A 68868-nucleotide genomic window follows, 5' to 3' on the forward strand; every position below is an offset into this window, starting at 1 on the left:
CCGTACAATTTGTTTCAGCTGGAAAGAGGTGATTTTCTGTCTGAAGAGTGGAAAGAAAGAATCGCCAACACAAGGTGGTGTACAGTGACAGACTGAAAGACAAAATCTTCATTTATGCTTTTCTGCAAATAAGGCCGTTTAGAATCTGAATCTAATCAAAATATAATCAGAAAATCGCCTCCTTAACTGTTTTTGTCATTCATTACATCCTGAGGTAACCATTTTTACTGTGAATTGAACTGTGAAGTATTTCCTCTTGTCTGTTTTCCAGTATTATTTTTGTGAATAACTTTGCCTTTGGTCCAGAGGTAGATCACCAGCTGAAGGAGCGCTTTGCTAACATGAAGGAAGGTTAGTACTTTTCAGCTAATAACTACACTACTTACTCATTACTTGTTTGTACTTGAAAACATCTGCGTTATTTTATCTTTCAGTTAAAAAACACTCAGACATACACAAGGCTCTTAAATTGGAAAATGTATAGATCATCACTTAAATTCTGATCAGAATTATCAGAAAAATTGAGCATAAATTATGTTGCACTGACGGTCTGTTAGGCACATTGATGAATTTGTGTTCTATAGAGTCAACAGTGTTTCAGCTTCAAAGTCACAAACATACAATTTCTGCATTATATTCAGACCCACCACTTTTTGTATGTCATGTTTGGATCAGAGCATTCTTTTAAAAATCATTTGAGGAGATGTGTCCACTTTTTCTTTAATCTCTACAGTCTGCTCTCTGTTAATTTGGTATTTTCAAATTTCCCAGCAAAACTGAATTGAGACCCTTTATTGAAAACTAGAGAAAATTAATCAAAGATAGAAAAGCAGTTTGAAAGCAGGTGCATGTAGTATTTTGTTTATATAAAGCATCATGTTTTTGTAGTGTTGGTAGTGATTAATTCTTCAGCTGTTCTCATTGTTAATTAAGCTAAAATTGGCTCATGAGATCCATCCATAGATAGTTAAAGTGATTGTGTAAATTACCATGCGTGCGTCAAGTAATGAGCTGAAAAAGCTGTGGTGTGTACAACACATGTAAAGGATTTTTGTGCATTTGTTTTTCTATTTCCCCAGGAGGGAAAATTGTATCCTCCAAACCCTTTGCACCTTTAAACTTCAGAATCAACAGTCGAAACTTGAGTGGTAAGCACCCAATTTATTTAAAAAATAAATAATATTTAAGGCTCAATTAGACTTCCGTGTGATATTCTTCCCTTCTGTCCTGCAGATATTGGCACAATTATGCGTGTGGTGGAGCTTTCTCCACTCAGAGGCTCTGTTTCCTGGACTGGAAAGCCAGTTTCCTACTACCTGCATACCATAGACCGCACCATAGTAAGCACCCATGCTTCTCTTTGTCTCTGTAATGAGAGGAAGTGGTCCCAGGCGCCCACACGTGAAATCCTAACAGAGGATCTCGTCAGCTCAATAAAAAAATAATTGACTACTAAAGCAACACAAATAAATTATCCATTAGAGACGAACCGTAACCTAAACTCAAGAGATAAGCTGCCATAATAACAGCTGGTATCATCTTAATGAGTAGTGTATCTTGAGAGTAAGCAATCTGAGGTTTCACAGGCAGACATGTGCTTATTAGATTACCGTGACATATGTGTCATTCCAGTAACTGGTGAAAGTAATCCCTGGTTACCTGTTGAAATCCCAGTGAGAAAACTGGCAGGCTGCCTGGAAAATGCTTGTGACAGTCTCATTATGCAGATGTGTTTCTTGTCACCACCTGATGCCGTTTTCCCTCTCCGTCTCACTCTTTATGAAGTTTTATTTGGCGATGACACAAAACACATTTTATGTACCGATTGTACTAAATTTAATTATTTAGTGCGTTTGCTTTTTTCAGTCAGAACTGTGAAACGAGCATGCACCTGATTCTTTAAGTGTTGTTACAAACGTGTAAATAAGAACTCTTAATCTAATACCCACATTTTCCTTTTTCTCATCTTCCAGCTTGAAAACTACTTTGCTAGTCTCAAAAATCCTAAACTCAGGGTGAGTCTTCTTCTTCAGTGTGTTGACAGTCCCTGTATTTACTACATTTTTTGGATCAGACTAGTAAATTGATTCATCTTCTGTTAGGAGGAGCAAGAGGCAGCTAGAAGACGTCAGCAGAAGGACAGTAAAAGCAATAGTACCACGCCTACAAAACCCAAGGAACCAAACAAGGTACAAGAATGAGAATTAAACCCGGACAATCTGGTCAGCGTTGTGAGACGGGTCTCTGTGTTCTCTATGTGACTGTTATCTCTTTGTGTAATAAAGCAGGACTCCTGTGGTGAAGAGGAGCGTCCTAGCTTGGTGACTGTGGTCAAGCCCTCCGCTAAACCGAGAAGAACGCGACTCCTGGCCAAAGGTCGCAAGCTGAACAATAAGAAACGTGGTCGACCCAAGAAAGCTACTCCAGCTGCTGAGAAGAAAAATAAGAAGAATCAGAGTGCGTTGGATTTGCTGCATGCCAAGACCCTTTCTGCAGCACCCCCTCAGGGTAAGAGCGCTAACGCGTGCACACACGCGCGCGCGCACGCACACACACACACACACACACACACACACACACACACACACACACACACACACACAGTCTGTATTATTTCCTAAACAGGACTTTTATTGATGTTACTAATGAAAATATTACTATGCGTGCAGATGCATACCGACCACCTCAGAATCCCTTCTACCAGCTACCTCCCAAGGTCCAGCACTATACCCCTAGTCAACTTCTGCTGAGCCCAACTCCCCCTGGTTTGGAAAAACTGCTAGGTAAGTTAATGAAGACACCGATTGATTTTTTATTTTTTATTTTTTTTAAACTGTGATGCTGAAAAACCACATGCACCATACCAGATATACACATGGTTATATGAAATTCAGGTTACTGATTTAAGCAACAGCTTTCATATATCAGTATGGACAGACGTTCTGGGAAGTGTGGTGTGATTGATCTATAAGGAAATTTAACAAAGCATAAAGCTTTTTAACGCCACTTCTGTTTGTGGTTGTGAACTAAAGACTTAATAAAAGAGAACTTGATCTGACTTTTGTGTGTTGCCTGCTGGTTAGGATGATTCTCGTTGTGCTGAAGTTTTGGATGAGATCTTTTTCAGTGAATACATTCACATCGTGAGCCATCCACTCATAGCTATGACTCCGCCTCCGCACACACCTACATACAGAGGTGTATTGGAAGTACAGAATATTTATTTTTGAGAACCAGATTTTGTACTGAAATGTTAATCTTGTCAAAATAGTTCACGATACTGAACGTCCAACTGGGAAAGGTTTCATAAGAACTTTATAAGAACTTAGCTTTAAGGTTGCCACTGAGGATGAGTGGAGGGCTCCTAAAGAAGCTCTGCTTTTGCACAGTTCGCCTTTTTTATTTAATACCTTGAAAAATTGAGTTTTTAGGATTTGCATGAATGGTCTTTGATATTATTATACTTGTGTTGTAAATGTGCAAATGAAAATAAGCTTTTCTCTAAGTCTGGTACCTGCCATGTTTCACTCTGATGCCATCATTGTTTTTGTCTGTGGTCTCTGACAAAAGAACAGTAATCAGAAATAAGTGGCAGCCATTTCACCACAGAACACTAAAAATAAAAAATAAAAGCGTTGGTGGGCTTTCTCCACATCCTCAACTTCAGTTGCACGTCAGCATTTATTGCATCTTTGTTGTTCTTTTACGTGACCAGCTAACACCAGAGACTGATATGAGCCGAGAAATAAACAAACGAACAAACATGTTGAGCCTCATCCACATTTTAAACTGTGACAAGAAGAAAATTAGCTGGTGTGCATGTTTCATTATTTCCAGCAGTCATTTTTGCATGTGCACTTTTTTTTGTGCACAGGGTCAGAATATTTCTAGGCACACGTTATAGAATGAGGCCAAAACGTGAAGAGGCAAACAAAACAACAGTTCTGCAGTTCTCCAATCAACAGCAAACATATTTGTTAAACTGTCCGTCTCTTTCTGTCTCCAACTTTGATCTTCTTTTACAGACAATATCAAAATTCAGTACCTCCAGTTTATGGCCTACATGAAGACTCCTCAGTACCGCTCCAACCTGCAACAACTTTTAGACCAAGAGAAGGTAATTATTGTCTCAACAGACTGCATAGTGAGGTCATCTTCACCTCGCTAAATTCTGTATATACATTTATATTATTATATCTGCTTTCCACTCACTCTAGCAAAAACACAGGGACCTATCAGGGCAGGCGGAGCAGCTCCATTTGGTCTGTCAGTCTCACAAGGAGAAGATCAAAGGTCTCTTTCAGACTAAACTGGATGAGGTAAGAAGTGATGCTATGTTGCTCCCACCTGATGCAGTAACACTTGTTAGTAGAAATCTACAGAAAATGCTTCATTCAACCATTTATAGCATGTATATTCAAAAACTGCAGATTGTCAAACGGATGGGAATTGTAGACGAGCTTAAAACTCATGCTGTCTCTGTCCCACCTGAGGATAAACATGGTCAAAAGAAACAGGGGGGGGCGCTAGCGAGCGCGATGGAGTGAACACGCTTACTTCAGAGCCTCTGCACATTCCAGCTTAATTTGCATCAAAAATAGGCACTTAAGTTACCAATCTGCTCTCAAAGACAATCTTAAACTTTTAAACAGAGTTCCTACAGATTTGTGAGATGACGTTCCTTCATCTCACAAATCTGTCAGGAAAAGAGTACACAGACAGATAAACTTCACCCCACTCACTACATATAGAGACCCACATGGGAGGTACATTATGGTCAACGGCTCTATTGATGGAGTACTGGTTTCCCTCATCAATATCTACACCCCTAATGAGGATGAGCCAAATTTCATACATACAATTTCTAATCTAGTACTTCAAAAGTATTCTGGTGTTTTATTGCTTGGAGGGTATTTTAATTTCGTCTTGTCACCTTATATGGATAAACAACCAAGTTTTAAAAGCCATGCGTTGCAAATGAGCAAAGCTCTAAAACATTTAACAACTGAACTGGGACTAATTGATGTCTGGAGAAATAGGTTTCCTAGCGTCAGAGATTATACTTTTTACTTGCATAGACATTTTACCTCTAAAACAGAAGAGCATAGAATTGACAATATTGAAATCTTACCAATTACACTATCTGACCATGCACCGTTATCATTCTCATGGGACTTAGGATTGACACCAAAACTAAAACTTTGACGATTAAATGCCTCACTCCTAAATGATAGCCAGTTTTGTGAGTTCATACATACTGAACTAAATACTTACTTGGAGTTGAATACAACTCCAGAGATATCGCCTTTAACTCTCTGGGATTGCGCCAAGGCATACATTAGAGGTTGCATAATATCATTTGCAAGTGCCAGGAAAAAAAGAAAAGAGGCTAGGCAGTGTGAATTGGAGGCCATAATAAAACACCTAGAGCAACAACACAAAAAAGCACAGACGGCCAATTTGCTTTCCGATCTTCAAATGTTACGTAGTGAGCTTAATAGTTTAATAAACGAGAAAATTGAGGGCAATTTAAGATTCATTAAACAAAAGTACTATGAACAGGGTAGTAGGGCTAGTAGATTGCTGGCAATAAGACTCAGGAAACAGCAAACTTGTAATATGGTCCAAAAGTTGAAGTCAGATCAAACCCTAATTACTAAACCAAATCAAATTGCAAGTTGCTTTGCCAATTTTTTCGAGTCATTATATAAAAATTCAGATGCATGTAAAGATGACAATACACTATCTGATTTCTTAGAAAAGGTCAATTTAAAAACACTGCCAGAATCTGTAGCAAAGGAGTTAGATGAACCAATTCGAGAACAAGAAATTTTACAGGTGATTTCAAACCTTAAAACTAAAAAAAGTCCTGGCCCTGATGGTTTTATTAACGAATTTTATAAAAAACTTAAGGACAAAGTCGCACCCTTATTACTGAAAGCTTACCCCTGCGCTCTGGAGATGGGACTACAATTGTAGTAATTGTCGTAATCCATAAAGAGGGCAAGGACCCCACAAATTGTCAATCATACAGGCCAATCTCATTACTTAATACTGATTTGCACATTGTCACCACGATTTTAGCCAAAAGAGTTAGTAAAATTATTACACATGTTATAAATCCAGATCAAACGAGGTTCATTGCAGGAAGGCACTATGGGGACAATGTTCGTAGATTGTTGAACTTAATGTCCTTGTACAAGACTAAACAAGAAGAAACAATGATTCTGTCTCTAGATGCTCAAAAAGCATTCGACAGGGTTTCCTGGCAGTACTTGGGCCATACACTTGAAAGATTCAAATTTGGGCCAAACTTAATTAAGTGGATACAGATTCTTTATTCCAACCCAATGGCGGCTGTACGGGTAAATGGAACAATATCAGCCAGATTTCCACTGGAACGTGGGTGAAGACAAGGATGCCCACTGTCACCCCTGCTGTTTGATATAAGTATTGAGCCTTTGGTGCAGTTAATTAGAGATGAACATTAAATTCAGGGCCTTTCAATTAATGGAGAACAGCATAAATTGTCCATCTATGCAGACGATGTACTTTTATACATTTCAAATCCTGCAGTCAGTGTACCTCATTTAAAAGAAATTATTAGTACATACGGTTACCTCTCTGGTTACAAAGTTAATATTGACAAAACATTGGCAATGGATATAGGAGGAAGCATTTCACGAACATTCAAGGAGCGATGTGGCTTTAAATGGCCAAACGAAGGTATCAAGTATTTAGGAATTCAAATTCCTCACTCATTATCAGACTTGTTTAAAGTAAATTATGAAGTTATAGTTGCAAAAATAAAAAAAGATTTAGAGAGATGGACAGTCCTGCCTCTGTCTTTCTTGGGTCGGATTGAGAGCATACGTATGAATGTATTGCCAAGACTTCTATCCCTTTTTCAAATGCTGCCTATTAACATTCCCAACTCTACATTTGATAATTTAGATAAACCAAACTATATGGCAAGGCAAACGCCCAAGGATCAAGTTCCAAACATTAAAACTGTCAAAACTGCCGGGGGGATTGGCTGTTCCAAATCTGAAAAATTATTTCTGGGCAGCTCAGATGAGACCCCTGACTTTTATAGATTTCTGCAGCTAAGAAGTTTTTTGACAAAACATAAAGAATGGAGGCAAGTTTTGGAGCCCTCACCCATTGAGGAAATATTTCTAAAAATATTTCAAAGTAATTCCTCCCCAAAATTAATCAGCAATTTTTATAACGCATTTATGAGTTTCAATACAAGTGCAACTTTGGATATTAAGGCAAGGTGGGAAGCTGAGACTGGCACTCAAATCTCAGAGGACACCTGGGAAGGTGGTCATGAGATATTTTAGAACCCCAGAGATAATTGCCAAAACGAAGCCTACAAATCCTGACACCTGCAGGTGAAATTGTGGTACTTCTTTAGGAACCCACTCACATATATTCTGGTCATGCCCAAAAATCTGCTCATTTTGGAATGACATATTTAAAGTTCTCAACACAGTTTTCCAACAACCATTAACAAAAGACCAACAGCTAGCCATTTTAGGAGTATTACCAAATGGTTTTGCGGGAAACAATAAAAAGTATCTCTTAAGAATCTTGCTTACAGCAGCACTAAAGTGTATTACTATTAAATGGCTGAATCTTGACCCACCTTCATATAATATGTGGATTGATAAAGTAAGAGAAATTTACCAAATGGAGGAAATAACATATGCTCTGCGGATTCAGAGAATTGTTTGCTGAGCGTTGGCGACCCATACATGCTTTACTGTTTCAATTATTTAGCATAGGTCTGTTTCGTTTTGTTCATTTATGGCTAAGATTGTCACATGTTATTTAATATTACATAAAGTTTTTGGGGCTTTTTGTTGTTTGTTTGTTTGTTTGCTTGCTTGCTTGCTTGGGTTTTGTTTTGCTTCCCAGTTTTATTTTGTGCTTCCTAATTGCAGTTCTTATTTTAATCTGTATTTCTGCATTGCGGTTCCTGTAACTGTCCTATTTGTGAACATTGACAAGTACAAGTTGCAATGTTGTAAATTATAATAAAAATTCAGTTTAAAAAAAGAAAAAAGGAACAGGGGGTGGATGCACACCTGCATCAGGTGTGACTGTATATGAGCACTTAGAATGTAAAATGCACTTTGACATTACTGCAGCAGGGAAAGCTCTTCAGCCAGTAGAGGTCTGCAAAGACTCACTTAGACACAATTCTTTTAAGCATCACGCTAGTAAAGCAACTGATAAAAATGTGTTGTTTTTTTTGTGTGTGCTGAACAGCTGGGAGTAAAAGCCCTGACTGTGGAGGACCTCCTTCAGGCCCAGAAGGAGATATCAGCCCATAACCTTCAGCTGAAGGAGCAAACCAAGCAGCTTGAGAGAGATATGGCTTTGCTGAGAGACCACAGCTTGCTGCTGGTGAGGCTTCAGATCCTCCAGCCCTTAATTACAGCATTGTCTCCAGCGGTTCTCACCTGTCATCGTACCTGCTGTTTAACTTTTGCGCAATGCTGGACGAACAGGCTGGCGGCGTTATGGGAGAGAGAGAGTGAGTAACAGTAACTTGTTATTTTTCAGCTGAAGTCTCGATGTGAGGAGTTGAAGCTGGACTGGGGCTCTTTGTGTCTGGAGAGTTTGTTGAAAGAGAAGCAGGCCCTGCGCAAACAGATCTCCGAGAAGCAGAGACATTGCTTGGAGTTGCAGGTACACAGCTGACATCTTCAAATTGTTGGATCTATATCCAGGTGTTTTGGTCTCTCTTTTCTGATGCGTGCCCCTCTACCTCTATCATCTCGCCACCCTTTAATCCACCTCACTGCTCTGTGGTTTTCAGGAAGAGTGTATGAGCTATTGTGACAAACATTTTCCAATATTTTAACATCGGTATAGCCTGTTTACCTGTGTAATAGTTCCCCCTGGTGTCTGTTTGTAGATAAGCATTGTGGAGCTGGAGAAAAGTCAAAGGCAGCAGGAGCTACTTCAGCTGAAATCCTACAGCCCTGGCGAAAGTTCCCCGTATAGAAAAAACCTGGAATCTCGCGCTTCCACAGACGTGGACTCTTCTAAGCTCGGCCTGTCTACAGCCCCAGTTCTCAACGGTGTTAGCCCAGAGTTTACTATCAACGGCACCAGCTCACCTTGTTTTGACCGGGTTAACTCCAAGGGTGAGCTCCTTTCTCGGTACCTGCCCATATCTCCGGACCATGAATTAGTGGCTGCCACCCCTGATGCCCGACAGAGGCAGCAAAGCTTCTCTCATGCTCTTCCTGACTACACGCGCTTCTCCCCTGCCAAGATTGCCTTGCGTAGGCACCTTAACCAGGATCCTACTGCCTCTGCTCACTTAAGAGGTCCAGGGCTGACCACACATAGGTTTGTTCCTACTACAAACATGTATGAACATTTTTATTTCTGCTGTTTGCAGATTGAATCCTAAAGCATCATTTATCTTTTTAGGGATCTGGGTGGTGTTAACTCTCCACTTGGAGCCAAACAGAACTGCCCCTCTCCCAACGGATGTGATGCTCAGAATAATCTCAAAAGCTCAGAGAGGGTGAATTTTCATCTTTCCCTGTGTCATTTTCACTGTGATTTATTTGCAAGCACACCTTGAGTCTTTCACTGCTGTAATTTTCCCATTTGTGCTGTGACACAGGGCATTAAAGAGAGGAGTCCATCTGTTCAGGGAGACAACAGCATTACAAGCCTTCCTATTAGTATCCCACTGAGCACTGTTCACCCAAGTAAATTACCAGTTAGCATCCCACTGGCCAGTGTGGTGCTACCCAGTCGTGCTGAGAGACTGGTGAGTGTGCTGACTTTTCCTATAGTACATCACTGATCCACCTCTCGTGAAGCCACGCTACACGATAAAAATATTATGTTTAAAGATTAAGATGTGTAGGTTAGGTTTTTATCTAGTCAATTATTTAATGTAATTGTCTAAAGTTCAAAATAAATCTATAATACCTTCAGATTTCACAATGATAAATTCTCTGCATTCATGATTTCAGAGAAGTACTCCGAGTCCTGTGTCACAGACCGGTCAGACCAATGGTAAGGATGGACTCTTCGCCTATTTTTGGGTGGATGCCGTAGGCATCCACACTATTGAGATCCTGTTTCTCTTTATTCTTTATCCTTTATTATTCTAGTTGCTCCGTTTCTTTGCCGCTTAACTACTCCCTCAGTTTTCAGCCGATTTTTACCATTCAAACTCTAAACTGTTCTGCTATTTCCGCTTTCGACTGCTATATCTTTTGGTACTTATTACTATTATACTTTTTAAAATATTACACTTTTTTCCTTTAATTTGTCCCATTGAAATGAATGGGAAACTTCTACAATTCTGCTAAAACTTGCTTGTCTTTGAAACTTAACTACTTCCTCATACTTTCACCTAGAAACTCCATTCAAACTTTAAAACGTTCTCAGATGATTGGGCTATTCCTGTGTGATTCAGCTTTTTCATATCTGTTACCGTTTTCATGTAATGACTCTTTAAGTTTTCAGTTACAACTTTGTGATTTTTCAGAAAATACATGTGTTGCTATGGTTGCTATGCAATTAACTCCCACTGCACACTCGTCCGTTCTGAATTTTCTCTTCATGTCTGAACAACTCCTTGCTACTCGCTCAATTTCCACTCAACTTCCACAAATTATACATCAAAACGTAGGTATTTTTGCTGGCTTTAAGACAGTGTCACTATAATTATTGTGAGAGTTACGTTTTTTTCACAATTTGCCTCGAAGTGACACATGGTCTAAAAACTCCCCATTCAAAGTCTATGGGGAGGTTGTGAAACTCAGAGCTGAAATACTGAAACTGAAGGCATTTTCAAATCGTCATATCTCCTTAACGAAGCAAAGTTAAGACATGAGGCTTGTCCCTGTATATCTTCAGACACTCCTGACACTCACAATTCAAGAATTATTTTCTCACCTATTACCGTTCTGAGATGAGTTAGACTTGTTTGAGGGGTGGAAATCTGTCCTCCTCTCATTTTTCAAATTCCGAAAATGAAGCCGTTTCTTCTCTCGTCATATCTCCGCGACGGAGATACAAAGAGCTATGTAAATCGCAGTCAAAGTACACCAAAGTCCGCTGATTCACCCAGTGCAAGAATTATGCTTCTATCCCACCTAGTTTTTGAGTTACACGACGTTTTGTAACTCCAAAAAACGGCGTTTTTCGCGTCTCACCGCGATCTAATTCTGACTCCTCATCACCCTTTTTTTCAAAGCGCCCGCCCCCTTAGAGGTGGCGCGATTGGTAATGACACCGCTCTTCAGACCAGAGGTCGTGGGTTCGATTCCACCTTGGCCCACATGTTTTTTTTTTAACTACAAATTTATACACTATCACAGACCGGTAATTCATATTGATAATTTATTACAATTCTGCAAAGTTTAATGATTTTAGCAGCTTTTCTAATATGGACCTCAGATTCTGGTTAACAGTCTATGGCAGAAATACATACAAGTACACAGCCTGATGAAGCAGACAGAAGCAGTACCTCTGATTGGTTCCGCAGTTTCACCTCTTATCAGCACAAATCTCACCCTCTTCTGCTGTTTTCACCTCTTTTCTGCTAATTTGAGCTTCTGTTCCACAGTGCACTCAGCCTCTTCTGCTGTTTTCATTAGAATTTTAAGCTTTTCCACCTTTTTTCAGTTACGTGAGAACCAGTTTGGCTCAATGAGTAGCTGAAAAATATCAGCCTCTTCTGCTGTTTTAGCAGGATTTCAGAGTTCAGCTTTTTCACTTGTTTTAAGCACAAATTTCAGTTTCTTTACCTCATTTCACAACAAAGTTCTTCCTCTTCACCTCTTTTCTGCTAATTTGAGCTGCTGCTCCACAGTGCACATTTTCCCTCTCATCATATCTTTGCTTGTGACCAGAACTCATTTGGCTCAGAGGGTAGGGCATCTGTCGTGAGACCCGGTGGCAGAGGTTCGAATCCTACCTGTGACAGCTGCTACACATGTTCACTGCTTGCATGCGCTCTGCTTTCTTGACACTCTCCAGTGTGTCATTACACATACAGCCATCTTCAGCAAGCACTTCTGCTTCTACACTTCTTTTCAACTCGGCTTTTTGCTTCTTTACCTCTTTTCAGCAGAAATTATTCCTCTTCACCTCTTTTCTGCTAATTAGAGCTCCTGCTCCACAGTGCACTTAGCCTCTTCTGCTGTTTTCATTAGAATTTTAAGCTTTTCCACCTTTTTTCAGTTACGTGAGAACCAGTTTGGCTCAGTGAGTAGCTGAAAAATATCAGCCTCTACTACTGTTTTAGCAGGATTTCAGAGTTCAGCTTTTTCACTTGTTTTAAGCACAAATTTCAGTTTCTTTACCTCATTTCACAACAAAGTTCTTCCTCTTCACCTCTTTTCTGCTAATTTGAGCTTCTGCTCCACAGTGCACATTTTCTCTCTCATCATATATTTGCTTGAGACCAGAACTCATTTGGCTCAGAGGGTAGGGCAGCTGCCGTGAGACCCGGGGGCAGAGTTTCGAATCCTACCTGTGACAGTTGCTACACATGTTCCCTGCTTGCATGCGCTCTGCTTTCTTGACACTCTCCAGTGTGTCATTACACATACAGCCATCTTCAGCAAGCACTTCTACACCTCTTTTCAACTCATCTTTTTGCTTCTTTACCTCTTTTCAGCAGAACTTCTTCTGATTCACCTCTTTTCTGCTAAATGTTTAGCCTTTTCACCTCTTATTAGCACAATACTAAGCAGCTTCTGCTAATTTCACCAGAATTGTCAGTCTCTCCACCTCTTCTTTGTAAGAATCAGTTTGGTCCAGTAAGGTGAGACGCCGCCTATAGATCAGAAAGGCCAGGTTCGAATCTCGCTCAGGGCAATGTTTTTTGTTTTTTCAACTTTTTCTGCTTTTTTCAGCAGAAATCTTCAGCGTAAGGCATCCACACAGCATTTTCGCAGGAAATGCAATTTTTTCTAGTTCACTTGTGACTTTCAGAGTTTCTACTATAGTCAGGGTTTTGCCTGGATTAAGTAAGTAAGCCTCTGACTATGCAGTGTAAACATGGTCACAACATACAGTAAAGGGGATGATTCTGTTTTTGCTGATTTCATGGAATAATATGCATTTTCCAATTATTTTTGTCCATTTCACAAATAAAGCATAATTACCAAAATAAACCCCTTGCAAAGAAAAAAAGCTGGTTTTATTTTATTACAGCTTTAAAAATGGGTGAGTATATTCCTTGGGGTGTTGCTAAAAATTCCTCTGGGAAAAAACTTACTGCTGCTTACTTAAGGTTAAATATGTGAATTGAGGCTGTTTTATATTAGTCTGATCTTCCTGTGAAGCTTCATGAACTGTTTGGTCTTTGTTAGGATATTCATCCATCTCCAGCATGATGAATGGAGGTCTGCACCCCGAGGACCACAATGGCACTTCTTCACCACCTCCACACAGCAACACTTTAACAATGGGCCGAGGCGGTCCGACCCAGAGCCCCCCTCTCAGCACTGGGGGGGTGCTCCAGTATGCCGACGGACCCCCGAGGATTGTTCCAGAAGATGGACCGGAGGGCCAAGGAGGTGAATCGGACGCAGAAGCCCAGGAGAGTGAACTGCGAAGGAGGATCTTTTTCTCCTCCTCTTCTTCTTCATCCTCGTCTTCCTCTTCGTCAGGCAGCGGGGGCAGCGCAGCCGGAGGATCTCGCCTCCACCACCACACCGGCAACCCGGCCAAGCAGGGATACCACAGTAACCATGGAAACCACCACCACCAATCGCCCAGCACGCAGCACGCTCACACACCCACACATACGTCGTCATCGCACTCCTCTCACAGCCTCTGCTCTCAAGAGGGACGCAAGCGGGGGAGACGGAAACGTGGCAACCCAGGGCCTGTTATGGCCAGTGGATCCCCAAAGAGAAGATCATTCCCTGGGCTCAGCTCCAGCAACCACTCCTCAGGATCGCCACTCAATATCAACTCCATGGTGAGCACTGGAGACGAAAGAGCATATATGAGATTCTTTGAAGTTACATTATGAGTATTGTACTATATTAAGTATATACTCAATATTATAAGCAGTTTTAAAGGCTCCTGCTAATTCATCAGTCTTAAAAGTTCAATAGAGGCACACTTTGCGGCATGACCTTGAAACTGTACAACAAATGTAATAATAGCGTAATAACAGTGCCACATCCTCTTTAGCCATCGTACAGACAACCTGCTGCTCCAGCGTAACCATCCGTCTGTTTTGTTTTTCACAGATGTCGCCAGCGTCACTGTAAACTGTGATTATTTTTGCCAACAGGTGAACAACATCAACCAACCTCTGGAGATCTCTGCCATCTCCTCTCCAGAGCAATCAAGCCGCAGCCCCGTTGGGCCTGACCTAGACCAACCTCCCATCTTGAAGAGAGAGCGCCCCCTGGAGATGAACGGCACGGGTCGATATTCCACAGCACCCAGCTCAGACGATGAGGACTCGGGTTATCCTGTTGACAGCTCCAGTTCTCGGTAATATGAAGCTTATGATGGCGTCTTCATCGATCGGAAGTCATTTAAATGTCCTTGCTGAATAACCGTGTGATTCAGCATTTCCTGTTTGTGCTTTTATTTAATCACAAGTTGTACCGTTATAAATATGACTCAGTCAGCTCTGTTGCAAATTTCATATATTTATAATATTGTTACTGCTTATTTTGATTTCGATTTTTGTTTGTTTTTGCAGAATTGAAAGAAAAATAGCCACTATATCGTTGGAGAGCAGAGATGGATCTGGTAGACTCGGAGATGGTGAACGAGGTAGAAAATGAATACATTAAGAAATAATCATCATCATTCTCTGCCTTTCTGCTAGATGATGAGAGCTGTGTGTTTGTTTGTTTTTTTCCTTTCTCCTCCACTAGGGAGAAAATCAGGAAGCAGCAGTGGTAACAGCACCGGCAGTGAAGCCTCCTCATCGTCATCTTTGTCCTCTACCAGCAAATGGAAATCCACCTTTTCACCCATTTCTGATCCCAAACAACCCAACTCTGACCTGAGACAGGGGGGCTCTCCGTTTGGCATCGGGGGTTCGGGTCGGGGCACAGACTCAGATTCTGACCACAAACAGCAGCAGGTGAGGAAAGGGAGCGATGGAGAGTCCAGCTACAGCAATCCAAACCCTTTCCTCAGTCAGGAGGCAAGCACCAGGGGTGGAAGCAGCAGTGCTGGTGGTGCTCAAGGAGGAAGCAATTCAGACCAGCGCCAGACCCTCCAGAAGCAGAAGGCCTCCCGTGACTGGGAGCTGAAGAACAGCGGCAATCTGGCCAGTCAGAACCTCTTCATTTCTGCTGCCGCCAGCAGTGGAGGAGGCATTCTTAGTGGGAAAGTGGGAGGCAGTCCTGTAGCTGTTTCCTCGAGCACTGGGTCGTCTGTGGGGCAGTACCTGGGGGCTCAGTTCCCACTTGGAGGAACCTCAGTCTTGCAATCTTTGTTTGGGGCCCAGACTGGTGGATCCACGGTGACTGGGACCCCTCGGCTTGTCAACGGACACTCTGCCCTAGGAAGCTTCTCCAGTGCTGGGTTGGCAGGGGGAGCAGCTGGAGGTGAGCACGACTGATTAATAGCCAATGTTATCTAGGGATTAGCGAATAGTTGGAGGGAGGGCTTGGTTGTGTATTTGGGGTCATCTTGATATCAAATCGTGCAAGAGAAAGAGCCAGGTAAGTGTTCTCGACTGACTCTCTGTGCTGCCCTGCTTTGACGTGGACTGGCCGCTTAGGTGATGCAGTTGGAGACACCCTCGGAAAATGTGCCATTTTTCACAAAACTTTCGTTGAAATCATTAATAACAAAGCGTGAGTGACTGTTTGATTTCATGGAGGTCACGTTGTTGCGCATGCGTTTTCCCCGGGTGTGTTAGTGCATCAGAGTCATTTCACTTCCTGCAGCGTTACGCTGGCTGCGCTGAATTGGCTCCGTTACATTTCCAGTGGACTGACTCTGTTTGCTCTCTATGTGCTTGTCTCAGACTTGCTTGGCGCTTTGCACAACCTGGCTCAGCCCTTGCTTCTCTCTCTGTCCCCCCCCCCCCTGCTCTTTTTGCCACGGCTCTCTCTTGTCTCCACTCTCTCGCCCTCCTCCTCCTCCTCCCTCCATTTCTGCTGTATGATTTGCAGGTATATTTCACCACGTGGTTCCCTCAGTGTCCTCCCATCAGTTTGGGGCAACGCTCCCCACCTCAGGAGGCCTCAACTCTCTGCTCAGTCTCCCCTCCTCCTCTTCCTCTACCTCCTCCCAAACCCAGCAACACACCACTCCCCAGCCAGCCTCCACGCGCCTGGCGCCCGTGTCCTCGCCTATGCCCCTCTCGTTATCCCAGGCCCAGCACAGCCGCACGCAGTCAGTCCTGCATAGCCCCTCTCCTCCCACGCTCTCCCTGCCCCCTCCTCCACCCCTGCATAGCGTCCCCTCCTCGTCGACATCCACGCACTCTGACTCCCCAGCATCTTCTCGATCAGACTCCCTCCACTCCTCGCGTCTGTCCCTCTCCTCTCTCCACCATCAGAGAGCACAATCATCCCTCTCCATCTCATCCTCTACCTCTGCTGCTTCTGTCTCTGCTGCTGCATCCCTTTCCTCTTCCTCTCTCTCAGCCTCCTCTGCCTCCTCCTCTCGTCCATTTGCAGTGCACTACTCCCCCCGTCTGCCCCCTCCGCCACCGACCAGCAGTTCTGGTGGTGCTGGGAGCATGTGGAGGACTCAGAGCATGCATGGTACCTACACCACCTCCCAGCTCCCCAGCTCCCGACCTAGATAGGGTTTGGGGCTGAGGGGAAGGGCGAGGAGAGGGGAAGGGCGGAGAACAATCTGAGGGTGGATAGAGGGTGAGCGAGAGAGGCTGGTAGGGAGTGAGAGAGACAGGATGCCTGTTTTCCATGTGCTTCTGCAAGCTGTTTGTCTGACTGAACAAGGTAAGAGAAGTAGGTGTTAGATTAAAAGTAAAGGCTCAATGCTCAATCAGCTGTCTGTGTTTTTGCTGTGTTATTTCTGGAAGCCTTAGAATCACTCATGATGTCCTCGTCTGTCTTTGAATGTTTCAGGTAATTGATGAAAACTACCTCAACATTAAATAAACTATGCAAATGTCCAGGTGTGGACCAAGGCACTCTCCTCATTCACTGGTGCTTCAAACTCTGCACTACCCAATCGCCTCCAAGACCGGCTTCTGTACTGGGATCTTTGTCTCTCTCTCTCTCACACACACACACACACACACACACACACACACACACACACACACACACACACTAACCACCACTATGGTCACCCTGAGCAGAATTCATAGGTACTGGTCATGTTTGTGTGTGGAGTAGTGTTGTCCAGCTCTGAGTGAACTTAAATATCGTGTTTGACATTAAGGTGCTATCTAATCTGTTCATATGTAGTTTCTTTGTTCTGGTGCCAATTATAGCGACCGGGATCCAGCAAAATCAGAAAAAAAAAAAGAATTATCATTTAACGACAGGATAAACCAGGGTCTACTCCCCCCCCCCCCCCCAAAGTTTCACTTCACGAGTCACGCACACAGACACACAGAGCCAGTTCACTGAACTCTGCTCAGACGTCAAGGACCTTTGCTTTTGCGTGCATGCGTTATTTCCTCCCTCGGTGAAATTCTGTATTTGCTGCAATATATTTGGTTGCGTAACAAAATGAGGAGCTTTGTATTTTGGTCTAACTTCGCACTGGATATTAAGCTCACGTAGCAGAAGATGTACAAGCCCTTGCTTGTGTTAGTTGGCACCCCTGCCATGTTCATTATTTACTGTGTTTTCATATTTAAATTCGTGACAAACTGCAATGAGTTGTTGGTGCTTAATTCAAAGCCAAATAATAAATTAGATTGTGTCTGTTTGGTTTGCTCTGACTCCTTCTGTCTCAAAAAATACTAAATATTTTGTAGCTATTTGCTTAAAGTTAAGTCGTTTCTGTTTTTCTGCTAATGTCAGATATTTAATGTTAGCAATAATCAGACAAATCTCTCGAAGGATGAGAGGAATGAGGAAAACATCTGCGGATGTTGATTTTGGCCTTATTTTGAGGATAAGGTAAATTAATAACATGCCTTTGGGTGTCAGTAATGCAACGCAGCGCCGAGTACATTTAACATTTGTTTAAAAAAAAAAAAGAAGAAAAGAAATGGTGCTCTTCAGCCACTCGTCACTGTGGCTGCTCTGTTAAGGCTCAGCAAACAGCTGAATCCATGTGTCCAAGAACAACAGAGTTCAGTGAGTTTGTGTGTATTTATTAACTGTTTCTTTCCCGTCGGGTTGTGAAGTCGCACAAACGGCAACAGAAATATTCCTCTTTGTAAGCTAAGCTTAACAGTAGAGATCCATGCATTCATATTTATCCGTGCTGTTAAGAAAGGCAGGTTTAAATGTAAGTGGACTGATATGTGAAATTTTACTGCGTTTAGTTTAAATACACGCACACAGTCATGCATGCAAATCCTCACACACTGGGAAAACATAGTTGACCATAACCACAACAAACTACTGGACTTCTTTCACACCTGTGTTTGCTTTTTAAAAAAACGGTGTAATTTGTTTTTGTAAACGATGTTTGTACTGTGAATGTGATTCATTCTCTGACTGTATAGTTGTGGATAATTTAGATGATTATATTTATGCTGTCGGTCTTTCCATTTGCCTTTTTTTTTTTTTCCTAAATCCTGAATTGTGTTGACATTGTAGAATGCATTAGTGTGTGTGTGTGTACTTGACTCACAGTCTGAAAACAATGGTGCTAAGTTTGGACTATGCCTGATCTTATTTATTCTGTAATGAAAACATCAAAAACAAGTCGAGTACTTGGTGCTGTACACAGGGACATTTGTAAAGCCGTTTTTTGGCATTTCCTTTCTCATATTTAATATGCTATTGTCTCGTTCTTTCAATGCATCGTGTACAACTGTAGACGCCACCTTTGGATGAAAGTGCTCTCGTGCAGCCGGCTCGGGGTCCGAGCGACGGCCACGGGGGCCCCTGTTAATGTTTTAAACATACATCGGCCCGCTGTTGGTGAACAAGACACACTGTTTTTGTACATAAGTTTTCTTTAATTGTACATCTCTGTCATAAACAGAAAAGTATATAAAATAAGTAACTATATACAGTCTATATAAATATATATAAGTATATAAATATATATACATATATATGTGAAAGGGGTGATTTGGTGCTGGCATTGTGACCCTTAAATTCACCCTGTAACAGGAGGCTTGAAGCAGAGCAAAGCATTGCCACCAGAGGACCTTAACATGGCTGCACATCAGCACCTGAAAACAAACACACACACACACCCCGCAGCCACAAACTCAGAGGCTGTGTGTTTATTACACAAAGGTGCGGCGGCTCGAACGCCACCAGATTCCAGTACTAGAACTGTTATCACTTTTTTCAGGTATTTTCACTTCTTTGATTTGTTGTTGTTGTTTTTTGGTTTGTTTTTGGTGTTGAATTTTTTTTTACCAACCCAGATTCTGCAGGAAAAATGGTGCTTCTGTTTCCAAGCGAGGGCAGTTCAGACTTTACAATCGAAATCTTCACTGGTGCATACAGAACTGCGCATCAGCCTCTTTACACACACCGCCTGTAGACGTCTTACTGACGAGGCCGTACCTCGCCGCGTGAGCTGATGTGAAACACTTGTCTTAGTGTGTGTGTGTGTGTGTGTGTGTGAGATCAGACAGGCTTCCTTTTTTCCTCTGATAGTGGGATTACACTAAAGCTCAGTTTGTACGTGTGTGTTTTTGTGTTTGTTTTTTTTAATTTTTCACTTGCCAGCGCATATCTAAGGGAATATTAGTGTAATAATCAAAGCTTTATAGAAAAATAAAACCGTGTCCCATGCACTTGTGTGCAAGTGAAGAGAAAAAGTCATTTTAGAATTAGACTAGTCCATTTGTTACCAGCACTGAGAGGTGTTTTGTAATTATTGTTGATGGCGTTTTGATTTTCTTATTCTTGGTGTTTGATACGATTGCAGTCACATGTTATGCTTTTGATTGTGTCTTCAGATTTGTCAGTTTTTAATACTACTAGTCAGACAGCACGGTGCTCTCCTTCACTTAAAACAAGGAAAATCGCAGCTATTGATGAATACTACTCCTCCTGTTGTGCTGCAGGGTTTTATGGTTTAAGAATCTTACACACAAGCTCACCTGGTGGCTTTTCTCACAGCCCAGTCTAACCTTTCAATCTTTAATCTGGAGGGACACCGGCGGGCGGAGGGGGGTGTACGTGCCTGTCAGAGCACTTTGAGGAAGGTGGCAGGGATTCCATTCATTACATACAGATTTTAAGCAGTTTTATAGTTTTTAAATGTATTTCTGGGGTGTGATTTGGCTTTAAAGCTGTGCAGTTCTGCATGATACTGCATCCTGGTACATTATTCGTAGATAATCTTTGAGAGCTTTGCAGTCAAGGCTGTTTACTCGAAATCCTGCCAAAGGTCTTAACTCAGGAACTCCCCACACTGCTTGAAAGAACAAGTTTCGTAATCTGCTGCATCTTATGTTAATTTACCTTCAGGTGGCATGACAAAGTCCCTCTACGACCCAACTCAGGACCAGGGCCACCATTCAGTCAGTGTATTTCAAGGTAAAAATGTATCAGCTGCCCTCATCAGATCTCCTCAGATGCAGTCCTGCTGGCACGTACACCCCAACCCCCGACAATCAGTCCGAGCTTTATGAGCGATCTGATCTCGAGAAGCTGTGAAATGGCTACAACTTTCAGCATCTTCCTCATCTCACAAATGCCTCTGTCTAGATTTGCGTCTCTAAGGAGGAGGTTCGGTGTCTTGTTTGAATCCCTCGTTGAATTGGGGGTAACCTTCAAGGACACGCGTGACCTACAGGATGTGTATAGTGCTCTCTGATTGGTGAAGCCAGGGCAGGTTTGAGGTGCAATAATGGCAAACCTACTTTCCAAAAGGCCCTCGGTTTTTCATGGAAACATTGTTACTGTTTGATGTTGGTGCTTTTATCCTAAGATGTTATGATGAAAAAATGGAATTAATGTTTTTTTTTTCTCCCCTGCAATTTATGATTATTAATAAATTGTTTCTTATAATATTGAGTTTGCGTTTGGAGTGAACTTTGTCCGAGTCCATTTGGTTTGCTGTGACGGAAGAGGGTGTCATGCTGACATCTTCATACCTGAACCATGTTTGAAGCCCCACTACCTAAATCCTAAGTTAGTAGACTTCACATGTAGGCGGCATTTACCTTGTAATGCCGAGTTGGCCTGGCAAAGACTCCAATCTGGCCCGCTCGACGGCAAAATATGAACTTTCACAAGTTTGGTAGTTTTTCCCTAATGAAAAGACAAAGTAACCAACAAATATATAAACCCTTAAAGAAAATTCTGTTTTCTTTTTTCTATCTACTATTGCAGTTTCCTTTTTTTTTTTTAACAGCTGGTCCACAGTATCTGTTGTCCTGACAGATTTCTTCAGTTCATTACAGCAGCATTTCTTTATCGTGTAGAAAAACAGATGTGGTTAAAACTGCACTTCCTGTTTCCACATGTCTCTGAGATCAAATTTGTAGGTAAATCTCTTCACAGAGACGGATAGAGAAGCTGCACTGGTCCGGTTCACGTAATTTCAAAGTGGCCTGCAAGTGGCCCGCGATGTAAAATAAGTTGATAAAAAATGTGTCTCTGTATAAGATACTGAAGTTTTTGAGAAGTCAGCATCATTAGTGGTGTGTGTGTGTGTGTGCGCGTGTGCGTGCGTGTGTGTCAGTACCGAGAAAGACTAACAGCCTGTTCACTGTGGTCCTGCAAGCCTGAGTCAGAGAGATGGATATGAAAGTGATGGGTGATTAAAAACCACAATTAACGACATTGTTTTTAAAAATATGTCAGCTTTCAAAAGAAATGGAGAACGTTATAAAACACATAAATGAAGAAAAACGTAGTCCTGCATAAGAGAGCCGCTTCAGTCACTAACTTGGTCACTTGAGGATTATTGGTCCGGTGAGGTCTGTAAAAACAAACAGCTTCTGCTGCTTCAGTTCACAGACATGTTACCTTATTCTGTGTCGAATGCCTGTGATGCCTCAGAGAAAGCCTCCTAAAAGGCCCGTGCACTGAAGCTTTCCACCTGAAGCCAGGCCTGTGGCGTTCCCCGGTTACCACCTGTGGCTCACCACTGTAGAGAGGTGAATATACGATGGGGAGAAACAGGAGTGTAGATGTTGATTACTTTTTCATCAAAGTGCAATTCTTGTTTCCCACAAGTGTGACTGAAAACATTCAAGCTGGTGTGCTTCAAACACCGCCTTGATACAATGAACATTTCCTGCCATTCCTCACTGATGATTTATAAGGTATGGTGAACCTTGGCTTTATCACCGGGGGAAAACGTCCACAAATGGCTCTGAGACCTTGACTGTCTGCACAACAAGCCTGCAGCTGTGAAAATGCTGAGGGGAGTAACAGCTCCTCGAAGCCACTCAGGTCTCCCTCTGACAACATGTTTCCTGCTCGTCTTCCAGCGCGAATGCTTCCAGATCTCCGGTGTGGGTTCATTAAGATAACCCATTCTCTTCCCATGACCTTTAATGGTAAGTTCACCCAAAATGCAGGCAGACCACACAGTTGATGAACAATCTGATTTGTTTCTCATCTGACATAGATGAAAATAAATGAATGACATTTCAGTTATGCAACAAACTAAAACAGATTGGAACAAATATTTTGCTCCGAACGGTTTCTTTTCCACAAAACTTCTCTAAAAATTAGGAAAAGATATTAACTGAATGAAAATTAAGCAAAATAAAACAAATGACATTATATTTTGTACTTAGAAAACATTAATATAAAAAGTGTTAAAAGACTGCAGTCCTTATAAACCAGATTATTTCCCGGTTTGCAATAGTTATTTTTGTTGTAATTTTAGAAATGTTGAAATGACTCTGGAAAAAAAAAATGGAAATAAGGTGAAGTACTGAAGGTTTCATGTTTTAGTTGATCAAATCAAAATTCAGTCGGAGTTCCTCAGGGATCTGTCCTTGGTCCGCTACTCTTTATTATGCTCATAATATGTCTTATAGAAACAGATCAGATTTTCATTTAGAGTAGAATAAAAACCTTTTAACGGTGTTTAGTAGTGTCACTAGTGATCATACATTTATACACGGAGCCGGGGGCAGGAGATGGTTAGCCTGAAGCAGGGATGTCCAACTGATTGTGGATTGTGGGCCACATTCAGCCCGCTTTGGTCTTAAGTGTACCTGACCAGTGAAACGCCCCGCTCTGTCAGAGTAAAGAAGCTTAACTACATGTGAATCTCAATATAAGAAAGTGCAACTTCAACTCTGCGTCTCAGTTTTTCCATATATAATGTCAAATGTCCTCAGTCCCATCCTCTATACCCTGTACGCCCACGACTGTGTCACCTCCAACAAAGATAACATCATTTTGAAATTCGTGGACGACACTGCAGTGATCAGTCGCATCACTGGAGGGGACGAAGTGGCTTACAAGAGAGGTGGCCAGTCTGGTGTCATAGTGTGAGGACAACAACCCCACCCTCAACACTGAAAAGACAAAGGAGATGATAGTGGACACGAGGAAGAAGAGGAGGCCTCACCAGCCGCTGTTTATCCGGGGCCTTGAAGTGGAGAGGGTGAGCAGTTTTAGATACCTGGGCGTCTACATCTCTGAGGACCTCACCTGGACACTGAACACCACACAGCTGGTCAAGAAGGCTCAGCAGCGGCTGTATTTCCTGAGGAGGCTGAGGAAATTTGGTATATCGGCCAAGATCCTCAGCAGGTTCTACAGCTGCATTGTGGAGAGCACACTGACCAGCTGCATCACTGCATGGTACGGCAGCACTACTGCCATGGACCGCAAACACCTGCAGAGAGTGATAACAACTGCAGGGAAGATAATCAGGACTCTGCTGCCCTCTCTGCAGAGCATCTACCATCGCAGAGTCTAAAGGAGAGCTGCCTCCATCCTCAAAGACCCCCCACACCCCCAACATGGACTGTTCCCGCTTCTGCCCTCAGGACAGAGGTTTAGAAGTGTGAAATCCTTCAACTCCTTCTTCCCCACTGCGATCAGACTCTTGAACAAGCTGACCTATTTCACACTTCACTATATTGTCTCCTTTTCTGTCTTTATTTATTTATTTGTACTATTTGTATTTATCTGTTCTATTTCTATTGTATATATTAATCGGTATCTGTGGGTGGACAGCAAAGATGAAGACAAATACCTTTTGTCTTTGGACACATAGCAATAAACACGTAAACAAGTAAGCAGATATACCAAAACTGCAAAGTGTTTCTTTAAAGTCGTTTTGAGCTTTGTTGTCGACGTGATGGAAGCAAACCTCCAGTTCTACTGTCCTCTTTGTTTAAGTTAGGCAGCGTGCATATTAGCTCTGCAGCCACGAAACATTAAACAACACTCTTCATCTTTCAGCCTGGCGTGTTCTGTGAAAGGTTTGTGAGAAACTTTCTTTCTCAAACCTGTTTGTGTCTGCTAGATAAGGATGTTCAGTGTGTCCAAAGTCATCTTCTGTTTACATCTATGTCCCGTTTGCTGTCTGATTTTAGAATGTTCTCTACAGTCAGGTTAAAATATCTCAAATACTGATAATCTCAGTCATCAAGGACACACAGTGCTGCTATTTTGGCAGAAAGGGGACCCCAGGTGGTGAGAATGGGAGGTCCGAGGATGTAACTCCCATCCTGTGAGAGATCTGACCACACAGACGCACGCGCAGACACTGCAAACATGTTGGGTCTGCTCGTTCTTTACAGCGAGGCGCTGACGCTCTGCTGGACCCTGCAACCGGCCCAGGACCCCACAGTAACCGGTCAGACACCGCTCGGCTGATTAATTAATTAATAACTCGTTAACTTTGAATGGAAAAATGCGTGCATGTGGTTATTGCTTCAGACTGGTTCTTTAGTGCGTGAACTAATTTGTCCGTTTCAGAGTACTCACTCCCATCAGCGATGACCCCATCATCACCATCAGCAGCAGCAGCAGCGCCTCATGCTGCACCATGCTTCGTGGAGGACATCTTTGCAGCGTTGCGTGAGGGTGTGGGGGACAGCGGCGAACTGACAAACAGCAGTTTGGTTCTGTTTGGATTCTGCTCACAGTCTGCCCACTCATCAGCCTCGCTCTCGTTAGACCTCGCTAACAAGAAGAGCAGCTTGGAGGTTCTGCACCCAGCTGCAGGTAAAAGCCGAAACCGCATTCTTGTTATTTTTCTTTCTTCACTTTGTAAATTGTTTGGTTTTGTTCTTTTAGTACATGTATCAGAGGAAGAGGAGCAAGGAACAATCACGCTGACCTTTGACCTCCCACGGTCTCCTTCGCTCAGGACGAACCCCGTGCTGCTCTTGGCCTTTGAAAGTCCACTGGCACGAGGAGACCTGGAAGTTGCTTTCACTAGTCGGTCTCTGCAGCCAAACACGCAGGTAAAGAGAGCTCAGGTGCAAACGCTGCTTCAAGGATGCTGTCAAACATAAGGCACGGGAGCCAGATTGGGCCCAGCAAAGACTTCACACTAGACGGCTTTGAGCTACTGGACGTTTTTCTGTAATTTTGCACATTTATTTCCTTCATTTACTACAGAAACTTTTCTCTGTCATGCACAAAAACTGAGGCTTGGTGTACAAATTGCACTTGTTTTTTTCATATTAAGATGTCTCAGTAATGAAATGTGCAGTTAAACTTCTCACACTCACTGAAAGAGGAGTTTCACATCGAGCTGCATCAAGTGGCCCTCAATGTAAAACGAGTTTGCCATCCCTGCCTTGGGTGATAAAATGTAATGAAAGGTTTGCAGATCTCTAACTCTGGGTTTTTGTGTTGCTTTGTTTTCCAGGCTGTGTGCATTTCAGGAGACACGCAGTATGTACTGCTGACAGGAAAATCATCAGAGGGGAGCGTTAATGACAGGTGGCAGATTACTGCTGAGACAAAACCCCCTCATATGAGTGAGATATCATCTTCTTCATTTTATTTCCCCATCTGTGGTTCATTGTGTACCCTCCTTACATTTCCTCTCATTGTAGAACAAAACCTAAAAAGCATCTTGATTGGTGAAAAATCAGGAAGTAACATCAGCATGAGTCCACTTCTGTTTTTCTCCGGGGGAACGGGAACTGATACGAGGTCGGCCCGGCTTTCTTTCTGCTGACATTCACTGTCGTCAGAGACGCGTTCAGCTTTGTTTTTTTGTTTGCTTTCCCAGATGTGCTTCGGGCTCGCCCCCGGCATCTCTGCAAACCTCCTTCCTTTGTGAGATGAAACGCTTCCTGGGTGGTGTTCTTCCTCAGGAACACTTCGCATCCCCTCCACTTCCTCTGGACTCCTTACAGTCTCTGCCTCCCCTCTCGCTTGGCTTATCCTCCAGCGAGACCCTGCTGGCAGTAATGATCAACTCCACAGCTCCCACAGTCTTTGGCTTCACGAGCTGGAGCTCTGTGTTGCCGGTGTGCCACGGAGAGCTGGCCCTGTCTGCTGCACTGTTAGAGGAGCTCAGACAGAAACTGGACCAGACTTTGGTGCAAATGACAGATCTAATCAGAGAGGAAGAGGTTTCACCGGGAGCCAAGGAGAGCCTGGGGAGGCTCAAAGAACTGAGTGCGTTACAGAAGAAAGAACATGCCACAGGTGACATGTGCAAGAACAGTTATAGTTACATAGGAAGCATCTTTTTTTTTAATGAAACAACACCCTGCTGCACAGTCGGGTGCATTTAACTCATTCACTGCCATTGACGTCTATAGCCGTCAATTGCAGTGGATGAGTCAATGGGTTTAACTCATTCACTGCCAATGGCTGGCAGTGAATGAGTTAAGTATCCCTCTGCAGCTTTCAGCTTCCAGCTTTAGGAGATGTTGGGTGGAGGGAGTGGCCACAGATTCTCTAAACCCCATTTATAACAGGCCTTGCAGTCAAAGGTTTATGGGCCAAAAACAGTAATCATGCTGCAGACTGTCTGTTCAGTTCTACAGCGGCCCCAGTGACCTATGAGTTCAGATTATTTTAAGTCTTGTGCACAAACAGATTCCTATTATTCAAATTTTAAAAGTTCTGAAGACGGCAGATTAAAAAATAAATAAATTAGATCTCATTCATCAAAAGAACAAAAACCTGGACATGAAATATTTAGATATCAGCAGATGTCTTTAAGAAAACTAATCATGTGAGTGTGTGTGAGCTTGGCTGACGTTCATTTCTATTATTATATCATTTGCTGTTTTGTCAGTGGTAAAATTTGGATCTATATTAACCAGTGACCTTTGACATATATAGATGAGCAACTATATTAAATTTAATTTGATTAGATTTTGTTATTTTGTCATTTTGCTCTGCTGTGTTCATCAGTTTATCAGCTCCACAGACTCTACAAACTGGAACTCGTTTCCACTTTTGCTTTTTGCTTAGTGTGAATTTTGTCGTCACCGCTGTACAGGTCACGTATATCCCCTTTTTAAGTGCTGCATGTGTTTTCTTTCTGCGTCCGCCAGGAGGGAGTCAGTTCCGTGCGTTTCTTCTGCTGAAGGCTCTGCAGACGGTGGCCCAAACGTACGACGCGCAAAGAAAACTGCGGGCCACCAGAGCAGACCCCAGTTCGTCAGTGAGGGGCAGCGTCTGTGGGCTGAGGGCTCTCACCGTGTCCCTGACGAAGCTTCTTGTCGGCCCAAGCAGCGCAAACATTAACAATTGCCACGGCTCCTGCGCGTTCCCTCTGACCAACGGCAACAACCACGCCATCCTGCTCAACTCCCACATCGAGAGCGGCAACGCGGATGAGCGTTCGCCCTGCTGCGTGCCCGTGGCCTACGAAGCTCTGGAGGTGGTGGACTGGAACGCAGATGGGACCTTCATCTCAATCAAGCCAGATGCGGTTGCGAGAGAGTGTGGATGCCGCTAGAGCTGTTCTCTACAGCTACTTTACCCCAGCATTTATAACTTTCACACAACTGATAGTTATGTGCATGTTTCAGTTATGAAATATCAATTACAATACACCACATGTACTTTTAATTAAATATAACTACTTTTATGCTTTATTAAAGATCACAAGTCTTAAGATCACAAAGTTGATGTGAATGCTATTCATGTTAAGATATTTGATAATTAGTGATGCTAAAATGAATCAGATCTTGTCATTTTGAAAATATTTTAATTGGAATAATGTTTCTGAGTGTTAAACTGTTAAAAGGATGAAATATAGCCTTCTCAAACTTGTGATAATTAAATGCAAAGTGTATTTAAAGTTCTGTATTCGTAGCCATACAGCTACATAAGCTACAGTATATGTTTTATGCTTTGATTTTGGGTTTCAGGATTGCTTTATTAGCAACTGGCTTCTTCCTTCTTCTAATCGCTCCGACTTCTTCAGATCCCCACCACCGGGTGAAGCTGTCCCATATGGAGATCTGGAGGCAGACAATGGGAGACAAGACACGTGTGATTCCATATCAACCAGCCCTAAATACTGTGGAAATCCTATACTGTTGCATAATAAAAATTCTCATTTATAATAATATTTGAGCACGTGATATTTAAAGAGATGATCCAAAGTCCAGTTTATTTTCGGTCCTCTGAGCTGTAGAGCTGTTTGTCCAGCTTGAGCAGTTTAGTGTGCATTTCCTAGATTTGGAGAAACCGGCTGTAGACGTTTCTGCTGTCTTTGGAACATTTATGAAAATCATTAAGCACACATCTTGCAGTACCAAAAATACAATAATGACTCTGTTACTCTCAAAAATAGCTGCGAAAGGTTCGGCATCCATCACCCAAAGAAGTATACACTAACCTGTGTTAGGCAAGGTTATTTCTGTTAACTAAAACTAACTTGTTACGCCCCTCTGTAGCCCCTAATCTCTTTGCAGTGGCAGTGCAAGAGTGTTCAGCTGTTGCTAATTGACCACACCTTATACATACTTGAGGCAAGTTTTCATGGAGGTGCACTAGTCTTTGTCTTAGTGGTACCAGCTATTTTAGCTAACTTATCATATAATTTAAAATAAAAAATAAAATCTTCTCTGTGAAATTCTGGTGTTGGTCTCCATATTTATGTTGCAGCTTTTGAGCTGGCTCGTAACATAACTAAAATTTAAATATAGAGGAAATATTGTGGAGTTTTAGCATCTGTTAATCTTGTTTAACCTGTAAGTTGATGAGGTTTTGATAAACGTGTTTGATGCTTTGGATCTTTACCAGACAAAAACTTATAGTTTGATTGAAATAGATGTTCTGCTTTTTCTAAATCTTACCTCTGACATACAATAAAAGATAAAAACTAACACTGCACCGAATAAAAACGAAAAATTTTCGAACAGTAAAAACAAAAAGTCAAAATACAATAAAAACTTATTAGAGAATACAAAATACTATAATAACTCTGGTGACAGGATGTAATCGGGATGTAATCTAACCCTAACCCTAACCCCCCCCCCCCTTCAGCTGAACTGCAGCTAGCTGCAAACCTCTTTTGGTTGGTATTTGTAATTCTCTCAAAGGAAAATACTTTCAGCATGAAACTGCTCACAACAGTCTCATTAAGGCATACATCTCCACAAATGGGAAAATCACACCGAAATAGTCCAGATGGGTGCACAGATGATGTCATCTAGACACGGGACGCACTCTGATGTCTTTAACGCTTAAAAACGTGTGGAAGAATCAGAAACAGGTGACCTTGATTGTAGAACATAGCAATCTCGATGTATTTAAAATAAGACGCACTATAAGATACACTTCTAATGTTGTTCTTTTAACACACAGAAGCTCCAAATGCTGTTCACTGCTCTAGTCTACAGGATCACCAGTCAGCTCTGCTCAGTACACCAACACGTGCACTTTACACAGTGTTTCATGCTTTATGCTTTGGGTTGAACAGATACTGCTACTGTCAGTCTTGCAAAACTTTATTTTTTCAGCTATGAGAGGGTAGGTTTGCTCATTCAGTCTTTAAAAAAGAGGAATAAAATTGTTTAAACCGGTAAGATTACATGTAAGGGGAGTATGGAGCCATCCAGTGGTTCATCAGCTGTGTGTTGACCGGGTATTTGTTAATTCTCAGCCATACAAACGGACACTTTACAGTTCCCTTATTTCCAAATCTGACAAAGACTTTCTCAAAACCTCTGTGAATTTACAGCAGGCCCATTATTCTCCATTTTGCCCTGTTTATCCTACTGTTGTTGCTTTATGATGCCAGGAGAAGCAGATATCACTAATATGGCCCTCTCAGACTGATAGCTTGTCACTGAGATGCTTGAACACCAAGAGAAGAAGATGGATTACGGCTTTAAAGGCAGAAAAGCTAAAATGGCTCATTTCACACAGCGGATGAACTGAAGGGTTGCCCCATTAAAGGATGATGTTTAAGATATATGATTAAAAGTCCAAGTACTAAAATACCGAGCTGGAAATGAGCACGACTCTGTATTCAGCTGTGGCTGATCCAGAAAACCGAGTAAAAAACTTTACTGTCCATCCATCCATCTACTTTCCTCTGCTTAACTGGGGCTGGATCGCGGGGGCAGCAGCCCAAGCAGAGAATCCCAGAACTCCCTCTCCCCAGCCACCTCCTCCAGCTTATCCAGGGGAACACCAAGGCGTTCCCAGGCCAGGCGAGAGATATAATCTCTCCAGCGTGTCCTGGGTCTGCCCCGGGGCCTCCTTCCTGTGGGACCTGCCCGGAAATCTCACCCAGGAGGCGCCCAGGGGGCATCCTTGTCAGATGCCCGAACTACCTCAACTGGCTCCTTTCGATGTGGAGGAGCAGCTGCTCCTCCACATCGAAAGGAGGAAAACTTTACTGTATCTGTACATTACACATAAAATCACCCTCAGTCTTTAAACAAGAACAGTTGCAGGCTAACTGACAGAATCACGAGAAACCATACCTGTGTTATTGAAGCACTCTGCAGACTTCCAAAGAAAGACCACACACCTGTCTCTTCAACAAAATAGTCCAGAGCATCTAGAAAACACAATCGCACGAAAGACTGAGAGCGTGTTACACAGAAGCTGTCGGCTGTTACAAATCACAGCAATCTGTCAGAAACAAGCTCAAAACATGTCTGATGGGGGTAAAGAGACAGTGCACTGGCACTCACCATGCACTTCGTTAACTCCTGAGCTCACCAGTAGCACAACCAGCGCCGCCACTAAACAGCGGTTCACAGTGAATCCTTTCCACGGATTTGGAACATCGCTCAGATTTTCAATGCACAGAATCCGCTCATAAGACACTGCAGACAGACACGAGTCAGACGCATTTAGTCCATGCTCAGTTTCATCAGTCTGGTGGCTGTTTAGTGAAACATGTGTCTTACTCGTGAAGCCTTCAGACAGGCCTGCTCCAGCTTCTTAAGGCTGAAAAATAACACTGCAAGATGAGGAAAGATTCAGTAGGACTGTGTGGTTGAGATTTAGTAAAATAGCAGTACACAGAATACACAGAATGATCACACGTGGGGTTTGTATAATCCTCGATATCTTATATCTGTGATCATATTCCACTTTCCCCTGTACTGCCTTTTGCACCCTCTTCCAAGCCACACACTAACATGTGACACTAATACAGCTTAAAATAGGCACACGCAGCTCTTTAGAAAGACAAATATGGAGCTCAGGGTTTAGTTTGATATGAACCTCTGGACAGAAAAATATGCTTACCTGATTTTCAGTTGTGCTTAACCACAGAGGTGAGGGATAGTAGAGCTGTGCTGCTGCGGTTGTGTACACGCTCTGCACCTGCTTCTTTGCTTGACTGACAGGCACGGGTGTGAAAACAGGGAAAGGGACACTCAAACTTAATAGCAGTAAGCCAGTAGGTGAACAAGGATTAGTAACACCCGCCTTCCAGTGCCATGAACACTCCTACTCCTCCACAGCTCAGAGGAAGATAAGCCAGAGTTACCAGGGTGGGGTAAAAGTTTACTTAATTATGAGGAGGTCCTAAAACACAACACATTGTTAAAAGTTCATCACATAATAAATTAGTCCCAATTCATTGATTCTGTATGTTACTAAATTCACATGACACTGATGTGTATGATTGGGAACCTGCAGTCTCAGTGTATTGCTGTATATAGTGTCAATAAAGGCATCATCATCAGTAATAACTTCTCCTTCTTCTTTCAATTCTTCTTTTGGCTGCTCCCTTCAGGGGTCACCACAGCACATCATCTGCATCCATGTCATCCTTTACCTACCATCGTCCTGTCACATCAACTCTCTGCAGGCCTTCCTCCGGCCTGGCAGCTCCATTTTTAACAGCATTTGTCCAGTATATCCATATCCCTGCTCTGCACATGTCCAAACTTTGTCTGAAAAAATTACTCAACCGGAGCAGTCCAGTCTTTTTGATCAGCAATAATAACCTACTACTCAAATATGTACTCGGCTAAACCATGGTCTACTGTTCCACTGCACATGGTTGAAATGACATTAAAGCCACTTGACTTGGCAAAAATGATACAACTCAATTCTATTTTTGGGATAAATTATATATATAAAACAAAAGACAAATAGAAAAAGCTATGCTAATTCTACACAAAACAAGACCGTCTGTACCAGGGGTACGCAGTAAGTAGGTAAAATTTATTTATATAGCGCTTTTCATAGATAAAAAAATCACAAAGTGCTTTACAGTACAAGAAATGGAAACAATGTAACAGTAAATAAAACAGCAAGGTAAACCAATGAAAAAACAATAAAAACAACGTAATAACAAATTAATCAAAAGCTTTTCTATATAAAAATGTCTTCAGCTGTTTTTAAAAGATGTGCCCAATCTAAAGCCAAATCTAAAGCCCAATGTATTACTACTTAGATATTCTTTTGTGATATAAATCTTTTTATTCTGTACGCGTTGTTTTATTGTTGTATATTTTATTACACCGTGAAGTGATGGTACTGAGTAACTGCGTCACATTTCGACAGTAAACGTCAGACTGACAGAACACGCCTCTGCCAAATACCGCAGCTCCCCGCTTGTTAGCCCAGCATACGGTGACGAGGAGAGGACAGAGGGAGCAGCTGGTGTGGACGCTGGCCGGATGGTTAAATCTAACCTACAGACGATTTTGAATAGTCACTGTTTTGCTAGAGAAAAAGAGAGAAACTTACCCGAGATGCCTGTTATCGAGAAGTCCAGTAATAAACCTGAAAGTGAAAGGTATGTTGTGGTCCGTGTCAGCTGCTCTCAGTGAGCTAAGCTAAGCTACGTTTAAAAACCGCGGCCTAGCTTTCGCATACGCTGTGGGGCGACTAGCACAGCCTTTCATGTTTACATAACAGCGACACTTATTTCAGTTGACATTTCTAGAGAACATTATTAATCACGGGTAGCTTATTTCAATTCCATAAAAGATGCATATTAATCACCTTAAATACACCGTAGTACCGGGATTATGACCAAAATGTTAGAAGTGACAGCGCCGCTTTGGTAGCTTCACAGATGCTAACGCGTCAGCTAATATGTCAAACGCCACAGGTTCGCGTTATCGATGGCTGGGCTAACGTGTCGTAAGGTTTTCTATTAAGACCTGGTTGCGACTAGAATTATAATTTATAACATTTAAAATACAAATTTTGCGTGTTAAAAAGCGGAATAAGAGTGTTTTATCATTACTAGGTGTGTTTCCCCTTTAAATATTAGCGTAGACATTTAAGCTAAATGCTAGCTCTTTAGCATTAGGTAATCTGACGGATGCGTTCATATTTTCGTCCTTGGCAATGGAAATGATCAATGGCTTTGAAACCATGTTACTATCTTTTTTGATGTGGCTTTTGTGATGTAGAACTAGTACGACATTTTTTGCGCGGGGTTATGTAAAGTTAGCTAACCATGTAGTTAAAATGATGGCTGTACGGATTAATTCGTGGTTTCAGGGATTTTCTTATTTATTTATTTATTTATATATTTTATTTTATTTTTTTCTTTTCGCCCTTCTGAACCCACGATAAGACACCCAGTAACTTCTGGAAAACACGGGTTCCAGGTGGGCGGACAGGGAATACGTTTTACCGACGTTCAGAAAAACCTTTGTAATGTTTTTAATCCGATTCGGTTTGATTTATGCGAGCTGCTGCGGGGCCATTCTTCAGCAAGCCGTGTGCCTGTTTGGGTGCAGTTAAAGTACCGATTGACTGGAAGTGAGGAGACTGGTGGGGATGGATGCCTCGAAACTGGTTGTTAGCGATTAACCCAGTCTGGTGGTCGGTTGTGGTTGCACCACTCGTGCCCTGACAGGATTTGTTGACGCGCTCTGTTTGTGCTGATCTATAGTGTTTGAGGCGCTCATAGGAAATTTCCACTGCGGGGGAGGAGGGACGGAGGGGGGCAGGGTGGGTGCTGTATGGGGAATTTTGGAAGTTATGGCCTACACACAAATCTTGATGTATTTTTGCTTCTCGTGGCAACTAGTTGGTTGGAAGTTGGATATAGTTATGTAATTGTCATGGTTAGATATTATGTATGTATATTATATAATAGTGTTTCTCTTTAAGCCGAAGCTTGAAAAAATGGCTTTATGAATATGCTGACACAGAGCTATCATGTGCGATAAGGGTGGTTTAACATCCACATCTTCCAATAATAAAGCATGCATTAAAATAACATCTATTATAGCAGCTAATAGCCTTCCCCCCTCCCAAGGTAAAAAAGTCTGTTACCTTAAGAGAAGGCTAGGACTTTTCTTTTCATTCTTTTCATCTTTGACCACCTGATAAAATCAAAGGTATTTAAACTTGTGCAAATTTAACCCCGCATTAAAGAATGTTACCTTTTTAACCTGCTAATTTGTCTTTTGTTGAAAGCCAGAACGTGTTAGGTGAGCTAAAAAAACCACATCGCAAATGTCATACTACATTAAAGAGTCTCATTATAACAGTGCAGGCTAGAACATGAGATTAAAGATGATTCTCTGCTAGATGGATGCATGAGATTTAGTGCAGATGTCCTTTACAATGATGTTCATTTACAGCAGACTCTCCTACAAACACTATTCACGGCAGCTGTTTTTATTAAGATGACCCCCAGGGTGTCATTGTGCGGTGCTGCCTACTGTTCACATGTCAGTCTCAAAGAACGCTAAAGGTAGAAACTGACTGAGAACTTCGTGTTCTCTTTAAATCGCAGGGAGGAGGCGTTGAGGGGTTCTGCAAGGATGGCAAGTGGCTTCCTTTCCTAATCTGATTACTGGATTTAGGGAGTAACTGCATTTGGTTAAAATCCCAATCCTCTGTGAGATCATAAGTTGAATATTATACACTGCAAATGACACTGGTTTCCGCACCTCTGCTCAACATGTAGCGCATTGGTGGCATTTGCGTAAGAGAGCATCTCTGTGTGTGATGGTGTTTGCGGTGCTGTTATTTTTGTTCCTAATAGAATCCCAGTGAACAGGCCTTTGCTCAAAGCTGTAAATGTATGCAGTCACAGCAAGCTAAATCTGAGGAGTGCTGTGACACAGCACTGGATTATAATGGCTGTTGAGTATTGTTTATCCCCGTCTCTTAAACTGGAGCTACACAGTGAGTGAAGGGCTAAAGTAGGCTAGTGGCTAGAGGAAAAAATAGCCCGTTCTTCTGGCAGGTTTCCTGTGAGAACCGTGGAACAAGCTTAAAGTGACCGCAGCAGAAGTGTGCCTGACAAACGTTAGCTTTCTGAAGTTTGCTTCCTTTCCCACATGAGCCGTAGCCTCGATGTGTCTTTGTGAGACAAAAGCAAACAATTTCTCATAGTTGGTGGTCAATATTTGACTGACAGCTGACAGAAAATTGCTAACAGTTTAAGTGAGGCATCAGTGATGTGGTGGTGTGACATAAACCACTTCTCCTTTCCGTTACGCGTTCCTCATCCGTCGGCACGTCATGCACGCATCTGTGCTCAACACAGGAACGGTTATTGATTGAACCGGTTCCCCCAGTCTTGTGCTTTTGTGTCTGAAGACTCACTCGGGGTTAGCAAATGTTTTACTGCAGTATTGCAGATGAGTCACTCTGCAGTTTAATTTGTGCCGAACCTGCTGCTTATAAAGAGTTTGGTTTGTGTTTGGTAGCAGAATCTCGACTGAATACCCAGCTCATGATGGTTCCATCTGTGTGTGCGTTTGTTTCGCTATCCAGTATCTCAAGTCCTTTGAGGTGCTCCCGCTGTTGCAGTAACCCGTGTCCGGGGCCTCTGTGGTGCTCCTGATGCCCCTCTCCCACCCCTGAAGATCCCAGGTGGGCGAGGGAATGACCAACGGGATCGCAATCTTTCAGCTAAGCTGTTCTATTCTGTAAGTGATGAAAGCTTAAAAAGAAATACAGAAATTTCCCTGCTGGTATGTGCAATTTAATTTTTAACATAACCTAAACTACACTTTCCCAGGATGCTCAGTTGCTGGTTCTTGAGGAACCTTCCCCTGCCAATAGCAGAGTGCGCTTCTTACTCTTTGAGCCCCGGCGCTCCGAAGGAAAGCACTGTGTATGGAGGGCGGCGCTGAAAGGAGGAAACCTGTACGTTGAAATCCCTCCTGGAGCTTTGCCCGAGGGCAGCAAAGACAGGTGAGCAGGCAAAACTTGTTTGCAAGTGATTCAAGTAAGAGGAAGTAGACCAGACGCTTTTACTTACTGGTAACTGCTAAAGCAGAAACACACATCTACTCGTGTTTCCTGATGCAGTATATAGGCAGGTATAATAATATTCACATCCACACTGGAAAAAAAAATCTTAAAAGCAAAAATGGTATTTGGAAAAAAATAAATAAATAAACGAAGGACCTCTAATCTTTGGGTGAAATGTGCTCTGCCTCAAATTATTAACAACCCTCTGACAAAACATTAACCCTTCTTGTTTGCTCTGTTTCTTTCCAGTTTTGCCCTTCTGCTGGAGTTTGCAGAAGAGCAGCTGCAGGTTGACCATGTTTTCATCTGTTTTCACAAGAGCCGTGATGATAGAGGTGAGGGTTTTTTTTGTTTTTTCTTTGATGCAAATTAAAACTGTTAACGCTTTATATAAAATACTGAGCTATATCAGGAAACAGAGTAATGTTTTTGTTGTTAAGCATGTTTTAAATGCATACTGCCTGCAGATGTTATGAACCTCATTACCTCTTCACACTAGTTTCCAGACCTGTAATAAATGTGCGATGTACTGCTCACGACTCCAAAAATAAGTAGCACTGGACTCAGGCCAGACTCTTCGTTAAAGAGCTCAGATGTTGCAACACGTGCCGGATGTTTCTGAGCACAGTCTTGCTGATTTATCTAATAATTAACTAACTTATTCATGTTATGCAGACTAATGTCCACTGTACCACCACAGATGCTGTTAGTGAACAGTGTGATTATGAAATGTCACGGGTGTGTTGATTCTAACATCTGGTCCAAGTCTGTACTGATGTGTTTACAGTGCTGAGAGCTTTTCTCTGCATGGTGCTTTTCAGCACACTCACAGTGGCAGTGTCGTGTCTATATGTTCATGGAAGATGAGCTGCTTTTGCTCTGTTCTGATCTCTCCTTGTGTCGTCCTCCATAGCATCCTTGCTGCGTACATTCAGTTTCCTGGGCTTTGAGATTGTGAGACCAGGTCATCCCCTCGTCCCTTCCCGCCCTGACGCTTTCTTCATGGCTTACAGCATCGAGCGTGACTCTTCAGATGATGATTAAAATTACGCTGAGCAGTTAAAAATCTTTTTTTTGTTTGTTGTTTTTTATTTCAATCCACAACCACATCTTTATAATTTTGTTTATAAAAATGTCATCCAAGCTCAGTATGGTTGAGGTGTGTTTTACCTGCCACGTGCTGTGTTTCATTACGATTTGCACTAGGGTAAGATGTTAATATGTCAGGAATGTAAATCAAGCGACACGTAATATTTGGGCAATGCATCCTTACTGCTGTGATACTTTCCCCGATGTGTAGTGTTGGCTTCCTGCTCGTTCTCTCTAAACCCTCATCATCTCAAATATATTTATGAGTTATATTGAGCTTACTCATGTAATTAGAAATATAGATTTCAGTTGATTCTCCTGTTGATTTTTTTTTTTTTTAATGTGTGCATGATTTTAATTTGTTTCGATACACTTGATAGGGACGTGCATGTTGTAACTGTACTAAATAAAAGTGCTCACCTTAAACTGTGGTTTCTGTGGTGTCATGAAACATAATTACACCCTCTAAAAGGAGAAAGCATTTAGTTGTGTTAGCCAAAGCTAGAGCCAGTAGTAGTTGTGTAAGCTCCTGGCTGCATTTCGTAACGTCTTGATTTGGGATACGGGGAATAAGGTTAATCCCCTTCAGAAAGTCAACAACTTGCATGAAGTCGCATTCATTTACACACAGTATTTTTGTGAAGGTCTTGAGAACAGAAACCATGCCCCACCTTCACACCTTTTTTTTTTTTTTAAACTTGAAACCCACCCAATAACTAGAGAGAAGTAAAGTGTACAGACAAAAACTGACACACGAGTCAGATGAAGTTGACAAAACAGCCTTTTTTTTTTTTTTTTTTTTAAACCAGTGGAGTCTTTTTAATAGACTAGTTTTACATTATGAAGTGCAGCACATGAACAGCTGATGAAGGAGAATGCACTGAAGTGGATTATTCCTCAATCTGGACTGTTTTTCCCTTTCAGTCGGGTGATAACGACGGACTCCTTTGATATCGACTATAAACTTTGCTCAGCGTTCACTGTGTGCCACAGCTCATTGGCCACACTCGCAACTGTTTCAGAGTCTGTAAAGGACAGATACTGCAAGCACATACAGTCCTCCCAGTCCAGAAGAGACCGATCCTCGATCAGCCCCTTTTCGGCCAACTTCATAACCAGCAGCGCCCGCTTGACTGTCAGCCAGTTATGTATAATGGTGGTTGCAGGGCCTCCTTGGTTGAAGATAGAGACGTGTGGGCCCCAGAGGAGCACCTGAAGCATGGCTACCATGTCCACCATCTGAGCCCCGCTGTCGCTCTCAAGCAGAGAGGACAGATGAAGAAGCCCTTTTTGGTAGGAGGATTTGCAAACATCTGGTACTGAACCCGGAGATGTCGCACTCTCTTGCCAGCAGGACTGGATTAAAGCTGTAATTTGAGATTTGATGGAGGTGAGGGGTTGAGCGAAAGTCTGTGGCTTTAGCACCACACGAGGACAGCCTCTCGTCCTCCATAACGTCTGAATCCTCCCTTTTTCTGGAGTGTTTACCCACTCCGTTTCTTCCTTCTCCTCAGAGGCGTCCTTATTCAAGTTGTTTTCTGCCTTGTCCCTCTTCCCATCGGGCCACACTAGAAGGATCTCCTGGGGTTTGAGCTCAGCTGCAGTGCCTCTCTTACTGTATAGATGGTGTGTACCCATTAATATCTGCAGCAACAGAGCACACACCTGTCTATAATAACGCACAGAGTCTGTGCTCTGCAGCGAGCTGCTGTCTTTAACAAAATCATCCAGGCTGGCGTGTGGCAGGTCTCTTTCCACGCTCACGGCATGGCCTTTCTGGAGGAAAGACTGAACTGTGAGCTTGCAGAGGTTCGTGGCTTCTGCTGCATGCTCAGTGCTGCTTCCACCTGGTGGATTAGCAGGATCTCGAGTTTCACTGGTTCTGTAGCTGTTGCTGGTTGGGAAATAAGTAATAACATCTCGCACGTTGACGTGTGGCGGCTGCCACTGGATTTGAGTGGAGAAAACCTCATCAATGTGTTTGTGTACCTGCACAGAGAAGCAGCAATAAAACCACTGAAGTGCTGAGTGATAAATATGTCAAAAAAAGTCGACTCTGCTGCAGCCGTGGGTATACTATAGTTCAGAGGAAGCGTTTTTGCCACCACAAGCCATTGTAGCACTTGCAAGTGCCGATAAAGATCATATTTGTTTTACTGGTTGCTATGAGCAACATTCCTACCACTTGGTTTTGCAGACAATTTCAAGGGAAATGTAACAACTACAAATCACAACATGCACACAGAGCTGGTTGTAAACTATGCAAAATGAATAAAAGACATGCAACATTACCCTTAAACCGAGCACTCTCTGTGGGAACTTTGGGCTGTGCAGGCTGTAGTAAGTCATGTTTCCAATCTCCTTTGGCTGGCTGCCCTTATGCAAGAGGAAGTCCTGAGGCTGGTATGAGCTCACATCCCTTCTAGAGCCCTCTAGCAGATTCCTTGCCTCCACAGTCTGTGCCATGCTTCTAAGAAAGAGTAGATGGCGATGCTGAATCCCATGAGAAACAACCCCCTGATCGACAAAGCTGTGGAAGATGTAGGGAAGATCTTCGTCCGGAGTGTCAAACGACAGCTGGGAGAAGGACACTACGGAGACAGGACTGCTTGTGGATGGTTTAAACTCTTCTAGCTCCTCTGAGAAAAAAAGATCTTGTTTGGGTGCCATCATGTACAGCGGATTGTCAAAGTTCTGGGGGAATCTTTGCAGAGGAGAAAATGGTGACATGTGAGGCAACGAAGGCACATGGGTGGGCGGGAGGGATAAAGCACGATGTAACCTCTTCTTCGGGACAGGCGGTGGGTTGATATCAGAGTAAAATCTCTCCAGGTGTCTGCACGGATCTGAGCAACACCATCAGAGGAATTAAAGTCAGACAACAACAGCAGGCAAAGAAGGGGAAGTAGTTTAAACACAATACAGAGACACACTGAGGTAAAATAGTTTTGTAAAACAGACATACTGCTGAAACTGCACTTATGTTTACAAAAACAACACTGACTGTTCATGAGCTGATCGGTGAGGGTTGGCTCAATAAATGGGAATATTTTAAGAATGTACTTCATTATTAATTGTTTAGTAGTAGTTTCTTTTTCTGGTGCAGCCTACTTAATATGAAACTGAATGCATGTGGCCCAGAGAAAGTTTGACACTCCTATTTGAGAGGAACTTGCTTGCATAGTACAATCACACCTCCAAAGGAGTCATTCAGTATAAGGACATTTACCCCGTTTGCCTTTTCAGTGAAAGTAAAAGTTTTGTAAGGTGACTTCCTCTCGAGTTCTCATGAACTGAAAGGCGAACTGAGAAAAAAGAACCAGATGTAATAGTATTTTTTTTTCCCATCACACCGAGCCATATACTTCAGTAATCAGTAAACCACAGTGCTATTTGCCTAATTTATTGTTGCAGAGATATTTTGGTGTCATCGTTCTCCAAACCTACCGTAGCGTTGGTGTATGGGGCACTGGGCTGCATTGCAGTCGGTGGGTTCAGGAAAGACATCGTTGTATGCGGAACTTTGATGCTGTGGTACCACAGGGCTGCAGTCAGACTCCACGCTGGAATGCCTGAGGAAATACATGCAATTGCAATATATGCACAGCAAAAGCTGCCTGCTGCTCCATTGTCAGGTTTGGGTGTGGAGTGAAAATATTATTAAAATTCAATGAAAAACATGTCAAAAGGAGCCATAAAGGTTTCTCCTTCTGACAGAAAGATAATGCTTACCTGTGCTGTTTGACAGGCAGTGCCGGCGGCTGCTCGTCCACTCTGCTGCTTGAAGCAGACGCCATCGGGACTCTAACACCTAACCCGCTCTTCCACTTCTCTCACACTTTGCTTCTGTCACTGAACTGAGTGCATGTGAAGCTCAGGGGGCCAGCTCAGTCAGTATAAAACACTTCCCATCCGCTTCAGTTACTCCCCCTGCTGCGTTTCGGTGCCTCTCACAGTCACACACGTGTAGTCGCACATTTTTAAAGCAAACTTGTGTCTTCTTGAGGCTGCCCTGCTTATCTTTCGTTCTAATCGTTTCTAGTTAGACTTTGAGGTTGGCACCGGAAAAGTTATGTCTGTTCTGAGGGCAAAGCTGCTCTCTGAGCTAACCTCAGCTTGTCAAAATGGGGAAGAGCAGTTACAGCGGAGCACCTTCAGCATGCACTCATTTTTGCTCCCTTCTGTCAGTTGCAGTTGATCTGCATGTGCTGTTTAGGTTTTCTCATGTGCCCGATGCACTTGTAGCTTTCATGCACGCGCTGCTCTCTGAAGTACTTGCTACCGCTGGTTTAAATGGAAGGAAAACATATTTGTGCAGGTGGAAACACCAAATAACTGCCTTCTGATAAACATCTGCCCGTGTTTCTGTTGGTGTTCCTTAAACCTCTTTGAATGAATGTCTGTAATATAATCTTAACTTGATCCAGGGATAGTTTACTGATCACAAATACTGACACTACAGTGCACCTGAAGAGAAAACAGTGCGACAGGAAACACAGGAAATTCATATTCATATTCTAATTACATGAATGACTGCAGAAAGTTTAATCTTACAACCGCACTCTGCCAGCACAGAAAAACAACCGTGTGACAGCATCAACACCTGACTACAGGGGAGAAGGTTTGATGTGATGCAACTGATAAACGGAGACATGTATGAAACCCTCCTCACATGCACACACATGCGCGCACACAGGTTGCTGTATGATATTTTAATCTCTGGTTTCTGCACCATGAAGCTCCCTTAATGTAGTCCTATCCCAGAATGCCTCTGGCTAAAAGCAGTTTTTCAGTATCTGTTATATTTACACTCACTGCAGCAGTCAGCAGGTCACTGATAAACACATGTAAAAGCGTGTAATCATGGCTGACTGTGGAGTCCATGGAGGCTTCCAGCACGGTGGCGGTGACGAAGGCCGTTAGCGCTGAATCTCTTTCTGTGTTTTCAGTGAAAGTAACCAGACCAATTTCTTTTGAATTTTCACTTCTGTCTGAGAACTGAAATGAAGAAGGACGCGCACATCAGAGGGTCACAAGTACAATGTGGGTCACGCTGCCTCATTCCTGCCAAACAAACTCTCCTCAGCTGACATTTAACTTTAAAGCCAGTGTACTTACACAGTGTCAAAACTAGAATGCCCAAAATATCTGAGCTCATCTGGATTAAAATATCTTCTGGTTTGATTTCTTTTAAATCTCCCAACTCAACCCAAAATCCAGATGTCACTGTGCATCCAGTCTTATGTATGCATCCAGAAAAACCACATTTCAAAAAACAAACTCATCTGTGTGTCATAGAATGAAATAAGTATTTGGTCCCCAAGCAAAGCATGAGTGAGTACTTAGTTAAGAAACCCTTGTTGGTGAGAACAGCAGTGAGATGTTTCTTGTTGTTGCTCAGGAGAATTTTGGCCCACTCCTCTTTAAATCAATTCAATTTTATTTATACAGCACCAAATCACAACAACAGTCGCCTCAAGGTGCTTTATATTGTAAGGCAGACCTTACAATAATACATACAGAGAAAAATCCAACAATAATATGACCCCCTATGAGCAAGCACTTTGGTGACAGTTGGAAGGAAAAACTCCCTTTTAACAGGAAGAAACCTCCGGCAGAACCAGGCTCAGGGAGGGGCGGCCATCTGCTGCGACTGGTTGGGATGAGAGAAACTCTCTGAATCTTTTAGGTTTCTGGGTTTCTAGGTTGCTTTATCAAACACGAAGGTTTAGAGTCTCTTGAAAGTAGAGGGAGCAGATTCTCATTTTACTTTTAAATGTCATACAAACCACAAGTAAACCAGCAGTCTGAGAGCGAAGAGCTCTGTTGGGATATAAGGTACCATGAGGTCTGTCTATATGTCTCTTTCTTTTCCCTGTCAGTACACTCACTGTGGTGTTTTGGATTGACCTGATAAAATGAATATTTCAGCCTAGAAGTAATGAATGCATGTTTCTCAGCATCGCTCTGAGACAGGAAATACAAACATCTCTCTTGCATCTGCATAAGGTGACTTTAACCCACGCACAGGGACAACATGCAAACTCCACAGTCAGCACATGTTAAAATAAAGCAAAAAAAAAAAAAAGAAAAAAAAATTCAACTAATAATATTCAGCTTTTGTTTGTATTGTTATATTGACCAGTGGAGTCCAATTTAAGGAACATACAATAACAACACAATAAAAATACATTCAGATGGACTGCGATATGAACCTCTCCAACTTGTTTTATATTAATCAACACAGATGTTCTGCATGCCTTTTTTCTTTCATCTCCTCCTCTTTTACTTTCATTAAAGCTGAAACCCCTGTTTGCCACGAGGAACGGCCTAAATCACGCGCAGAAACAGCACGGCGGGTGATTTTAAATTTAGATCACCTTTATCTATTCCCGTGTTCAAGGGTCAGCCTTGTGTTTCCCTCGCCCTCGGCTTAGATAAGGGTACTCTGGGCCATAATGATATTTACCTGCTTAATTTCAGTGTGTGGGAGGGTTAAGGACGCATGCTCCAAGGATGTATTAGGCGACCAGCGGTCTCTTCATATGCTAAAGAGCAAGCGCTTGGTTCATCTGGCAGAAGGACGCATTCAGCGCTGCAGGACTCAGGGCTCATAAATACGTGTTCAGCGAGGAAGTGAATAGGAGCAGGCAAACTGAGAGTGACTGACATTTAAGCGATAGAGGAATCCATTAACCTTAACCTCACGGGTGATGTGGAATATCCTCAGTGAATCTTAAAGGTGATCTTCCTCTGTGCTCAGCTCTAGACTTTGAACTTTTTGCGAAACAAACCACTTCTGCTTTGTGTCTGGTTGTATTAACCAATCATGTCTGAGTTTTAGTTGCATGCAGGTATACAGACAAGCTGTCTCGAAACCTTGTGACGGTGTGATAAGCTTTTAAATTTTTTTTCAGTATTCAATGTGTGCAATGACAAGCAGACAGAAGAGGAAGTGTTTACCAGACGTGTGGTGGGTATACCAGAAGACCTGAAAAAATGTCCCAAAGGGTTCTGAAATTTGGTTAACCAGAACCAGGTGCTTCAATACTAAATCGATATTTGAAAGTGACACCAGAGTAGTGACAAAATCTGGTACAATTTAATTAGTTTTCAGTGTTTTACACGGGAGGAAAACTTTTATTTTTACATGCAAATTTAAATAAATACATAACATATTTTCTTGGCATTGTTACCACACAGTCAAATATATAGTGATGTTTCTAATGGCGGGAGATGAAGTGTTTCTTTATGACCTCGTAGAAGCGGGGTTTACGGCTCTCATCTGGTTGCCTTGGTGGTGGAGACGATGAAACTGTGGTGGAGGAGGCAGAAGAAGCCTGTAGTGCTCTCTTAGACTGTGAGTCAGCCAAGTGTTTGGATAGTCTCTTCTCCGGCCCTGACAGGTGGGAGGACTTGCCTTTAATGTCTTCTGTGCTTTTCCCGGGAGCTCTGCTGAGCCAGTATGAATTCTTGTCATTTTTATTTAAGCGGTGCGGGCCTGCTTGGCAGAGAAGTGCCTCCTCGCTTGCCATCTGGGGGCTCTGACTTAAGGTGACGAAGCCGTAGGGGGTGGTGATTTTGGTCAAGTGCGGCAGGGAGAGAGCGGCTTTGCTTGCGGGGTCAAGGCAATGCTGGGTCTCACTGTAGGAGCAAGGAGAGTGCAGCTCCCTCTGAAGGAGAGATCTCCTCTTGGTTAAAGGGTCTGAAACACACCGCTCAGCTTTGCGCTCTGACAGAACTAAAGCAAAGCTGGAGAATGATGCAGATGACGAGACCGTGGCGCAGGCCGAAGAAACTGAGGATTCTGGCGTCATCTCTGAGCCCCCTTCTCTCTCTTTGTTACTTTCCTTGTCCAGTGATCTGAAGCCAGTCTGCACAGACAGACTTGGAATGGTGAACTGTGGGATGCTGTCAGGAGTCAGGATATTCGGAAAAATGTTCTCATGGGAATCGAAGGACTTTGCGGTGCCGGTAGCCCACGAAAGCGCCTGGATCCCTGCACTGCTGTGCCTACGTCCTGTGGGGAAATCATCTGAAGCTTTGCTTCCACTGCAGATAGCTCCAATGGTGAACGTTCTGGTGACGGGATTCTTATTCATGTTTAAATCTCTTTAACCCTCTCTGCACACAGGCTCGGAGCGTCTGTAGATTTTGAAATAGGAGTGGGGAGAGGCACCTTTTATGCTTTTCCACATCCCTTTGTCCTCCAGCAAATGCATCAAAGGGTGCGTAAATGTGACGAAGACAGGTAGCGGAAACAGTTTCCAATTAGGGAAACTGTCAAGTATGGAAGCTTAATGATGGGCCTCTTTTTTAAACCTCTTTGTGTGCCAAGGAGCACGCAGGACAGATGTTGTATTCTGGTAACTACATGAAGGGTTTAGATTTTGAAAAGAAACTTGTTTAACATTTTAAGATTCGCACATTTTTTTATTTGCAGTGGCACAGGTGCTATTGCATATTTTATTAGTGACTAATAAAACAGTGAAGAGTACCCATCGCTCCCTTATAAATTAGATTTTGTAAAATTGCAGCTTTTGCAAAAAGGATGTTTAAAAACAAACAGCTAAGCTGCAAATATGTATGAATTCTACAAAGTAAATATTTATCTGTGATATTTAAAAAGTTCTAGTAAACTGTTCTGTTGATTAATAAACTGTAAAACCCACCCAGTATATAAGTGGGGCTGATTTTAGCTGATACATCGGTATCTACAATTATAATGGCCGTTAAATGAAAATTAAAAATTAAAAAAGGGAAACACAAACACTTGTATTTTATGATTGTTGATGTTGGAATGTTTGTCCACCAGAGGGCGCTCTGCAACGTCCCTGTCGGTAAAACAGCACACACAGGTCACCCAGCTGATCTGATCAGAGGTGGGCAGAAAGCAAGCTTCTGTGACAATAAAACATTTTCTTAGGAAATAACTTTATATTACAAATGTTAGCCTTCTCCTTCTTTCAGCTGCTCTATTTAGGACTCACCACAGTGCTTCATCTGCCTCCATCACACCCGACCTTTGACATCCAACCTTTTGCACTGTCCCTACATTTAGAGTCCCCAATCTTACATCCACTCTTCCACCAACAGTAGCACAGTTCCCTGCAGTCTGGAGGCAGTCTTTGTTAACGGGGCCAGTATGGTTTATTCCCATCTTTCAAGAACCCGGCCTTCACCCCCTGACCGCTTTATATCGACAGAGATATAAATGAATAATACATTTTAAAAAATAAATAAAATAATACATTTCAACTTTCTAACTAAACTGGGGTTGAAGTAAATTTTAGCGTTGGTCTTAGACTTAGTAATGTAAAAATAACAAGAAGTTGGCCCCCCGAAATTCAAGTTATGTAGCAGAAATTTTGAGATTACAACCCAAAACTTTGACTTACAGATCGCATGTTTAAGCGCTGATAGAAAACATATATATTTTTCAGTTGCAGAGACACGTGTATATTTCACGGCTGCATTTTAAGTTTTCTATAACCCGTTTGTGATCCCTCCCAGCCCAAACCGTTTTGCCCGCCTTTTTTGGCCTGATGGAGGTTAATTGGCGATTTGCTCATTGGCTCGCGCTGATTGCAGCAGGTGCATTTGTCTGCATTGATTGGCTGCAGCGTTGACGCTTCAGGGTACATTTCATGCTCTAACTCCTTCACAAGCTGTGGTTTCTCAGTTCGTCCTCGGTCTATCGCAGCCCTCCAGCTTCAGGTTTTAGCCCGCAGAAGAATGAGTCTTGAGGGCGTCAGCGAAGTTGTGGAGCTGGGGCAGGATCAGGTCCGGGTCCAGACTAACAATACTGAGGTAAAGGAGAGGGGGACTTCTCGCTTCTGCTAGCTGCTCGGGTCCTCTCGCACTAGCAGGAAGGTTGTTTGTGTTTTGTTTTTTCACCGGTCGTGTCTACTTATCTGCAGGACAGAGTTGTGAGGAGAGACGGGGTGCTTCCCTCCCTGCTGCGCGGCCTCTTCTGGCCCTTTGGCATCGTTGTACGTAGCTGACAAAGTTACACCCCTCTCTCCAGCTTTAGCTAAAGTAACATTGCTCTGATTTGCAGGTGCGTGCATACCGCGGCTTTTGGTGGGTGCTGGGCTTACGGCAGACAAAGGAAAACGTCCTCGTTAACCCCACGGTTTCCAGCCCTGGGCGCCAGAGCCTCACAGGCCGCAAGCGCCTAAGCCGGGTCACCCGCCTGCTGCTGTACGTCCTGCCCCGCTGGATGCAGAGTGCCCTCGGCTATCCGGTGTCCAGCAGAATCGGACTGTCCCTGTCCCCAGGTAGGTGCATGTTGTTTATTTTGTCGAATAATATGAACAGGACACGGACTGATCCCACTGTCACACTGTTCAGACACGGCTGATACTTAAAATAAGTCAGTGGAGACAATTAGATGACAGTTTGTGACATTAGTAGAGAAAAGAATTTGAAAATGGGGCCAAATGTACTTGTACTGGCTCTACGTTTTACCTTTGACTCTTCAACTGTTAATGTGAATAACTGCTGGCTTGCAGCTTTGCCTACAGAATATTTCAGTTTTTAGAGTTACTGAGGGACTCTGTTTAGAATCATGAAACAAACGGTTTGAGCAATTCAGCAGTAAAACAATGTTTATCTGAACCTCTTGTTAAAAAGCTGATTGACTAAGCAGCCTTATGTGTAATTAAAAAGTTGTCTGGCCTTCTGCAGCCGCTTACTGAACAAAACTTAAGAATTTCAGACACTCGTGGCAAGTTCAGTTTACTTTCACTAGGTATTCATTCTTTGATCCTGAAGTTTATAAGTGTTATATTGTTTGTGCTTAAGTAGTGTTTGGATGTGCCATACAGTATATGGAACTTATGATTGTACTGTTGTCCCCTCTGAGCAGGACACTCTTGTACATGATTTAATTAAAGTGTTTTTCTCCTGCTTGAAGGTTTAAATATAAATTAACTTTTAAAGTTTTCTCTGAAATTGAGTGAACACTGCATCATGAAAGGTCATGCTTTGTGAACAGAAATCAGAGTGTCTCCTGCAAAGCCCTGTGGAAAGGGCAGTAAGAGAAAACAGGATGACGTAGATGACGAGGAGGACGATGATGTGGAGGAGCAGCAGACTTGGGTGGAGGCGCTCTCTCAGGAGCTTGCTGCTGACGATGATGGACCTGAGGTTGACCCTGACTATGAGGTTGGTATTGTGCGGGGGGGGGGGAGACAAGGAAGCAAACTCTGCTGTGTATTTTTCTCCCCCATTAGTTTTATGCAGAGCTGTAAATTTAAAGTTGTAAAACTCACTCCAGAGACCACACGCTTGGTTTCTTTAGCCTGTGGCTTTAATTTTAGTTACAGACATGAAGAGCATCTTAAAACATGGCCGCTTCCTTTCTTTTACAGCCCAGCTCTGTAGAGACGGAGAGTGAAGAATACCGCTCGCACAATGACACAGAAAGTGACCTTGAGGTTTCGGAGAAGGATGTCGTCATTGACGACGTGAACACGGTGAGCTGAGTGGCGGCACGGTTCTGTAAACGAATTGTTGAACGGCTGAATCGGCTCAGCTTTCTTGTCTCTACAGGGAGTTGATGTGCCCACTCCTGAAGTCTCCTGCCCTGCTGTTTAGCGTGTCATATTGAGTGTCTTTGTTGCAGGTTGTTCTTGTATGTTTATATTTCATAATTCAATAAAACTTTATCCCTTTGCGACCCCCTCTGTTTAACATCTACATGCTCCCACTGGCACAGATTATAAAGAACAACAAAATAAACTATCACAGCTATGCAGATCACACACAAATATATATCACAATGTCACCAGGAGACAGAGGCCCTGTACAGGCTCTTGGTAAATGCACTGAGGAAATTAATGACTGGTTGTGCCACAATTTTCTCCAACTAAACAAAAACAAAACTGAAGTAATAGTCTTTGGCGCCAAAGAAAAACGATTGCAGGTCACCAGAGAACTTCAATCTATACATCTAAAAACCACAAACCAGGCGAGAAATTTGGGTGTAGTGATGGATGCAGACCTAAACTTAGAAAAACACATTAAGACAATAACAAAGTCAGCTTACTATCACCTCAAGAATATATCAAGGATAAAAGATCTGATGTCTCAACAGGACCTGGAAAAACTAGTCCATGCATTCATTTTTAGTAGGCTTGATTACTGTAACAGCATCTTTACAGGTCTACCTAAAAAATCAGTCAGACAACTACAGCTCATTGAGAACTCTGCTGCTCGAGTCCTCACTAAGACCAAAAAAGTGGACCACATCAGTCCAGCTCTGAGGTCCTTACACTGGCTGCCTGTCTGTCAGAGGATAGACTTTAAAGTTCTGATGCTGGCCTATAAAGCTCTGAATGGTTTAGGACCAAAATACATCAGTGACCTCCTGACCCAGTATGAACCTTCCAGATCCCTCAGGTCATCTGGATCCGGTCTTTTATCAGTTCCCAGAGTCAGAACCAGACACGGAGAAGCTGCATTCAGCTTTTATGCTCCTTATATCTGGAACAAACTCCCAGAAAGCCTCAGATCAGCTGAAACACTCAGTTTATTTAAATCCAGGTTGAAGACTCACCTGTTCTCAGCTGCATTTGAATAAAGCACCAAATCCACACTTTTAAGCTTAAATTTCAAAACTTACACTAACTACTGATCTTATCTATTTCTGATTTTATCTGTTTTGATTTTATATACTGTTTTGTTTGTTTGTTAAGTGGGTTTAGAGCTCTGGGTAGCTCCCCAGCTGGGTCTAGACTGGGTCTAGAGAGTATTTTAAATTCAGGGAATTTAAAATAGAAAGTAGCTCGTCCACAGAAGGACTGGTAGCTCCCCTTACGATAAGGGTTCAGATCGCGCGAACAGGTTTGAAATGTGTGTGTTTAGTTAGTTAGTTAGTTAGTTTGTTTTAATCAATTTTAAATCATGCTTTTTATTTGTTTTTGTTTCTAATGTCTCTGTAAAGCACTTTGAATCACCTTGTTGTTGAATTGTGCTATACAAATAAATTTGCCTTGCCTTGCCTTTGCCTTGGCCTGCTTGTGTGTTACCACCAGATGGCAGTAGTGCTACATAAAACTAGAGTTGGGAGCATAAGGGGAACTGGATTTCAGCTTGGACATGTTACTGTTCATGTACGGCACAACATGAACACAAACCTTGCAAGTTTGCAAATGTTCTGCACTAAACTTGAAGAATATTAGTAGGGTAGGTTTTCTGCAGCTGGTAGCTTGCACTTAAAAGATGCTCACACTGGTCTTCAAATCTTGCAGCCTCATGTTGATGTCGTATCTGTAAACATCTAAGGCACTTCAGTTGTGCAGGTGTATTTTAAAATATTTCTCCTTTACAAGATCAGTACTAAACATTGCAAGCAATAATGGGCAAGCTGAAGGTTGAAGGCTCTGGACTCATTGTGCTAGAGTCTTTTATATAGGACTCACCACGAGTGAGGTTCTGATCAGCCTCTGAGCTGTCGGCTTAGTTTTTCTTAGTACAAAATGTGTGCAGTCTTACTGTTGATATGCATGTATTTAAAGACAAGGATTTTAGCTTAGGTTTCAAAAATTCATGTCTGACATGCACATCAAAGGTGTGACACTTTCAAACCGTGACGGCAGATGAACCAGGACTATTTTTGACTTAAAGCAGGTGACTTTCAGCTGTTTGACTCGAGTTCATCCAAGCAGAAAAGTGCTGTTACCACAGCGCTCACATCTGACTGTGCTGCCGGTGAGGGGGACGGCTGCTGTCATGTGGCTCTCATAAGAGGCTGACGAGTGTCATTTTCTGCTGCCCACAGAGCCGAACCTCTATCCGTGTCCACGCACGGTCCCTCTGTTTACTGCTGAGTGTGAGGTGTACTTACAGAAGCTGATGGCAGGCTGCTGTGAAGAGCCCTGCAAACCTCTTGAAAAATGACTGAACCGGTACTTGTTCAACAATCTGCTCCCACGCGGATGAGCTGCCGCTGTACTGATTTTGCATTGTCAGTAATGGGGGAGCGGATCAGCTCGCTAATGGTTTCATTTATTTTTGGGTTTTATCCAGTTTTCATTCCCTGGATGGATGCGAACGAGGCTGGAGGAAGGAGCACTCTTCAAAGTAACACTGTGTTGAACTGTTATTGTGCTGTAATTTGAAATGGGGAACTCCGCCTGTTTTCTTCATAAAGGTCACTTATTAGTCATATAAAGAATTCACTTTGGAAAACAACTGAATTCTTGCTCTTTCAGTTTCAGTGTCTGCTTTGATGAGGGAAAGTAAAAGCCTGACCTGGAAATTTTAACAGACTCGGAGTGCACCGTAGCACACTGAACCCGTGCTAGAAGTGAGGATGTCCTGGCCCTTTCTGCTCTGATTTTTGCCTCCTCAAATGTCTCTTTCTGAAGTTTTTACTGTATGTTTGGCTGTTGAAAATTCAGTTTGCGAAGCTGCCGCCTTCTTTGATCTTTTTTTTTTTTTTTTTTTTTTTTTTTGGAGCTCATTGAGGTCTAATGATTATTAGAGAGGGCAGGTATTCTTCACTTTAAATTTATCATTTGCAAGTTAAAAAATAAACAGCAGTAAACATTTAAGTGCTTTCTCCCCTCTTGCAGTGACCTGTGCTACAGTTAAATTACTTGGAGGGAGGTGCCACATCCAGGGTAGATCAGTTATTTGCTTGTTGGTGCCAAAAAATCCAGCTGCCTTCAATTAATTCCTAAAAACACACGAGGTTGTTTTGGCAGTAAAGTTTGTGACTTCCTTTTTTCCTTCCCTCAGAGGTGTTTTTCACCCTGTGATGCTGGGGTGCAAAAGCAGCTTCGCTGAAGTTTCACATACTGATGTGAATTAAACGCTTAGTGTGTGTGTGTGTGTGTGTGCGCGCGTTTTCAGGAAGGGCAGCAGCAGTGAGAGCTGGCTACAGAACAGGAACTTATGGTCTCTTGGGGCTCTCATGGCTGTCTGAACGTTTGAAGGGTAGACCGCTCAGCGGAGGCAGCACTAGAGAGCATCGACCTCTATCTCTGCTGTTTGTAGCCAGCTGGAGACCTGCTTTTAAAGCACAAGCTCTGCCTTTGCCTTTCAAGTGCAAGGTAAAAATCATGAAGTCTGGAAGGGACAAAAAAAAAAAAAAATGCATTTGCATATTCAAACCTGCTGTGGAACAAAGACTTTTTGGCTCATGCAGAGAATATAGTGGGGCTTTTGTTCTGTAACGGGTGGTTGCATGCAGTATGATTTGTAGAGAAGATCAGTTCAGATGCAGGGTGGCTGTGTTGCAGGCGGTAGGTGCTTTCATATTTATTTTTGTTTTTACCGGATTTATGTGAGCAGCACAGATGGTTTGAAAACCTCTCTGAAATGCACAAACCTAGAGGCAGAGCCGTATCTAGGACTTGACGACATTGGCTTATTGTCACCTTGAGTGAATGGCAGCAGGTGCCGGCTGCTCTCCAGGCCTCCAGCCTGACCTGCGGGCTATTATCTGCCACATTACAATGTGACTCTGTAATGTCAGCCAACAAGACTGCTCAAACCAACTCCCTTGTCTCTTACTTTTTCTCTGTAGCGTTCTTTGCTGGCCCTCCGCACCCTCCGCAGCACAGTCATGCAGCGTGATTCACTTTACCTCAAGCCTAATGACCGGCTGTCCCCGTAGATTTCAGGAGCATCCATCATCTTCAGAGCAGCAGAGCAAGAAAAGAGGCATGAAAAATGAAGCAGACAGACAGAGCCTTTAGTTAGTCATACACTTTGATGCCCGGGACTGTGAGGGTTCTCAAAAAGTTTCAAAGTAAGAGGAAAGAGCAGATTTTGTAAAAGCGGCGTTGATCTGCTGCTGATGGATGAGCGAAGGGCCGACTTTTGCTCCCGCCTTGGGGAGCTGTCGCTCAAAATCAAGTCGGCTTTCTGGAACAAAACAATCCAGTAAGGATAATGTGACATGGCAGCATTTTTCATTTCCTTAATGCTGTTTTATCCCCCTCACATAATTTTACATCATAATCTGGTGCCCTGAACCGTCAGAGGCCAGCTTATCCTCAAAGTCCACCGGAGTCACCGGGTAGCTTCACCACATCTTATCATCTGGATCATAGTATTTTAGGTCTCCCCGTGCCTCTCGAACAGTCCGGCTGGAGTTGAAGCCTCTGCTTCTATCTGTGTTGCGATAGTCCTTGTCTGTCTTGAGGTCGGTTACACCTCTGAGTCACACCAGCAAATTGTGTCGGGCCTTCGAAGTGTGTGATGCCAGCCCCCGCTGATGGCAGTGAGCAAATCCATTTACACATTTAGGATGCTATTCTGAGCACAGAGACCAACAAGACACGTGACCACTGGTGGATTCGTGGTATGTGTGCAGAGGGGGCTCAGTTTGACAGCTTGTAGATCTTAATTCACGATCGGGATCTGCAGTGCAGACGACTTCCTGCTCTGAGTGGTTTGACCTTTGACTCTTTTATTTAATTTGTTTGCACCAGCTGCAGGAGTTGTGGCGTTTTCGGCTCGCAAAAAGCTGGATGGAGTTGAAAAGGTCAAACATCAAATTTTATCAGGCAGTTCATACCAAACAAGATGGACGACAGTGATTTGAGCTTTGAAAAGTTTTCAGATCCATTTTTTTTAAATGAATTTAAAAAATTTGTTGCGCTCTCATAGTTTTTTGTAAAACCTCGTGGGTTTTTTTTTTTTTTTTTTTTTTTGGTCTGGATGTGATTTTGCAAGCCAGAGTAACGTTTTGAATATGAAGTATAACCATGAAGAGTTTATACAGCAGATTTCAATTATTCATGGGCACGGTGTCAAACCTGCACTTCGTCAGTGAATGTATTGGATAAACTTTATTAGCAGGTAGATGCAGAATAACAACAATGCAGCATAGATACTGTAGCTCTGTTTTAGTGTTAGACTCGTTACAGACTTAGAGGATATTAGAAGTAACTCTTTTGCTTTTTTTTTTAATGTGTTCTGTCTCTATCGTTGACACTGAGCAGTGCTGTAAGCTGCTCCCGACTGTTGCAAATATAAAACTTTTGGTATTTGTATTGAATATCTTTTAAAATTAATTTGATTGCCTATTTCTACCAAGTCTATTTTTCTTTAGAAAAAGGCCAGTAAGTGACGAAGAAGTATTAAACAGCGCAATGTATTTAAAATATTGTTAAAATAAACTATACGACTGCATTTTGGGCTACTTGAGAATATAAAATTCGTAGCATGTTGTGAGTGGGAGTAAGAAACTCTGTCAAAGTCAAAGCTGAATAGTATAAAATCTTCTTACTCCTAAATGTCAGCATCTCAAACCTGTACTGACAGTAGGCACAGCTCTTGAATAAAGACGCTCTGACACTTTCCACCCACCGTTATCCTGAACGGCAGCAGAGGTCGCGGCTCCACGTTCACACTAAGATTCTAACAGCAGCTTTTAAACCCCGCATTGGTCCCCTCAGCGCCACGAGCAGGGTTATCTTTGTGATTTTAAGAAGAGAGCAGAGCGTAAAGGTACAAACTGGAGTTTCTGGGCTGAAAAACTCTCAAAAGAAAAAAAATTGCTGTGTTCCCAACGTTGAAATCTTTACACCAAATTTATTTCATGTTTGTAAAATCAGGTTTTGTGAGCGTGTGCTTCTTCAGCTCTATCTGAGGGTGAACTCCTTCTATTCACTCCTCTCTGCTGCCAGTCAACTATAACCTCGGCTTCTGGTTTCGAGACAGACACATGGGATTTATATTCTACCAGGTTAGAAAAGGGACAGCTGCTTCCTCTGATGCTGCCAACATTGACTCCACCTGTTCACATATTTTGTACACAGATGATTTTAACAGTTACTTTCGCTTGATTTCTGAATTTGAAACATAGACTGATCATTAATGGTGAGATTACTGCTCAAACAGCTGCTTAAAGCAATATCCATAAATTCATTAAATAATTATTCTGCATTAAATGTTAAGAATAGTAAGTAAAATATTATGTGGTGATACTTTTTTGTTCTGTCTGATTTCACCTCTAGTAATATGTCTTTATATGTGCTTAAAATATGTTTTGGCCATTTTTGCACAGTCTCTTTCTTATAGTTGAGTCATGACCTCTGACCTTAACAAAGCCAGGCGAAGCCTGCAGGTCATCAGATGTTGTTCTGGTTCTTCTGTGACCTCCTGGGTGAATTTTGGTTGGCCGGTCACTCCTGGGAAGGTTCAGCACTGTTCCCAGTTTCTCCATGTGCGGATATCTGATCTCACTGTGGTTCACTGGAGTCCCAGAGCCTCAGGAATGTCTCTGTAATTTTTTCCAGACTGATGGATGTCAGTGACTTTGTTTCTCAGCTGTTTCTTTAAACCTTTTAGCCTGCTTCACTTTGTGAGACAGCTTCTATTTAAGTGATTCAGCAGGTCTGACAGTGATCAGGCCACAGTTTATTAGTGATTTAACAAGGCTTAAAGGTAAGACTTTTTGGAAAATCTTCTGTGGACTGACGAGACAGAAGCTGAACTTTCTGGAAGGTTTGAGTACCGTTGCATCAAACTAACAGCGTTTCATAAAGAGAACATCCCAGCAGCAGGCAGACAGGGTGGTGGTAGTGTGATGGTCTGGGCTGCTCTGCTGCTTCAGGACGACTCGCTGTAACTGAGGGAACCATGAGTTCTGCTCCATATCAGAAAACCCTGAAGGAGGATGTCCGGCCATTACTTCATGTCCTGAAGCTCAAGCACGCTTGGATGATTCAAAAGAAACTTCATCAGTGTGGCTGAATTAAAGCAATTCTGCAAAGAAAAGTGCTGCAATTCCTACACAGTGATGTGAAAGAACGTATCACAAACACTTGATTGCAGTTCTGGCAGCCAAGGACGGCACAGCTGTTACCATGTTTAGTTACCTTTTCACACAGTTAGGTTTGAATTTATTTTAAAAATTAAATTGTTTAAAAAAAATCAGCATTTTGTATTTACTCGAATTATGTTCCTGTAATATTAAAGCCTATTCAACTTGAAACATGAAAGTGTGACAAATGTAGAAAAGATAGGAAATCAGAAGGGGAAAAGCGGTTTTCCTTTCACACTCATACCCCGTCGTACCTGCTGCATGAATAATGAAACCAGACACCTGACGACTCGTTTAAAGAGCATTAAATTCTGCAGGAGGGGAGGGTTACCCCTTTGCCCCATTAGAATGTTGTTTTGTGTCATTGTGTGTCATTTTTTCTTTTGAACTTTACTTTGTTTCACATTTACTCACTAATACGTTTCGTTTTCACTCGCTCGTTACTTTAATGGCAACCTGCCACTTGATTAGGAGCAACCACCAAAACTACAATAGTCACAGAATGAGTTGAAATATGCCCTTTTGCAACATTGCATCGTCACCGTGACCTTTTCACAGGGGGGAATTTAAAGAACATCTTGTGCCCATCTCTCGGATATCAACAACTCCTGGAATAAGAACAGAGCAGCAGAACAAGAAGGAGTCTAGGATGGACATGTGGGTCTTGGTGGCCCGTGGGGTTGATTCTCGTTGTTGTTATACATATACCCTCTTTTTTTTTTTTTTTTTTTTAACACTATAGTAATCTATCTAATGAGAGTGAGATGATAGAAAATGACAGTGTGATAATTACCACCTGAATCTCCACCTCTGTTTTGCACCATTGTTGAGATGTTCTGTAATTTTGTTGTTTTCATTCACTCTCACAGCTCTCACAGCTCATTTTCAGAAGGTGATACGTCTGTGCTGTGCTCACAGCTCGTATCTACTGTTCCCAAGTGGCCATAAATAACAAAAAAACAAGCATCATGTGCTCTGTGTTTGAGTAAATATGCTTACTTGCACTACACCATTGCAGTGGGGAGATCTGGCGTCGGCAGGTGAGGTGAATGACAACAGCAAGTTAAAGATATCAAGTAACACGAGACACAATTGTTTTAGATCCCAGCATACAGAACATAATCTGGCCTTTCAATGCTTCTAAAACAAACGGCTTAATTTAAGAGATACTGCGACACCCTGGGGAGGGACGCACACATACACACCTTAATCCCAGGTGTGGAAACCATTTAAAGCCCTGCTGTCTGATCTGTATGCTTAGTTCTGCTTGACACTGCCATTCTTTTTTAGATGGAAAGGAAAACCAACTGTTTCTTTGATTTGATGTTTTGACTGTGATATTCGTTTCCCGTTTTGAATGCCAGACTTCTACGTGCTCTAGCCTTCATCAGCAGAGTGCTTTCAGGCTGTAAACAGCTTGAGATTCTCCAAAATGCCCCACTTTCCTATTCCCACAGAATACAATCTGTGGCAGCAAAGGGACTAATACGCTCCAATTACCAGCTGTCCAATTAACCCACATTTCTGTGCTTTTTCTTGTTCTTCGGGTGAAAACAGTTTGTGTTGACTCCGTATTGATGATGCTGGTCGCAGAAGTAGGACAGATAAATAAAAGGACGGTTAAAGCTTTTGCTGTCGGAAGCTGAACATCCACCGCAGATGATTTTTGCTGGATCTTAGGAAAAATACTATTCATTATGCAGTTAGATAACCCGATGTATCATGGAGAAATTACACGTCGCTTCTCCTAGATGTCGAGGCAGTTCTGGGATGATGTTCTCTGCGGTTTACTCTCTGCTGTCGTTTTGTTTGTCATTATGTTTTCCCCCGCAGCTCAGCGTAGTCCTGTGCTTTTGAGAATGTGCCAGGCACAGCTGAGTGACAGCGCTGATAACATGCAGAGTGAATGTTAAACTTCCTCTTAGTCACAGTGAGACCTTTCTCTCCCGCTCTCTCACACACAGAGCAAGCCAAATCCTAAACATCCTTGATGTGGCCAGTGGAACAAATAAGATTTGTCGTCTTTTCACACAGAATTGCGCTCCTTGTTCACTGTATGCATTTATTTCCACCCACACGCGGACACGCATGTTTCATGGCTGCTGCATGACTAACTGTAGCATGCTGGAGAACTTCCATCAGGAGTTCAGCTAATTACAAATGGCCTTTCAATATCGGAGATATTGGAGATTTTTGTGATCGTAAAGCCTAGCCTTGTTTTAGATCCAAAACATAGATCTGTGTGTGTGTGTGCGTGTGTGATCTAAGTGCTATATGAATGTATCCTTTCACTCTGAGACCTCCCGAGGCTGTTGTTGGTGTTGATGATATCTGCGACTGGAGAAGCAACAGGAAATTAAACCAAGAGGCAAGACCTTTGATTCTCAACATCGAGGTTGAAACAACTCAAAGAGCCGAAGGCTACAATCTCCACGTATTCCACTGCTTTGTGTGTGTGTGTGTAATACATATATATATATATATGTATGTATATATATGTATATATATTTCTCTGGAGACTCCAGCGTTTAATGGCCTTTCATTTCTCCTCACCTTGGCTGTCTCGCCACTGTTTTTTTTCTTGACACTACGCCTCCCATCCATCAGATGGTTTGTCAGCTGTTTGATTGATCTGACTGCGATGGGCCTTTAGGACCAACAGCCCATTTGGTGTCTCCAGGAACAAACTGACAGCCACTGCCTCTCTGTTTATTATTCGAATTTCAAGATTTTGTGGTAAAAACGACAGAAATGAGCATGTCACACAGAAAAAGACTAAAGCCTACAGAGTGAGCTGATACTTGTTAGGGCTGAGGGTGAGCTTTTAAAATCCTGCCCTTAGAGAGAGAAAGAAAGAAGGGAGAGAGAGATGAAGCGATGGAGTCAGAGTAGCTTTGCAGCATTAGGAGCAGACAGAGAACCTGGCAACTGTAGATGTGCTACTTTGCTACAGTCTGCTTACATAACACAAAAAGCATGAAGTGAGTAGCCAGAGGCACACAAGCACAACTGATGAACTGCCGGGCAGGGAGCGCTCCTCTGAAACCTGGAGGCACCAAAGCACAGGTCATTTGACAGGTCTAAAAATAAGGTGAGAACAATGTGGTGACACAGAGTGAACGGGAACAATGGAAAAACCTTTTTTATCTTTTCGCCCACCTCTCTGAAATATATTAAGACACTGAAAGTACACCAAACCACTCTAGTTTGTCACGGCATCCTGTTCCATTGGGCTTTAAGTGACTGCATAACTTTTGATTATGCCACCCCCCAAATCCTCTTTTGGTGAACTTGCTATCGCTCCCACTCACTTTCTGACTTTCAAAGCGATTTTTATCTAAGCTGTGTGCATCGCAGCGCTCGGCTTAACTCAACCGGCCACCCATCCTAATCGGCTCTCTGGCCTGAGCGCTAACAAGCAGCGGTCAGCAAGAAATATCAGCCTGTCATGGATATTTTCCTCCTGCAGTTGACCACTGGTGCCATAATGTGCCTATAAAATGCAAATATGAAAGAAGTATTTATCCTGTTGTTCCAGACGTAATAATCAGCTGGAGCAGTGCAATGTGAAAGTCACGAGCGGGGCAACAGAGGCTGAAGGGAGAACGTGATATCTCTGCCTTCTTAAAGTAATTTTAAGAATCCAATTTGTGAAATCTACACTTACTGATAAGATTTTTTTTCCTACTCTGCCAAAGCCGAAACATTGAAAACGTCTCCTTTTGTGCACATCTAATTGGTTTTTATTGTATCTACCCTGGTTCGTTTGCTCGTATGATCTGTAGCGATTTGGATTCTTCTTGTCTGAGCTGTTAAAGCTGGCTGGAAACCACAGTAAAAGAGAAGCATAACCCCAGAGCTTTCTAATCCACCCACAATCCTCTGCTCTGCTTCAATCTGCATACGATGTGGGAGGCTATTGTGTGAACTCGCTGATCTAATGCCACATTAAATATGGGAAGCGTATGCACGCGCCTCACACATATTATCATTCGATAAAAGTACCTGAACCGTATTCTAGGCCTAAAGTGATGAGCACAGATAGAGATGTGTCACTTCTTTTCGCTGCCTGCAGTTCATCTGCATTTAAAGATTTCTCGACAAACAGGAAATCAGAAGCTTTTGTTGTTGCATACGTGAGGCCAGAAGATGAGGATACTCTGGGGATGTTGATGTGCTATAATTTGGTTTGGGGACAATATTTGCTTGCTTATATTTGCATGCTTATCTCAATAAGCATAAATAAATGCCATGGAAAGCTCAGAAGAGCCTTTATAAGCAACCGCTGCCTCCAGATATTTACAAGCAGTGTTGATGTCCAATTTTCAGTGTGCAATTTTTATGTCACACTTGACCTCACGCATTTAAATATGAGTCAGAGAAATGCTGAGAGGGCAGACCTGTGCTTTGTCCTTTGACCTGTTTATCCCCCTGTGCTAAGCATATGGATGATTTCTAACTTACTGCTCAGCATCACTTTGACCGAGCTCCCATAATCCCTGCTGACGCATTCTGCAGGATGCTGCATGCTTTAAAAAAAAAAAAAAATCCAAGTTATTTTTGTGTTGGCAAAGAAGTTGCAAAGAATGACATCACATCTGCAGCTGATTTTCTGAAAGAGAAGCACAAGCTTAAAACGATGCACAATTCTCTTCATAATAATCCACATTTAGCTCACGAGTTTTCACCATGATTCACTTGCAGTGTTATATACTGAATCTATATATTTTTGTCGGCTTATCCTTCTGCCTGCTGGAGTTAAGCAGTTTAAAGTCTCTCACTCTTTGGGTGTTTTCTTTTTCCTTCTTTTTCTTAGTAAAGGTGGAAATGAGCCACAGCAGAGCAAGGCTCAGTAATCCTGCCCTCTATGCCTTCCAGCCACATACTCCTTATTTACTCCTGACAGCTTCAAATTGAAACCGTGATCACATTTTCCACACCGCTCCTCAGCAACGCTCACTTTTAGAGCCGACTTTCCACAAGGGAAGAGAGTTTTTTTGTTCTCTTCTTCTCTTGCTACCTTCGCCTCCTGATATCTCTCTTTTTGTCTGGCTTGCTCGCTGCCTGCGGGGCTCATCAATAGCTGACCCTGACATTGTTTTATTTTCTACGAGTCCACTTCTCTCTTGGCGGACTGGACAGTCCATTTGTTAAGACTGAAGACAAAACAAACACAGTGGACTTGAGATCGGATTAGGAGAGAGGAGGTGGATTAATCACGGCCGGCGTGTTTGTGACGGCTACAGACAGTTTTGTCATTACCTTCAGATAAGACTGGAGCAAAGGCTTCTCCCTGCTGAATAAATAAAGCTATTTGTCTGAGCTCTCTTTGAAAAAAAAAAAAAGCTCGTCTGCACACTTCAGATGATGGAGAGTAGATTTAACCAATATAATCTTCCGGGAAGAAGCAAATTCAACGATTTATGCAAGTTTTTGCATTTGGCAAAAATCCACACTCACATACTCTCAGTGCGACCTTTTAAATTTAATTTCAGTGGCACGGCTGCAGAACTTAACTCCAAAGCAGGTACTGTAAGGCACCAGTGCTGACAGTGAGAGTGGATAATACATTAAATCTATAGACTGGAACAGATGGCTCTGTCTGAACACGTGGAGTAACACACACACACGCTCACACACTTAAATGGCACACTAGCATCTCAATCCAAAAAGGAGCTAAAAGTAATCAATACCTCCCTGGCCTTTGTGTACTCACTGTTAAATTCACAGCAGATTGCCTCCAAACACACACACCTAAATGTCAGCTGCGTCTTTGCTCTTACAGGGATAACAGAAAACCCACCCATAGCCCGGAGCTAGGAAGCGTATACACAGGGTGCTCGTGACAGTCCGGCACTTTGTATGAGTCCTGGCTTTGTGCCCGGACTCGGTGTGCCGTGATGTTGTGGGCAGCAGATTGAGAGCTTGGCTGGACTTTACATTGCTCATTAGCTGCCCCAGTGGTACACAGGCCACAGAGCGAGGACAAGGATGAGATTTCTCTCCTGCACGTACGCTCGGCATGTCCCCACACATGTCACCGTGAAGCTGTCTTTGAGAAAGATGCTCAATAGCCACCACTTGCAGTCAACCCTGACCTCTGACCTTCCAGGGTGAGCACAGGAGAAGCTTTCCTTTTACTTCCTTTCTCATCATCACATAAAACGCCTGATCCAGAATAGAGGAAACAAATCTAATGCGCTCCTTTATCTCCTGCTGTTAAGTGAACATTAAGGAATTATTTTTTCAGCAAAACAGATGGCAGCTCTAACTTTGCATGTGTGCCAGAGAACCTGCCAAAGCAATGTAAAATATCAGAAATGTAAAGATGTAGTTTAAGTTTGTGTCAGATATGAACTGAAGGAGGATTAATGAATGAAAATGCAAAATAAGACATAGCTGTGGACGTGGCATAAATAAGAAATAAGCGGTTTCTAATAAGCTCAGTGTGCATGATTTGGGTGTAGGAAAAAGAAATCGATTTAACATCTTTTCTCACAGCGGGTAGGGTGGACGGAGTCTGCTGGGGCTAGAGGTGGCGATTGTAATTATGATGTGTATTCAACTGCAGAGGTGCAGTCAGTGTAAAGCCTTGTGTCTTTCCTATCAGCAGGAGCAGACGATGCAAATAGCAATACAGCAGAAAAAAACATTTCAGGGGAACCAATCATCACAATTTCACATCATTAAAAACATCGGAGGTTGCCATGTTGGATTTATAGGAGCTGTATGGAGCCTCGGCGGGCACGGTGGGAAAACACAGCTAGCCAACACTTAATTTGCATTCAGTGTTTCTTCCACTAACTGCAGTGTTTAATATTCAATCGCTGTGGGCTGCAAACGTTTAAGTTAAAGGTGCGGGCTTTAGTCACCACAGGCAAGATAATCATTGTTTCGTGCATTCACTGCAAAATGATCTACATCCCAAACCAAAAAAGAATTGATTAATGGCGACTAGTGGTGACTGTACCTCATATTTGTTGTCATTTCCTCTGTGCATATGAAACACATCAGTCACTCTGAGCAGCTGAGCTTTGTGGGTCCAAGTAGAAGTACTGAAGCTATGTTTTAGTCCGCATTCTGCATAAACACCTCCTCACCCCATGCTTCTCTTTTCTTAGCAAAGGAGATGAAGACGAGACATACAGAGAGAGGAACGGAGGCAACGTGACCATCATGTTTTGGCGTGTCAGAGGTGTTACGCTAATAGCAGCGCATCCAATCATCGAGCTGCCATAGGATCAATGCTTGTGTAACATGGCTGAAGACTGATTTTGTCCTTCAAGGGTAAAAACACCTGTGCATCCATGATCATAGCTAGCTTCTTCTCTCCTCATTCCTCTCTCCTGCTGATGCGGGAGAGGAGCTGAGTCATCCTTTAAGGTGGCAGACTGAGATTGATTTCAGGGTCACAGACAGGAGGATGGAGAACACAGGAAGCGTGGAACGCTAAACGTCAGAAAAGCCCAAGGAACGCCGTCGAAGGGAGCTTCCCTCAAAACCAAGGCCGACATCATCTATATCTTGCTGCCATGGCAACATAAACACCTTGGATACCTGTTTCCGCAACTGCTAAAATTTTACACCGGCCTAATCTAATAAAATATTGAATACACACTGAAACAGAAACCGATAACACTGCAACACTGCATACAGTACTGTATGCTGCTTCTAAATATTAATGTGCAATATACAGTGGGGCAAAAAAGTATTTAGTCAGCCACCGATTGTGCAAGTTCCCCCACCTAAAATGATGACAGAGGTCAGTAATTTGCACCAGAGGTACACTTCAACTGTGAGAGACAGAATGTGAAAAAAAAATCCATGAATCCACATGGTAGGATTTGTAAAGAACTTATTCGTAAATCAGGGTGGAAAATAAGTATTTGGTCAATAACAAAAATACAACTCAATACTTTGTAACATAACCTTTGTTGGCAATAACAGAGGTCAAACGTTTACTATAGGTCTTTACCAGGTTTGCACACACAGTAGCTGGTATTTTGGCCCATTCCTCCATGCAGATCTTCTCGAGAGCAGTGATGTTTTGGGGCTGTCGCCGAGCAACACGTACTTTCAACTCCCGCCACAGATTTTCTATGGGGTTGAGGTCTGGAGACTGGCTAGGCCACTCCAGGACTTTCAAATGCTTCTTACGGAGCCACTCCTTTGTTGCCCGGGCGGTGTGTTTTGGATCATTGTCATGTTGGAAGACCCAGCCTCGTTTCATCTTCAAAGTTCTCACTGATGGAAGGAGGTTTTGGCTCAAAATCTCACGATACATGGCCCCATTCATTCTGTCCTTAACACGGATCAGTCGTCCTGTCCCCTTGGCAGAAAAACAGCCCCATAGCATGAAGTTTCCACCCCCATGCTTCACAGTAGGTATGGTGTTCTTGGGTTCAACTCAGTATTCTTCTTCCTCCAAACACGACGAGTTGAGTTTATACCAAAAAGTTCTACTTTGGTTTCATCTGACCACATGACATTCTCCCAATCCTCTGCTGTATCATCCATGTGCTCTCTGGCAAACTTCAGACGGGCCTGGACATGCACTGGCTTCAGCAGCGGAACACGTCTGGCACTGCGGGATTTGATTCCCTGCCGTTGTAGTGTGTTACTGATGGTGACCTTTGTTACTTTGGTCCCAGCTCTCTGCAGGTCATTCACCAGGTCCCCCCGTGTGGTTCTGGGATCTTTGCTCACCGTTCTCATGATCATTTTGACCCCACGGGATGAGATCTTGCGTGGAGCCCCAGATCGAGGGAGATTATCAGTGGTCTTGTATGTCTTCCATTTTCTGATGATTGCTCCCACAGTTGATTTTTTCACACCAAGCTGCTTGCCTATTGTAGATTCACTCTTCCCAGTCTGGTGCAGGTCTACAATACTTTTCCTGGTGTCCTTCGAAAGCTCTTTGGTCTTGGCCATGGCGGAGTTTGGAGTCTGACTGTTTGAGGCTGTGGACAGGTGTCTTTTATACAGATGATGAGTTCAAACAGGTGCCATTCATACAGGTAACGAGTGGGGGACAGAAAAGCTTCTTACAGAAGACGTTACAGGTCTGTCAGAGCCAGAGATTTTCCTTGTTTGAGGTGACAAAATACTTATTTTCCACCCTGATTTACGAATAAATTCTTTACAAATCCTACCATGTGGATTCATGGATTTTTTTTTCACATTCTGTCTCTCACAGTTGAAGTGTACCTCTGGTGCAAATTACTGACCTCTGTCATCATTTTAGGTGGGGGAACTTGCACAATGGGTGGCTGACTAAATACTTTTTTGCCCCACTGTAACTTAATTAACTGTTGCTGCTCTACATGACGGATGTACAGTGTCATTCCCCAAGTGTTGCAAGCGATTTTAACATGGCTGCAAACTAGCAATGCTTCCAGGTGGACTTTGGCTCCAGTCTTTTGATTAAATATAATCCACGATATTATACCTTTGCAGTAATCTGAGCCTGTTTTCACACAGACAAATGTCTCCACTGTCTGCTCAGACTTGTGTGTGTGTGTGTGTGTGTGGGTGAGCAAGAGATGAGAGCGCAACAAGGATGATGATGACCTCGAGCTGCCAGTCTGTCACAAATGTTTTTTGACATCTTATAATTAAGTATAAGTCAGTGCGCTGTTTGCTCAGGCTGTTTAATCTGTTGCTTCCCTGGTCTTAACGTTCCTGTGATTACTTCATGTTCCTTCGGTCCTCTCTGCTGCAGCTGCCCTCTTTACTCGCTCGCATTTCTGCAGAGCTCAGCTTTACTGAGATCTGTGACTGATTTTCACCTGCACCGTCCTTTGCTGCCTCAGCTCGTTCTGTGCTAAAAGCTTTCATTTGATGGATGATCTCAGCTGTTGCGTGCTATCCTTGAGCTGCCACCGAGTTCTGTGTACTGTTTAATTTCATTTATGTTACTGTCGCCTGCAACACCGAGGCCTTTCATCGCTGTTTTTCTAATCAGGATGAGAAAATATTTTATTCTCTGTGACGCCCTCCTTTCTAACACTGCAGTGTTGTACTTCTCTTGTTGTCTTATACACACACATACACACACACCTCCCCACTTAAAATTAAACATTAATTTAACTTTATGACTGCACTATAAATAATTACTGTGATTTAATTAGCTAACCTATCAGGGGAATTTGTACTCGTCTACAGGGTTTGGTTTAGCCCTGATTTAATTAATGAATTCATTCACAGCCTGAGCTGGAATCATATAGTGCGAGCAACATTCACGCACACATACACAGACCTGCTACTTCCTTTCTTTTTTCTTTTTCTTTTTGCCAGGGAACAATCAATTATTTAACACTTCATTGAAGCTGCCTGCATGGCTCTGGATCTGTCAAGCTCAGCTCCCTGTCTCACAGCCAGCTACACAGACTCATGCACTTATGCAGAAAAGCATAAATACAATATTTGCATGTCTGCATTTAATGAGAAATCTGCCACTAACATGCTCTTCTCTCCCTGCTGTTGCTGTGGGTGTTTCCATGCCCTGTTTGTCCCTGACGCTGGCGGGAAGCTGCCGGGTTTTTTTTTTTCCCATGTGAAGCAGTGATGTGTGCACAGTTTGGGGAGCTGTTCCACAGCCCTTTTTGGAGGCGCTGACCCTCAACACTAAAAGGTTAGGGTCTCTTTAGTTCAGAGGTAACTTCACACTGCGATTGACACTGACACAGAAACACGCAGCCTGCACTCAGTTCAATCTCACTATTTTTATCTGTTTTTTGTAGTAATAAAACAAAACGTGAGGTCAAACTTCATCCTTGAAGGTTTGTGACTAACTGGGTTAGGCAGATGTCTCATAAAGACGGATTTCTTGTAAATGCTACATAGATTGATTTTTGTCCTTGAATCTGACTACAATATAAATACACTGCTTAAAAAAACCTACAGGAGCACTTGTCAGTGTGAGTGGTCACTGATCTGGTCAGTGAACTAACAGAGGGCGTTGTTAATCAGTTTCACCTGCTTTGGTGTTTATTACATTAACAACAGCTGCACTAGAGGGTCATCAATGAGATAACCATAACAAAACTGGACAAATAAAGACGAGGAGGCCACTGACATTTACTTCTCATCTTTTCAGACTGTTTTTCACTAGTTTTGAATTTAGCTGTAGGACCAGTGTCACTAGTGGTAGCATTAGGCCAAACCTGGATCCTACAGAGATTGCACTGGTAGTTCAACTCCTCCAGGATGGCCTGTCAATGCTATTGACAGGTTTGCTGTGTCTCCCAGCACAGTCTCAGGAACATGGAGGATATTTCAGGGGACAGGCATTTATTCTAGGAGAGCTAGACAGGGCCGTAGAAGACCCTTAACTTATTAGCAGAACCGGTATCTGCTCCTCTGTGCAAGGAGGAACAGCATGAGCATTACCAGAGCTGCAAAAGGACTTCCAGCAGATCATTGGTGTGTACATCTCAGCACAGCAGAGCCGACTGGCCGTTGTCACAGAACATCAAATTGCCAGATCCACCACTCCAGATCCTTTTACTGATGCGATAGGCTCTGGAGAAACTGTGACAGTGTTATGCTGCCTATATCAACCTGACTGATTTGGTGGTGGGTCTGTGAGGGTTTGGGACGCTTATCCACAGAGGGACGCAGAGACCACTGCACCCTGACTGCTAGGTATCAGGATGAAATCCTTGGACCCACTGTCAGACCCTACGCTGATGCAGTGGGTCCTAGGTTCCTCCTCCTGCGCGGCAATGCACGGCCTTATATGGTGAGAGTATGCAGGCAGTTCCTGGAGGATGAAGGAATTGATACTATTGACTGGCCCCCATGCTTGTCTGACCTAAATCCAATAGAAGACCTCTGGGACATTATGTTTCAGGCTATCCAATGCTGCCACCTTGCACCTCAGACTGTCCCATAGCTTATTGACCTTCACCTTACTTTGCCTTGTTTTGCACTCTTTATAATGTCTCTGTGAAACGTTCCATCGTTTGGTTGGGATCAATTTCAGCCTTGAATATAAATTTAAGATTATAAGCAGTTCTAAAGTTTTTTTTTCCCATCAGCAGAAGCTAAAGTTTTAAGTCTCACTGATCAGATTTCAAGCGCACAGACATAATAAGAGGTTTTTTAAATAAAATGAAAAGAAATATGTGCCGCAAGAGAGGACTGTGATCAGCATTTCAGGCCCGGCCCTCATTAAAGATCTTGACTTATCTCCCTCAAACCTTTTAAATAGAGCAGAATTAAACAAGCATCTTTGTCTAGATCAGGCATGAAAGTCGCCTTTGTTCTCACCCAGCACAATACAAACATCTTCAGATGAGATAAAAGCGTCACGATTAAACACAA

General features: G+C 42.8%; 7 protein-coding genes across 14 annotated transcripts in view; 4 read left to right on the forward strand and 3 right to left on the reverse strand.

Annotated features, from left to right (window-relative positions):
• The window catches only part of dot1l (DOT1-like histone H3K79 methyltransferase), a 32919-nt gene extending 11797 nt beyond the window's left edge, over positions 1–21122 (forward strand). Inside the window, exons 8-29 of one of the 3 annotated variants that reach the window (XM_085448041.1) lie at positions 19–74; positions 272–351; positions 1080–1148; positions 1234–1340; positions 1974–2015; positions 2103–2189; positions 2286–2508; positions 2670–2783; positions 4026–4117; positions 4218–4319; positions 8278–8415; positions 8575–8700; positions 8930–9369; positions 9454–9550; positions 9653–9802; positions 10011–10053; positions 13368–13981; positions 14303–14508; positions 14723–14796; positions 14901–15581; positions 16155–16949; positions 17079–21122. In XM_085448041.1, the coding sequence (XP_085304167.1) occupies positions 19–74; positions 272–351; positions 1080–1148; positions 1234–1340; positions 1974–2015; positions 2103–2189; positions 2286–2508; positions 2670–2783; positions 4026–4117; positions 4218–4319; positions 8278–8415; positions 8575–8700; positions 8930–9369; positions 9454–9550; positions 9653–9802; positions 10011–10053; positions 13368–13981; positions 14303–14508; positions 14723–14796; positions 14901–15581; positions 16155–16795 (4182 nt within the window). In that variant the 3' untranslated portion in view covers positions 16796–16949; positions 17079–21122. The remainder of the gene's footprint in view (positions 1–18; positions 75–271; positions 352–1079; positions 1149–1233; positions 1341–1973; positions 2016–2102; positions 2190–2285; positions 2509–2669; positions 2784–4025; positions 4118–4217; positions 4320–8277; positions 8416–8574; positions 8701–8929; positions 9370–9453; positions 9551–9652; positions 9803–10010; positions 10054–13367; positions 13982–14302; positions 14509–14722; positions 14797–14900; positions 15582–16154; positions 16950–17078) is intronic. The other 2 variants (XM_085448042.1, XM_085448043.1) reach the window with 2 other exon arrangements.
• A 2806-nt stretch (positions 21123–23928) lies between these two features.
• On the forward strand, positions 23929–28579 carry amh (anti-Mullerian hormone). Its single transcript, XM_085448045.1, has 7 exons — positions 23929–24882; positions 25005–25253; positions 25326–25495; positions 25906–26017; positions 26096–26195; positions 26275–26696; positions 27557–28579. Exons 1-7 carry the CDS (start codon positions 24801–24803, stop codon positions 27961–27963), a joined length of 1542 nt encoding a protein of 513 aa, XP_085304171.1. The 5' UTR covers positions 23929–24800; the 3' UTR covers positions 27964–28579.
• On the reverse strand, positions 28196–31843 carry LOC146680388 (uncharacterized). Of its 2 annotated transcripts, none has more exons than XM_085448048.1 (5): positions 31725–31843; positions 31382–31421; positions 31163–31297; positions 30950–31026; positions 28196–28471 (listed from the first exon to the last, which is right to left on the reverse strand). In XM_085448048.1, coding segments are annotated over exons 2-5 (330 nt in total). In that variant the 5' UTR covers positions 31383–31421; positions 31725–31843; the 3' UTR covers positions 28196–28354. The 2 variants fall into 2 exon arrangements, with proteins under 2 accessions (XP_085304174.1, XP_085304173.1); XM_085448047.1 differs by having other exon boundaries at positions 31382–31434; positions 31725–31842.
• A 1186-nt stretch (positions 31844–33029) lies between these two features.
• Positions 33030–38185, forward strand: oaz1a (ornithine decarboxylase antizyme 1a). The gene is given in 6 exon segments (XM_085448046.1): positions 33030–33228; positions 36183–36249; positions 36251–36337; positions 36430–36605; positions 36915–37000; positions 37579–38185. Coding segments are annotated over 6 exon segments (666 nt in total). The 5' UTR covers positions 33030–33109; the 3' UTR covers positions 37710–38185.
• Positions 38080–43747, reverse strand: LOC146680390 (inactive tyrosine-protein kinase PEAK1). The gene is made up of 4 exons (XM_085448044.1): positions 41487–43747; positions 41202–41326; positions 40047–40600; positions 38080–39743 (listed from the first exon to the last, which is right to left on the reverse strand). Exons 1-4 carry the CDS (start codon positions 41549–41551, stop codon positions 38712–38714), a joined length of 1776 nt encoding a protein of 591 aa, XP_085304170.1. The 5' UTR covers positions 41552–43747; the 3' UTR covers positions 38080–38711.
• Positions 43748–43852: 105 nt separating this feature from the next.
• Positions 43853–47281, reverse strand: LOC146680391 (uncharacterized). 2 transcript variants are annotated; one of them, XM_085449048.1, is made up of 3 exons: positions 47153–47281; positions 46745–46946; positions 43853–46588 (listed from the first exon to the last, which is right to left on the reverse strand). In XM_085449048.1, the coding sequence occupies exon 3, from the start codon at positions 45854–45856 to the stop codon at positions 44978–44980; it is 879 nt and encodes a 292-aa protein (XP_085305174.1). In that variant the 5' UTR covers positions 45857–46588; positions 46745–46946; positions 47153–47281; the 3' UTR covers positions 43853–44977. The 2 variants fall into 2 exon arrangements, with proteins under 2 accessions (XP_085305174.1, XP_085305173.1); XM_085449047.1 differs by having other exon boundaries at positions 43853–46946.
• Positions 47282–47285: 4 nt separating this feature from the next.
• On the forward strand, positions 47286–49437 carry org (oogenesis-related gene). 4 transcript variants are annotated; one of them, XM_085449050.1, is made up of 6 exons: positions 47286–47564; positions 47675–47746; positions 47860–48034; positions 48754–48923; positions 49130–49234; positions 49311–49437. In XM_085449050.1, exons 1-6 carry the CDS (start codon positions 47490–47492, stop codon positions 49353–49355), a joined length of 642 nt encoding a protein of 213 aa, XP_085305176.1. In that variant the 5' UTR covers positions 47286–47489; the 3' UTR covers positions 49356–49437. The 4 variants fall into 4 exon arrangements, with proteins under 4 accessions (XP_085305176.1, XP_085305178.1, XP_085305177.1 ...); XM_085449052.1 differs by having other exon boundaries at positions 47289–47564; positions 47815–48034; positions 49294–49437; XM_085449049.1 differs by having other exon boundaries at positions 47294–47564; positions 47815–48034.
• Positions 49438–68868: the final 19431 nt, after the last annotated feature.

Source organism: Copadichromis virginalis, linkage group LG23 (assembly GCF_057382275.1).
Source record: "Copadichromis virginalis isolate Kocher_CV1m ecotype Utaka linkage group LG23, C_Virginalis_male_GT1.1, whole genome shotgun sequence".
NCBI lineage: Eukaryota > Metazoa > Chordata > Actinopteri > Cichliformes > Cichlidae > Copadichromis > Copadichromis virginalis.

Excerpts from the sequence above, each read along its gene's own strand:
- amh (XM_085448045.1), top strand. The coding sequence starts at position 24,801 with ATGTTGGGTCTGCTCGTTCTTTACAGCGAGGCGCTGACGCTCTGCTGG. Across the intron at positions 25,496-25,905 it reads CTCTGCAGCCAAACACGCAG|GCTGTGTGCATTTCAGGAGA; the intron begins GTAAAGAGAGCT and ends TTTGTTTTCCAG. Across the intron at positions 26,018-26,095 it reads GACAAAACCCCCTCATATGA|AACAAAACCTAAAAAGCATC; the intron begins GTGAGATATCAT and ends CTCTCATTGTAG.
- LOC146680388 (XM_085448048.1), bottom strand. Across the intron at positions 31,027-31,162 it reads AGGAGTTAACGAAGTGCATG|ATGCTCTGGACTATTTTGTT; the intron begins GTGAGTGCCAGT and ends TGTGTTTTCTAG. Across the intron at positions 28,472-30,949 it reads AGAGTGCTTCAATAACACAG|ATCTCCATATGGGACAGCTT; the intron begins GTATGGTTTCTC and ends GTCTGCCTCCAG.
- LOC146680390 (XM_085448044.1), bottom strand. The coding sequence starts at position 41,551 with ATGGCGTCTGCTTCAAGCAGCAGAGTGGACGAGCAGCCGCCGGCACTG. Across the intron at positions 41,327-41,486 it reads CTGCCTGTCAAACAGCACAG|GCATTCCAGCGTGGAGTCTG; the intron begins GTAAGCATTATC and ends GTATTTCCTCAG. Across the intron at positions 39,744-40,046 it reads AGAGAGTGCTCGGTTTAAGG|GTACACAAACACATTGATGA; the intron begins GTAATGTTGCAT and ends TTCTCTGTGCAG.
- LOC146680391 (XM_085449048.1), bottom strand. The coding sequence starts at position 45,856 with ATGAATAAGAATCCCGTCACCAGAACGTTCACCATTGGAGCTATCTGC.
- org (XM_085449052.1), top strand. The coding sequence starts at position 47,490 with ATGAGTCTTGAGGGCGTCAGCGAAGTTGTGGAGCTGGGGCAGGATCAG. Across the intron at positions 47,747-47,814 it reads TCTGGCCCTTTGGCATCGTT|GTGCGTGCATACCGCGGCTT; the intron begins GTACGTAGCTGA and ends TCTGATTTGCAG. Across the intron at positions 48,035-48,753 it reads CGGACTGTCCCTGTCCCCAG|AAATCAGAGTGTCTCCTGCA; the intron begins GTAGGTGCATGT and ends CTTTGTGAACAG.